This window comes from Camelus ferus, chromosome 8, assembly GCF_009834535.1.
Source record: "Camelus ferus isolate YT-003-E chromosome 8, BCGSAC_Cfer_1.0, whole genome shotgun sequence".
In the NCBI taxonomy this organism is placed as follows: Eukaryota; Metazoa; Chordata; class Mammalia; order Artiodactyla; family Camelidae; genus Camelus; species Camelus ferus.
In genome coordinates this window covers 6833512-6905600 of record NC_045703.1, presented here as the reverse complement: position 1 = coordinate 6905600, position 72089 = coordinate 6833512, and the positions used below count along the sequence as shown (strand labels likewise).

At 32.4% G+C, this 72089-nt stretch overlaps 1 long non-coding RNA gene across 1 annotated transcript; it reads right to left on the bottom strand.

Moving 5' to 3' along the window:
- Window positions 1-36225: 36225 nt before the first annotated feature.
- LOC116665513 lies at window positions 36226-52896 on the bottom strand. The gene is made up of 3 exons (XR_004322186.1): window positions 52811-52896; window positions 51898-51900; window positions 36226-36236 (listed from the first exon to the last, which is right to left on the bottom strand). It is a non-coding gene; the product is annotated as an uncharacterized LOC116665513 (long non-coding RNA).
- Window positions 52897-72089: the final 19193 nt, after the last annotated feature.

The window sequence follows — 72089 nt, the reverse complement described above, 5'->3', positions numbered from 1 at the left end:
AAGCATCCCAATGGTCACTGGATTGACTTACAGAGGACAAAAAGTACAATGAGACAAAAGAGGAAATAAGCATTTTTTAAGAAAACGGTGAGTACAAAAGGCATGAAAAGACACCATTGAGAAAAATAATTCTGTGACCAGAATTTGGATACACAATTGTGAAAAACCTACCCTAATAATGACAGTCTTTTAAATTCTAGGTGATCAACATAAATATCTCTCCCATAAAATATTCTCATGTATTTTATTTGTTTCACAGTCTGCTCTACTTATGCTTCTTCATTCTATTTACTTTTCATAACTGGTGGAAAGAATGTTAGACTAGAAAGGAAATTTTACTGAGCAAATATTCATTCATATACAGTCTATTTACATAGACTTTGAAAATCTGTATTTTTACTATAGTTTCATACTATTTTAACCATTTGATTAGGCAGATTTAGTCCATTAATAATTTATAAAATGATACTTTTTATGAATTACAATATGATACACCTGTACCCTTCTCCCAAATTTTACATTCTATGATAGCTTAATTATCCAACAGTTGTAGTGATACCTATATTTACATTGAGAAAAGTATGTGTGGAAGGTGTGTGCATTGTATGCATATGTAACATGTATATAGGTTTATGTACTTAATTCTCAATGAGTGACTACTTCCCCAGTGAATGTCCTCTATAACTTGGACACTTTTTATTTTCAGCACAACCTCAAGCATATTTGACAATATTTTTGTTATCTGACACAAAAAATTTTGAGATTCTTCTTGCTTTTGTCCTTTGTTGTGGTGTTATGCCAACAATCCACCAGAAGCTCTGAATTTTACCAGGATACAAAAGTGTGTTGGCCAAAGTTTGGATGCTATGAATATATTGATAAAATGACTACAGGCATCTTAAGCAACGATTTCCTTGTGTTATTGATGGATTATTCTCACAAATTCCTTAGTGTCATTCAATCATGTTGACGCTCTCAATTGACTTACAATGTCTTCTCAAATACACACACATATACGCTAACATTTGGTATTCTGCATTATGTATTTTTATACAAAATGTCATTCAGTTGCAAAATAGAAGTTGCAACCTCCTTGCTTTCAAGACATCTTATAAATCATGTTTATAATCATAATCAAGGCAGTGTGATGTTGGCAAAAGAGTGGACACATATCAACATGCATGAGAGTGGGAATACAGAAGTAGCCCTCCACACATAATTGATTTTATATATACTGCCAAAGTAATTTAATAAAGAAAAGATAGACTCAATAAATGGGAACGGCACTGGAACAACTGGGCAACAATATATAGAAAATTGTCTCATTATATATAGAACTTGATCCAAAATGAATAATAGACATAAACACAAACTATGAAACTGTAACACTTGTAGAAGAAAACATAGAAAAAAAAGATTCTTAGATAGGAAACAGAAACAACTATGGTTATATAATTGATGCAGAAAAATCTCTAACATAGGAACTTTATTTTTAACCATGATATAAGATGTCTACCAAACCCTCTCAGCAAAGTACTTAGTAATAACAAATTGAAAGTATTATTACCTTAAGATCTTTTATAATACCAGTGTTCTTACTACTATCATTTCTATTAAACATTGTATTGTTTGGAAGCTATGAAAAATTTATGAAATATAGAAAGTTTAGAAATATGGGGGAAAAAAGCAATGTTAAGGTGTTCCGTACTGAACCTAAACAATTTTCTGGAACACTAACATCATACAGAGTCACTCTCATTCATGATGGAATGAGACAAAAATATAATCACATTATAACAATGTCTATCCACAGGAAAAAAAATACTATACAAAATACAAAAATGACCAAATATCTCCCTTTCCCAAAGGAGTGGCAACCACTTTTTATTTTTTAAAACCAACTTTAGCCATGTTGTATTCTTCCAGCAACTGAAATAAAAATTGTGTATTGGGATATACAATCCTAGAATTACACACGTGTTCTGACAATTACTAATATAGACTAAAATTACACGAGCAAGAAGCCTTCCAAAAAATCTCTAAATACAGTCCAGATCCTGTAACTATCCCTTCCTTATAGCTAAATGGTTCCCCATGGTATGCCGTTTCCCTTGATGCAATATGTGCCAATAAACAAAACTTTGTTCAAATACAGGACATTCACTTCAAAGTTTTCTTGGCAGTCTTTATCTGCTTTATCTGCTCGATTCTGATAAAAGAAAGGAAACTATCCTAATTACAGATGAGATGACTGTCAATATAAAATATCCAAAATAATCTAATGATTGGAATTAATGAGAATTTAACAATATATACTACTATAATCTAGCAATCAAAAGGGGTAAAATATAAATTAAAAGCAATACTTTTAATGGCATGACAAATATAAAGAAAAAATATAATAAAAGATGTACAAGAGCATGTTGGAGAAAATTATAACAAATTATTGAAACAATTAATGGTAAGCCTAAAAACTGGGCATGATATATTATTAAATTTGAATTTTTAATATCATAAAAGACAAGCATTTTTAAGAAAAAAATCTGTAAATTCAATTTCCAACAGTTTCTAATTTGTTTTTTTCTGGGTGGAGTTTGATGATTCTAAAATTTATATTGAAGAACAAATGTTCAAGAACAGTCCAGCATCATGTTAAGTATAAAAACAAAATAGGGAACTAGCTCTATCATATATCATAACTTAATACAAATCTGGAGTTTAAAAAATGATACAAATAGAACATCTAAACAGAAGATCAAGCCCAGAAGACTACATACATTTGGACACAATATATGACAGGTAGTGTTGCAGATCAACCAGAAAACATGAACTCTTAAATAAGTGCTGTTGAAACAATGGCTAGCCATATGGAAAATGGAAAAACAAAGTAAAAATAGGACCTTATACCTCATCATTCAAAAAACACATTTCATATATATTAAATGACTAAATATAATATATATATAATATATATATATACACACACACACATATATATGTATGTATGTGTGTGTGTGTGTGTATGTGTATATATATATATATATATATATATATATGTATTTAGAAGACAGAACAATTACTTTATGATCTTGGTGCATAAAATTATCTTGTAAATAAAATTCCAATAGTGCAAACCATAATGGAAAATTGTTCTGTGTCAGCTCCAGACTGTTGATAATAATGCTATTAAATAGAAATGCCTGGGGCATTTACCTGGACTCATACTATTTTGTGGCAGCTCCCACTGACATTTCCCTGACCAGAGCCAATGTTGCAGCTGGACTGGATCTTGTGGTTCTTATTATGATTTCAAGACACACCTCAGTAAGAACCATCAGGGAACTTTGAAAAAACAAGGATTATTACTTGCAGGTCCTGGAGGATCCATGGCACACCCAGGTGCACACAGTGAGGTCTTGGGTAAGAGTGTGGGCCTGGAGTTCTACATTTACTGGGGTCAAGGGTGGAACATTCAGGGTTTCCTGGGTTCAATCTTTATTGGTGAATTTAGAACATAAGACCTGAAATTAAAGCAGGAAGGGAAAAGCAAAGGGGCAATCAAACAGTCAGTTATCTATAGAAAACAGTATGGAAATTCCTCAAAAAATTAAGAATAGAACTACCATATGATCCAGCTATTCCATCTCTCAGTGTTGATCCAAACAATATGAAAACACTAACCCCAAAAAATACATGTACACTTAAATGTTCATTGCAGCATTAATGACAACAGCCAAAATATGGAAACAACGTAAGTGCCCATTAATGGATAAACAGATTTTTAAAATATGGGGTATGTGTGTGTGTATACAATGGACTACTACTATATACATATATATACAACGGACTACTACTCAGCCATAAAAAAGATGAAAATTTTCCATTTGTAGCAATATGAATGGATCTTGAGGGTATTATGCTAAGTGGAGAAAGTTAAATACTGTATGTTTTCATTCATGTGGAAAGTAAAAATGAATGAATGAATAAATAAACCAAAGCAAACAACAAAAATACACAGACACAGAGAACAGAATAGTGGTTACCAGAGGGAGAGAGGGAGGGAGGGGGAACTGGATAAAGGGAATCAACTGTATAGTGACAAATGGAAACTAGATTTTTGGTGATGTGCACCCTGCAGTGTAGATAGAAGTCAAAATATAATGTTGTACATATGAACTTATTTAATGTTATAAATCAATGTGACCTCAATAGAGATAAATAAATGAAAATGGTCAGTTATCTAGGTCAATTAGAGTTTTCTTAGAAAAGAGAATTCCATGGGTAGAGGGACCTGGCTTTTTATCTACTTGTATGGCTCTGTTTACTGGAAATTGATGTCTTTGAAGTGGATGTCCTGGCAATCAAAAGTTTAATGTCAGGCACTTATATGACAATCAAAAAAACTGACTGTCAGGTACATAAACACTACAAAAATACTGATAATTTTGACAATATTAAATTAGCAAATCCTGTACATCAAAAAATATCACAGGCCCTAAAAAGTTATTTATAATACAAATAACCAACAAAATATTCATGTCTATTATACATAAAAATAAAAAAGACATGAATCATAAAGATAATAGAAAGTAGAATAATGAAACACACAGAAATTTTCAAAAAAAAGATGCACAAATTACCGATAAATGTTTGAAAAGGGAAATGCAAATGTAAATTAAAGCCACAATATAACACCATTTTACAAGCAAGAGACAGGCAAACTTTTTGTTTAAGGTCAGGTAATTCTAAATGATGGTAAAAGTGAAAACAGGAGTACACTTTACCATTACTGGGAGCTACATATAAAGTGATATATTCATTTTACAAAATAGTCTGTCATTTTCTGGAAAATGTAAATTTGTGTTTCTCCTAAAACCTTTAGTTACACATGGACATCAGAAGATATATACAAGAGGATTTATATCATGAAAATAGCAACAACTGGAAATAATTTTTAAAAATCAATATTAGATTGGAAAAATAAGTTGTGGTATATCTACAAGAGAGTAGTCTACAGCTAAAAAAAATTAAAAAAGAACTACAACCATCAACCTCAAAACAAAAAAAGATGAGTCAGAAGAATATGTGAGTCAGATTTCATTTATGTAAGCCTCAAAAAGAGGTAAAAATAAGTCCTGTATTTGGGAAGAATACATATAGAGATGGTAAACACTATAAAGAAAAGCAAGGGTGAATTGATACAAAATTCAAGATGATAGTTGTATTTGAAGCAAGAAGAGGGCCATCACCAAGGGGAGGGCACCTGAGGGTCTTCTGAGATATGTATGGTAAAGTTCTTCAAGGATGCCGACTAAAAAGTGTCACTTGCCTTCTGTTTCCATAAGAATTAAGACATTAGCCACTGCAGTCACTGACCTTTAACACACCCTGAAAGGAGATCAGGGTGGAGATCAGGAATGAGATACTCTGTGATCTGGGAAAAACTGGCATAACAGGCCTTTAGATAATTAGATATTTTCCGGAGAGGATTTTATGAGCCCCGTTTCTTGCATTTCCTCATATCTAGAAAAGCACTAAAATTATTAACAGAGATATCTGCTCTTCGTGACTAGCAGCAACCTCCTTGAGACTAGCAGCAATGGTCTGCCAAAATGTATGCTTCATTGCATGTATCCTGCTTCAACAAATTCACATATATCAGATCTCCCCCCTCACCACTTTGCAGCAGCTCTTCAGAGCTATCTGAGAGGCATTCCTCATTTTGCCCCCAAATAAAACTTAACTCACAACTCTCACACTGTGCTGCTTTTTTTTTTCATTTGACACAGGTCTGAGTCATAAGCAGCAGACATCCTAGTTGTTATCATTTTTTATATTGCACACAGTTTTTATATTTTTTGTGTTCAGGCTATATGTTTTTTCAGTTTCATATGAGCGTATAGAGCAAAACACTTATAGAAACATATGGAATTAATAAATTTTTTTGCATAAATAACCACATCTGGGACATAAGTTCTGTGAAACTATATTTTAGAGGTTATTTTTCGAGTTAGGAAAGTTAGTAAAATAACTACACAATATGAGAAATCTTACATTGTGCAGTTTTTAAGACAAATACATATAGGCATGAATATTACATTATAAATTGATAACACAAAAACACTAATTTATTGCTAGTTGTATACAGGAAAAATCATAAGCAAGAATAGCAAAGTCAAAAAAAAGACTGAGTTTTTAGGAGAAAATTTAAAGATTATAATGAAAGGTGATTTGACAGATTATGACAACTATGATAAAATACATAGAAGACTGTCAAGACATCATGTGCTATTGCATCACCACTCTGCACCTTCTTTCTGCTGCACAGAAAAAACAACTTCCTTTCCTTTCCATTCTGCCAAATATTGGTTTGATAATTCTGAATCTTTTTTGTTACTTTAATGAGAAAACCTGGATCCTGTGATTAAGGGGTTCAATATGCGTAAACAGAACTGCTCTTTAATCATGGTAAAGTAATACTAGCAATTCTTGTTTTTTTTTTGAAAGACATAATAAGTGTGATATAATATATTTAATTACGTGATAATTCATAATATTAACTATATTTACATATTGTTATTTTTAGACATTTTTGTTATATTTCCAAAGTACTCTACATAAAAACAGAGAAAGTTTGACTCACATTTATTTTCACGAGCTCTCCAAAATTTCTGCATGCCACAATATCACATTCCCTAGGTAGAGTACTGGCACTCTGAAACTAAAAATGTACACATATATTTACTTACACGAAATTAAAGTCACCTCCATGCACAAATACACACACAAATTCAAAGTCATCAAGCATAAAACTGTGCTATTTTAATTGCAATACTCAGGTAAGACTCCCAGAAATAAAAAATAAAAATAAAAATAAAAATAAAAAACAATTTACTTGGTTAAAAACATTTTGCACTATTTTCACCTTTTATTTTCAATTTTAAAACAAAATGATTACTGAAGTTGTTATTTCTAAATAAAAGAGGAAGTTTTTAGCCTTCTATCCTTTATTGCTTTAGCCACTCTGCAAGATTCTAAAGATGTGTAAAAGTGTTTACTTAATTACTAAGAAATATCAGTTTTGTGTTTAACATTCCTTGCTCTTTATCTCTGGTTGGTTTCGAGCTCTAAAGATCAATAAATTCTGCTTTTAAAACGTGAAAAAAAAAAAACCTTTCCTGAAAGGTATGGGAAATTACTCTTGAAACACAAAACCAACCATAATAATAATAATACTAACAGCAGCAGCAGCAGTAACAACAATAAATTCAAACATCAAGAAATTATGTGTGAAATGTAAAAAAGGAGTTGCCACAGAAGGGGAAATTCATGATAGAATACGAAAATAAATGGATGAATATGTATAATTAATCAAGAAAAATTTGGTGTAATTATTTAAAGTCCATTTTTTCTCCAGTGAAATAATCCACTGATTATAATAATCAGATTAGTATGTGCAGATTTTTACTGATCAAGTTATAGTTCCATCTTATCCAAGAGAGGAAAGAGACAAATTGTAAGTGCACACACACAGCTAAGGGGAGCATGCAGATTCCGAGCAGGAGACACATCAAGCATATGCACAATTCTCATAGTTTTAACAATAGGATTTGCTTTTTCCAGTTAAGCAATGCCAATCATTCATTCTGAGGTAACTTCCTTAAATTAGCAATTATATTTTAAACTCTGTGATCTCTTAATATAGGATTTTGTGAATGAATTTAGAATTTTTCAGTTAGGGTTTATCTAAGGGAAACATATTTTGCCTTTAAAGCAAAAAAAAAAAAAAAAAGTTCACACAGTGTTAAGCAGAATCCTTTAGAATCAAGAAAAAATTATACTATTGGCAACTACTGCAGGTACCATATTAGAGCTTTTTTTCTTTTTAACTCATAAGTGTTCTTTTTTTTTAGATAACTACATCAAAAAGGTCAGTGAAACATTCCATTCTCAATACACTTCCTTCTTCTTTTCCCCTTGATCTTTTGATCCAGGATTGGCAGGTGTGAGACCTCGGGGCAAAACCATTGACTTGGAGAATCCAACAGAGTTTAAGACAACTGTATTCTATTTTTGGAATGTTAAACTTCCCAACTAGGACATTTACTTTGGTGACTGTGACCTATGACACATAGAGTTCACCCTGATATACTGTGAGGGGGATGTTCTATTCAGTTTTCAGGAAATCGCAATTCCTTCTCTATCTTGCCCTGTCTCCTAGTTGCTTTTCTTGTATGCTTTCAGCATTGGTTGCTCTTTCCAGTAGCTATCAGTACTTTTTTTTTTTGAACTGTGTCTTGGATGGTATCTGTTATAGAAATTTTTAAATTTAATTTTCGATTAAAATTTCTCACATAGCTATTATTAAGCCTCAAATAGGATGCCCGACAGCCCGCCCATCCCAACAAGGTGTGTGTTCTCTGCCTAAACATTTTACACTAATCACCCTTTCAGAGACCTCTCCATTACTTCCTTCCTAGTCTACCTAATTGCCTACAATATATATATTTTTTTCCAGTGGGGGAAGTCAATTCTTTTTTCTTTTTCTGGTCTTCTCCCTTTTATTCCTTAGCATATTCTCCCCTTATCTGGCATATTTTAATTCTTCAGATAACCAAGCCATAAGCAAAGCTAATAATCCTTTTAAAAGTCTGAGACTACTTCACCTTAGTTCCCTGGATCCCAATCTTCTGACAGTTCCTCTGGGAAAAATTCCTATCAGTCATGTATAGAATTTCCTCTTACTTATTACTGACCAAGTAACAGATATATAACATATTTTCAAGGAAGCCCATTTCGCACTAATGACTTGCTCCAGGAATAATATTCTCTGAAGGAACACCAGGAAAAGATAATCGATCACAGCTACAGGAACATACATACATATACTTTTCAAGGTTCAATAGAGTCTCCCATGTGCCTGCTCACAGAAACAAAGCATCAGAGGCTTTGGGTTAACGTTAGTCAGTGCCTATCCAATGCAGCCAACCAGGGCAGCTTAAGTCTGGGAATCACAGCATGTACCTCTGAAGATTAGGTTAAGGAGCCTCAGAAACCTTCAAATATTGTCGAATCCCAAGCTTTCTTTATTTCTACCTATTCTTGGCCAACTCACTTAAAAACCTAAGGGATTTTACCAAGACTCAGTAGCTACCAAAAATCAAATTCAGAAAATCTACTTAAATACACTTCTTGAATTTACCTACATGACAGAGACCAGAATCCACCTCATCTAGGAGACACCCTGTCAGAGACGTTAGCCTAATCCTTATAAACTTGCTTTAAGACTCATGTTTTATTTTATTGCCTGATGTTTTACTATGACATGCCCTCCAAAGAGTAATCATGGACCCACATCTTCCTACTTCTACTTTATTATTAGGGGACAATAGCAAGACATGGGACAGCCACAAGACTGGTTGAGATTTAGACCATGATGCAGTTATGTGAAGTTAAGAGCTATCTGCTTCACCAGATCTCTCTAACCTTACATAAAATGTTCCTATACATAATTTACTGGAAGCCTGACTCTCTGGTAAAACTTGAGCATTATCAGTTTCAATTGGGTAAAGGTTGGCATAGCAAATTTATGATCTACAATTTTGCTATTATGTTTTATCAGTGATGATCCTTGCTTAATGCCTCTTAGACATTTATATTACAAATATTTATTCAGCTCATTCTAAGTGTAAGGCCGTACACTAAGTGGGTATGTAACAGTGGGTGATAACAGTTTGCATTAGATGTGGACTCTATATTCAAGTCTATTAGGGGAGATCAGATTGGTGCTTTCTCGTAACAGAAGGTTAAATAATAAAGAACAAATATAATGCTGTTGGATTTCAAGTGAAAAGAGTTCTTCCTAATAATAACAATAGAATCCCACTTTCCTAGTCAGAAATCACAAATTTGTCCACAAGCTGGCTAAATTACAATACTCTGTGACTTTGCTGTCCAAATTTTGAAAAAAAGAGGTTAGGAAGTTCTGATATCAATAATATGTTTCATATAAACTTTACCTTGAAATACTTCAACTGTTCTTTCAAGTAGAGATCCAACTATTCCTAAATAAGAACATAAGAGTGGGGCAATCTCTGAGTTTGCTGTAAGAATATATTTGTATATGTGTGTCTGTGTGTAGTTTTCTTCATTGTTTTTATTTGCTTATGTATTTTCTTTTTTTGAGAACAAGGTAAGAGAATCAAAATAGTCCACTGGCAAAACTGCAGGACAGAATACAGCAAAGACAAAGATTAAAAAAAAAAAATACTGCTATTGTTGCATTACCTGTAAGTTAAACTTCTCTCTGGAATTTATCTTAGGTTTTTCTCCTTTCAAGAATTTCAAAGGCTTTTATATGTTTCTTAAAATTATTGTTCCCTTGGTAGCTACTAAGTGAGATGGTTGCAGACAGGTGCTATTATCCTTACTGCAGAAAATACAGTGTGGAGTATTATCCTAAAACTTTGTCTCCTTTTCCCCACTGGGTGAGAAATTACTCAGATAACGTGCATCTGTGTGCAGCATTTTTATCTTTCATCAGGATTTCCTGATGTTCCTTTATATAGGTAAGGAAGGGGACAAATGCCAGCCAAATATATGAATTTAAGAAAGCTGCCACCTTTTTAGTTCATAAAGAAAATCTAGACAATAATCAAATCAAAGAAATAAATACAGTGATAGAAATTTCTCCACAGTGCAAGGTAATTTCTAGGCATAGCAGGCTTGGCCTGTTGAAAAGAGAAGATGGCTGGAAAGTATAAAGAAATTGTTTTCTGTGTTGAAGACATCCTCAGGCCTAGAAAGCATTCATAAAAAATAAAAAGATGAGCCAGAGATCAAAATGAGCGTACAAATGCTTCCTTTGTCAAAGAGAACCCAGCTCAGCAGTATCATTAAGATAAAGAAGATTTTGCTTGATCAAAAAAGATAAAGAGTGATCAAAGTTGGTAAGATTAATTAAAATCATTTTGATGGTTAGCCCATAGATATTAGAAGTGAAAGCCAGCAACTGTTTTTTAGAAATTGGTTAGAAACCAAAACCACAGGTGTCTGATGGGCCTGCCCCAACTAATAAGATACAAAAAGTAGATGGGGACCTGATACAGAAAGAGTAGGCTATAAAAGATGAATTTATGATTAAAAATGTGGTAATAAGGCTGTGCTCTCTCTGTCTCAATGGATTAATCTGATACTCAGACTAGTAGACAAAACAAAGAGTATGTTTAACCCAATTTTTGAATTTTGATGTTTTAGATCTGCAGAGTTTCAGCCAGGCTATTAGACCCCTGCAGTGAGCTAGCCAAAGAGCATAAACCTTAGCAAAGTTAAAAGGCTTCAGTGACCCACTGTGCTGAAATTATGAAAACATTAATTCACTCAGATTTGGAAACATTTTTGTTAATATTGTCACTAAGCACAAGAAATATATAACTTAAAGTTTTTCACAAGAAAAACAATAGGTACAAAACCAGAAAAGGGAAAAGAAAGATGAGGTAAAGGCAGTAACAAGCATTAATAATAATGAAAGACAGCCAAACACTAGTTCCTACCACTAACTACATTATAGCTCAAAGGGGAAGTTAATGTTGCAATACAATTAATAGTAATAATAATAATGATGATGATGATGATGATGATGTAATAACTACAATAAACTAAAATAGGTACAGCTAGACTGATAATAAATAGTCAAGGTTTTCAGAATTTGGAGTAATTATGAGAAGTAAAACCTAACTGGAAGATAGAAGTATGAAAGAGACAGGTAGAAAAAAATAAGTTAATACTCAAGAGTACAGTAGATCAGGAGACAGAAGATGCACAGTATTCAAGAATTAGGATAGAAAACTAGTCTGCAACTGGGACAAGACGTTTGAGAATAAGCTGAGTAAGAAATGAAGTAGCTGACTTAAGACATTTCAATGCTTTGCCTAATGGAAGGTGCCTTTCTTATTTATTGTAATTCTAAAAACCCTTGGGATAGTCAATTTGGCCTCAATTTCATTTAACTAGTATCTGTAGAGAAGTACACATAGGTGTACATATTAGTGTGATTAATCTTTAATTTTGACATATATTTGAAAAAATTATTTAAACATTTATATAAGGTTTAAGTGGTAGGCACTCCCTCATTTTAAAAAATATTCACATTTTGATGTTGATCATGATTTCAATATTTGAGGATAGGAATCTGCCCCATAATACTTAAACCTGGTTGTCATTCAGATCATCTGGCATGCATGTCCTTAGGCCCATCTGTTAGGTTGTCATGGAGCCATACTGAGGAAGTAGCAAGCCAGTTTCAAGTAGACATAAATGCCAACCAAAGATTAATTTAGCAGGAGAGCTTGTTGAGTGCAAAAAGTGACATCTCCTATAAGAGGAAACTCTTGACTAGCAAAGCCAAATTGGGGCCTTGTGCTTCATTACATGTGAGTGCATCTGTTGCCACTTGTAAGCCTAATGCCATAAAAGAGAATGACTTTCACTGTGAAAGCGACTTTGGAAAAAATGGAAGCATAGGTAATTGCATAGTTTATGGAGGATAGACTTAACTGTTGCATATCTAATGAAGTTACTGAGATAGATGTTACTGTTGCCTTTGAAAAGTGACAAAATAAATGAACATACATTATTTATTTACAGTTTAAAGTACTTAATCAAGAATTGAAAGGCAGTATTAAAGAGAAAGAAAATGTATCAAGGAATATGTAATATTACTGCTTTATTAGAGAAATGAGTAATACATGGAATGAATTTTAGCATCCTAGGATTATATTAACACCAAACTGAAAAGAGATGGACAAAACCAACGGAATAACTTCAAGCATCACAATTTGTGAGATTTGTGTCATTTGGAAATGTATCTAAATCATTTAGGAATTAAAGTTAAGAAGGACAGAAAGGTTAGTTGGAAAACTATACCTAAGATAAATACAAATGAAATAAAATCTATTTTACTTTGTAAAATGCAGGAATATTAAGGGTAAAAATACAAAGTGAATTAAGTTAGAGTACAAACTTGGCATGTCATACATTTAATGAAAGTAGCAAAGCTCAGAAAAGTCATCTCTTCAACTCACTGATCATAATTTATGGATAGTTTCTTTCAGAAATATTTCATAAACATGTAGAATATGTCAAATTCAGTGACTGAGTGGCTTTTATGATTGATCTGAAATAAATCTAAATTAAATGACTTTTTTAAACTTGTTGGTGACATATTCTTAAACTTAGACTTTTGTAAATTAAAAAAGGTAGGGAGATTTAGAGATGTATATTTTACATTATTTTTCTCTTAAAACTACCTTAACTGTCTTTGATTTGAAACCTCAAAATTGATACTGGACAGATCTATTGGTTCCATTTCACCACACTGCTGTACTAACTGGTATATTTCATGTGACAACCTCCCAGATAAAAGCATGAATTATAAGCCTGGGCATCAAATTCTCAAGCTTTCTTTTTTAGAAAAGTGGCCTTTAGGAAATATAATACTCCATAGAAGTTGAGGCTTTTTCATACCTCATAAAACAGTGCATAAACTACTTTAATCACTTTGAAGAATAAACCAAAATCACTGATTCCAAATTTGCAAAAGCCATAAGCATCTTAATAACTATTTAACACTGGAAAGCATCATTCAATGTCTTTGAAGTTAAGACTTCTGTTTCTTCACATGATGTCTTGAAGGCGGATGTATTTCCTTTTGTAATATGGCAAACCTCTACCATCCTTGCTGATTAAAATGAATGTGTTTCTCTTAAATCAAGTGACTCTCCATAATGGGCCAACTTGAAATCATCTTTATCCTGATCTCAGGAGAATTGTTTCTATGTATTAAAAAGCCTCATGTTTGATCAAAGTATCTTGTTTTTTTAATTTTGATTCTGAAATATGGTTATTTTATTATATTGAAAAAATAACTGAATTTCCCATATCCAGCAACATTGAGAACCAAGTATTCCAGCAACATTGAGGACTAATTATTTTAAGCAAGTTAACTCATCTATTTTTCAGTTAAGCCATGATACGCTACTATTATTTTTCCCCAATGTATAAAGGAACTGAAAATCCTGAAAGTTTTATAATTTGTTCAGAGTCTAGTAGCTGATAAATGGCAGAACTAGGACTCAAATCTAGGAAATATGGATCCACACTATTAACCTAAATTAAATCTTAAATGAGGTGTTGCAAAACTTCTGTGAACATGTTGGATACAAGTACAAGAATCAGGATTTTTAGCTTATCACTGTGTTGAAAGAAAGTATGGGGGGAATCAGAAGCCAAAAGCAGTCTGAAAGCAGAACTATAAGGAAAGAAATTTGCAAAGAATTTGGCAGTTGCCCTGGGGGGCATCTGCTAATTTCTAGTGAGTGTCCTTGAGCACTGTTTTCACGGGGAGCAGGAGACAAAGCCAAGGGCTAACACAATGGATGAGCTTAGTTTGGAAGCTCCTAAACCAGTAGTTTCCCTCACTGCATGGGTGAGACCTTCAAAAATATATAAATAGCCTAGGTCAGTGTGGGTCATATTTTATCATCAAATGAGTTTACTTCAAACATTTGGAAAAAAAAAAACTTCTAGATTTCACAGCATTTTGGATTTCTGAATTGTGAATAAAAGAGTTGAGATTTGTAGTATATCCACTGTAAACAGAAGGAAGCAACTTGAACAAGTTCTCATTTTGTCAATTTCTTTGTTCTTAAAATTTATACTGTAACAGAAAAAATAAACTAAATTAAAAATATTTGTAAATCAAATGGGCAGAAGACCTAAAAAAAAAAAATTTCTCCAATGGAGACATACAAATGGCCAATAGGCACATGAAAAAATGCTCAATATCACTAATTATCAGAGAAATGCAAATCAAAACTACGATGAGGTATCATTTCACACCAGTCAGAATGGCCATCACTCAAAAGTCCACAAATGATAATTGCTGGAGAAGATGTGGAGAAAAGGGATCTCTTCTGCATTGTTGGTGGGAATGCAGTTTGGTGCAGCCATTATGGAAAACAGTATGGAGATTATTAAAAAACTAAGAATAGACTTACCATATGATCCTGCAATCTCACTGCTGGGCATATATCTGTAGGGAGCCCTAAATCAAAAAGACATATGCACCCTAGTTTTCACAGCAGCACTATATACAATAGCCAAGACATGGAAACAACCTAAATGTCCATTGACAGATGACTGGATAAAGAAGCTGTGGTATATTTATACAACTGAATACTACACAGCCATAAAAACAAAGAATAAAATAATGCCATTTGCAGCAACATGGATGCTCCTGGAGAATGTCATTCTAAGTGAAGTAAGCCAGAAAGAGAAAGAAAAATACCATAGGATATCACTCATGTGGAATCTAAAAAAAGAAAAAGAAGACACTAATGAACTTTTCTACAAAACAGAAATAGACTCACATAGTAAACAATCTAATGGTTACTGAGGGGAAAAGGGGTAGGAAAGGATAAACTGGGCGTTTGAGATTTGCAAATAACTAGTGTATACAAAATAGATAAACAACAAGCTTCTTCTATATAGCACAAGGAACTACATTCAATATCTTGTAGTAACCTATAATGAAAAAGAATATGAAAATGAATACATGCATGTGTACGTATGACTGAAACATTATGTCATACACCAGAAACTGACATTGTGAACTGACTATACTTCAATAAAAATGGATTTATAAATCTACAAAATTTATAATTTTAAATTAAAAAGACCTTATACAATTTAAAATCTTATGTAATATATAGTTGTTGTTGTTTTTTAAATTAGAGTAATTCAAAGCTCAAATTCAATCCTGGTTTTAGGCCATAACATTTTTATAACCTTAAGGGATTTGAAATTTATTATAAACATGTGAAGTTAAAGTAAGAAATTTATACTTGTATTTATTCATATTTATATTATCCTACAGAGAAAATACTGAGTATTCATTTTGAATCTGTTAGAATATAACCTCAGGACATTACACTTGCATTTCAGCATGCAAATTTGATTTGCAAAATCTTTTTTGACTGAGGATTATGGCAAAATGCATTTTATTGCATCACTGACAAGTGCATAGATCACAGTATATTTTATTTTGATATCTGACATGAAGCATCAGTGGAGTATGTGTGTAGGCTTTGTGTTCATTTATCCCTTCAATGAAATCTCTCTCTCTTAATTTTAATATTTAATATATTGAATGATTTTAGCTCTTTTATATAAAACTTGCTTAGAAATATTTGGAGATTTTCCTTTCCCATTCAACTATTCTTTTTTGAAAAATCTGTAATATACTCACAAGAAAAGCATTTAAATAGAAAACAAATTCAAGAATAAAACACTCAAATTAGACCATGACTTTCTTTGGATTCCTGTTCTTCCTTTACATTATTTGTAATAAAACAAAGGGTTTCCCTGAGATATATTTACAATGATACATATTATTGAAGACATTGGAATAGGAGTGAGAACTCCTTGGATGTCACAGTTACACTGGGACCTTGAAATAGTGCTGAAATAAAATAGGATCACAGGGTTGTAAGGAAAGCTTCTTAACAATCTTGACAAAAACTGTGAGGAAGACATTTTAGATATGATTGTTATTTTTATTGCCCACACTTTTTAGCTGTGATAAATGTTAGAGACTAAGTGATTTTCTCAATATCACAAGGCATTTTAAAGTGTCAGACCAAGACTTAAACACAGGCCTTCTTATTCCACATTCTCTGTAATTTTAGCAAGTCTGTCAGAAGAGTAACTTTGGGCATGACTTTTTAGACTTTTATTCTTGTAATGAGACTCCTTTTAAAAATGCACTAGACAATTGTATAATGTAATGAAAATTGTTAAGTGTTGGTTTGAAGTTTGAATATGTATAATGAATTGGTTTCAGTGAAGTAGAAGACTGAACCAACTGAGCACATACGTTAATCACTGTTAAGAAACAAATCTATTTGGTGTTAATCTCAAAAAACATAAAAGGGAAATGTTACACCTTCTCTTAGGAGCTGACAGTTTAGTCACATTGATTACTGTCACTGCTAGGGGCCATTGCAAAATGCTGCTTATCCTCTCACCAGAGAATTAAACATTACAAACTGTAATCCCATATTATCACGATTTTAATACCTATCCCAGATATATCCAATGGGAGTCCTTCCAAGATGGTGCCCTGACTTTTTGATGTGCCCTTATTATTATATGATCACCTACTTAGTTTCTGCAATAGCAAGATGTTGCTAACCTATGTTTTCTATGCCCCAGCTCTGGAATCATCCAAACTATTGAGAATCCAGATTCCTTAACTTGAGAATATTATAAACTAAAATCTTGATGCTAGTGTACTCATTGCTACTTATATAACATTGCTTCTAAATCCTCTCAGCAGACAGAGTAACTAGAGAGTATATGTATATCATCTGTCAACTATCTATCTAATGTCTCTCTCTAAAATATGCATATTGTATACATTTATATATGTAAATATATTTACATATTTAGTTTATCTATATATTTAAACATCTATATTTAAAACCATGAATTCATGTACTTCTGATCCAACATTCTGGAGTTTGTTTTAATATTTCTTACTTGTTTTATTTGCACCTCTCTTCCCCAACAATGAGAAACCTGCATCTCACTCTTTAATGTAATTACTCATTTGCTCAAACTTATAGAGCAGACTGTTAATCCATACGACAGAGAATGTCAAACTTAATAACTAACTCAAGAGCAAAATTGTTTACAGTTATTTTATTTAGTTATTTGTTTATGTTGTATTTATTAACAAATATGAAATATACTTTTTATTATTAGGCATTTATACACATTAAGTGTGAAGCACACAATTTAAGTGTGCTATTAAAGTTTGAAATATTCATCTGCTCATGTAATCCATACCCTTAATAAGATTTAGAGCATTCATACCTACACAAAAAGTTCCCTCATCCCCTTCCCTGTCAACCCATGCTCCTACTTATTCTTCAGACTGACATGGTTTTCTGCTAATCAGGTTATTATTGGCTCACTCAGAACTGCTCATTTTCAAACTTACCTGTATATCAGTATAATGGCACCTGAGGGATTTCAAGTCAGGAGTATTTTGGGCTACTTTTATAAGAATAAATTTTTAAAATTTATTTGCTTATTATTTTCACTCATTTGCTTATCAAGTCTCTGCATATTGCCTGACACAATTTGATGCAAAATTGTGAAGTGGTGGATTGCGTTCTTCTGTCTTTAAAGCCTATTTAATTTTTTAAAATGGATTTGGTTATTATCTCTGCTGAATTATTTCTGCTAAAATCATTCTTTTACCTTGCCAGATAGGACCATTCTACTTGGATCTGTTTCTTTTTTTTTTTTTAAGGCAAAATATCACCATCAACTTGTATTTACTCTTTCTAATATATTTCTACCTGTGTTTTCTTTTTTACTCCTCCTACTAAAGGAAAATAAACTCAATTAATGAGTTGTGTTAATTTAAGTACCAGACAGTCTATTTTAAGTCAAAACTCTCTAATTCTATATTTCACTTCTAACATGCTTCTCTTACGTTGCCTGGATCATTTTAAATTGACTCTCTTACTAATTATGTACATAATTAACAATATTATAATCAATTTATCTAAAATATTGAATATTTGGCAGCTGTAGAAATTATTTTCTAACTACTTTTAAATGATATTATTGTGTTATAATTACATGACTGGTTGTGACAGAATGACTTCAAATTGGCTCCAGTTCTTCACACTTCCATTAATCAAACCCTTCTTTGTAGCTCCTCACATCAAGAGATCAGGTCTCTTTTCCTACTCGTAGCATCTGGGCTGAGTTTATAACTTGCTTTACTATAAGAATGGGACAGAAATGATAGTGTTCCAGTTCCCAGCTTAGACCTCAAGAAGCCTCATAAGCTTTTAAAAAGTCTACCACTGCTCTGTGAAAAAGCCTGGCTAAAATACAGGATAATAAGAGATATATAGCCAAGTCATCTACAATCTACCCAATCAGCAGACATGTGTATAAGGTCATCATAAGCCATCTATCCTCCAACCAACTGGTAAGCTATCAGCTGACATATGACTGACCCCAACCAAAATCAACTGAATATGGATCACATTATCAGAATCTCCTAGCTGAGATGCAGAAGATGCAGATCCATGAACATTATCAATGTTTATTCTTTTAGATCACCAAGTTTGGGGTGATAGGTTATGTAGCAGTAGCTAACCAATACACTGGCCATTCTTGAAAACATGCTTTTAGATATGGTGTTGGTATAGATATTTGAAAGGTGATGGATAATGTGTGAAAATGAAATATATTTACAGATATAGAAATTTGAACAATTGAAACATTTTCAATAAATACATATATTTATACTTCAAACTTTGATGATGTTGAAGGACTTTGATATCTTTCATGTCCAAAGATTAGATCACAGATACTTATGATGGTATTATTAAATTTTACAGAGAAATTGCCTCTCTTAGGAGGAGTGAATATTAGTAGTTGGAATTTGCCTTGGATTAGTTAGTTACTTGTAGCCACAAGTTATAACTCAATGATAATCTGTGTATTTTCTGCAATAAATGAAATACTTAGTTTTGAGTATTATGAGATGTATTAATTAAACAAATTAAACAGTTAAACAAATTAAACAGTTTTTTAATGGTGGCACTGGAGACTGAACCCAGGACTTCATGCATAATAAGCATGCACTCTACCACTGAGCTATACCCACTCCCCCAACAACATACTTTCTTTAACAATTACACCAGAAACATTTGCAGATGGTAATGTCATGGAAGAAAAAAAAAAGTAAGTGGTAACCACTTTTTTCTACATTTTTTTGAATTTAGAAATTCATGTAGAAGTCCCTATTTACTTTACATGTTTATAATTGTAATTATATTCTTAGTATGTTGATTCCAAGTCTGAACCGGACAATCTTGCAGCATTGGGAAGCCTGACCATCTCCTGATGTAGGAAACACTTATAACCTGCCCTTACATTCAACCAGCCACCCGAAAGAAGCCCAGTATAATTAATAAACCATAGGATCCTCTTCTACTCATTGCTGTAGAGATATCCTGAAAGCTCTGACCACCTCCCCACTCTCCACTGTTCACTTGTTCAGTATGTTATAGTCTTATCTAAATACCTAGTTGGCAAAAATAAATATAGATCCAGGAGTGAGCAGAGTAATTAAAATTTTGTTGTTTTGAATTTTGTGGGTGAACTGTTTTCCTGGTAGTTGCTAACAATGAAGAAAGCTTATATAATTTCCTTTGAGCTATTTCTTTTATTCAGGAAGAGAAGCTGTGTGAATGTTTTGGATACTGCAGTAGTGGTCCAGGTAAAGAGCAATGCTCCTTGAAAGGAATAAAAAATATATTAGAAATCAAAGCTGTAGCCACCACCTAAGGTCATCAAAAGGAAAGAAACTGAGCATCTGAAAAGGTGCCACTATAACAAAAAGCTAGCTTATTCAAGGATGGATTGTTACCGTTTCAATTATTTTGAATCCTGTCTTTGTCTCCTACATTCCCCTGGTGTAATTGCAGAACCCAAATTTGTATTTAAAATCTGAGGGTCATCATTTCCACAATCTTATTAAAGATATAATAACCACAGACTGATTTTTATAACAGTATAATATTAATACTGCTATGTTTATTGAGCAAGTTCTATGTGAATAAACTCTGCTAAGGGCTTTAAACTTTAATCACAAGGTCACGTACCTAGAGCAACATTTTACGATTTGAAATATGTACTTGCAGTAATGACTTGAGATAGAAAAAATTTCTCTTCTTTTTTCCCAAGGGTGTACTTCCTTCCTCACAGTATAAACATCTGAGTACAAACCCAGAGAACTGCGAACTGCTAGGCTCTGGAGGTATCAGTCTTGGAAGGAAATTTAAACCAAAGTAGTACTCTCCATCCTCTGCCCACCACCCCATCCGTAGGCCAGCAATAACCTGGCTACCAGGGGCTACCTGGTGGGGAGTTATGAGGGACCAGAACAATACAAAAGAGTTTTTGGTGAACTTAAAAGTGATTTCCACTTGCCCTCTAACTCTAGGGATGATTTTTAAAAAAACTGAATTAAAAAGTCAAATTTGTTGGTTTTCTATATAAAGTGGTTTGGTGATGGTTTCTTTTCTACAATTTACTACTGACAAGTCACTGAAATAAAATCTTTCATCAAAGCATGACTGAAAAATCTTGCAATGTTGCCAGAAACAGCATGGTTTTCATGCACAATCTGGTGTGAGAGATGAAGGAGATGCAGTACCCATTGTGGTAGAACTGGAAGTGAACTGATTCAAGTGATGGATTGAGCATGGACCCAGAAGAACCGTGTGGCACTATTTAATGGGGTAGCAGTGGGGCTTACAGAGAGATGAGACCACTTTTCTGAGGATCCACTAAACCACAAGCCAAGGACGCTGGACAGAACAGAGAATTGTCTGAGACTTCTGATCTACTTGTACTAAGAACAGCATAAAACCCAGCATATTCAGACCCCTTGTAGACAGATACAATATACAGGCATTCACATGGGTATAAGTGGCAGCACCAGGCTTTAAAATTGAAAAGACTGAGAATGTAATCGCTTTCCTTCAATTCCACCGCGATCTATAACTATCCCTCAAATAAATATTCCACCAAAATTTGTGTGCAGGTGCTTAAGCTTCATCAGAGAGAAAAAGCGTTGAAAAAAGAAGTTAGGAAAAGTGAACCAGAAATCGTGATTAAAAACACTGCTGGGGATCAGTCAGTTCTCCTCAGATTGTCAGGTTAGAGGAAGACAAAACATGGAGAGAAAGCTGTGACTGGATAACAGCTGAATAACTGAATATATTCATTGATTGAAGTTTTCTCCTAAAGCGACTAAGTTGGAGAGTTTTAGTCTTAGAGAAGTAACAGTGATAACTAAATTATATCTAAAATTATTCAGTTAGTTCATGGCAAAACTGGACTGTATACCTGGTCTCTTCCATCCTGAAACTCTTTGTTCTAAACTATCATTTAATTTTGTCTCTCCTCACATCCCCAAATATCCAGGCACCTACTGACAACTCCCTTCTTTGTGCAATCTAGACTTGATGTTCTCACCCTGACAAGTTTAGCCAGTGAGTTTCACTCCCTTTTCATTATCCATGTCTCGCAAAACACTGAACTTGAATTGATTCATCTGCCTTATTCAATGGATGCTTGGAACTCATGGAAATTTTCAGGCAAGTACAAAGAAACTATATTCTTCTCTAACTAAAACTAGGCTTTCAAATCTTTCTGTAAATGTTCTTTGTATCCTTGGGCAATTATTTAGCATATATTTTAAATTGCTTTGTCTACACTATATATGCTCAAACATCCTACATCTGCTTGCACTTGGGAAATACACCCCTTCTCTTGTTAAAAGCTAATCTCTCAATTACTACATTAACCCTTTCTTACCTCTTTAGGGACTTATTCTACAGTTAACAAATCTCCTTCCTATATCTTCAAATTTGTCTTTATTGATTTCTTTTCATTCAAATTTAAAGTATTCAAGTCTCTCCTAGCAAAGTACTAAGCACAACTTCTTACCTGAAATATTATCTCTTCTTGACTTTCTGAACTCTCACAAATCATCTACCAACTTTCTGGCTACTCATGCAATTTTTAAATAATCTCAAAGTTCTTAATGCACGTTTGTGAAGTGGATGCATCAGAATAACCTAATTTTGGTATGAGAAAACACAGGTTCTGAAGCCCCACACCATATTTACTGGATCCTGGGGTATGGGTATTTATTCTTCAGAACTCCTCAGGGTTCTGCTACACGGCCTGATTTATGACCATTGCTAAAAAGATTTTCTTCCTTTGCCTATCACTGCTATGTTGTATTCCTCAGTATTCTGTTCTGAGTCCCTAGTTTAATTTTCTCTATGGACCACTTCATACTTATGTCATCAGAGATGACTGGAAATTAAGAGCCCATTTTTCTACAATTACAGCCTGATTACATCAATGACTTCTTTTGTGACTCTGGGCATCTATATGTGTGTGTTTTAGTTTCCATTGCTCTAAATAAGGATAATAGAAATTACTACATAGAGTTTTCAGGAAGAATTATAATCATTGTAAAGCCCTTAGAAGAGTGCTCAGCAGGTAGCAAATTAGATAAAAATAGACAGGTAGATAGATCATTAGAGATACATAAATAGATAGGCACATATGTAGATACACAAGCACTTAGCTGAGCTTAGCTCAACTTGCTGACCAGAAAATCATGAACAGATAAACTGCTTATCATTTTAAGACATCATATTTTGGAGTGATTTGCTCCAGAGAAACCAATATCATACAGAGGTATGAGTTTAGCTTTTTTTTTTTTTCAAATTAACATGTTATATGATCAAAAGTTTTGTGATTTTTAACCCACTGGATAATGCTATGCTCTAACATAGAACAAACTGCCCTCCAGAATCTACAGGGGATATTCAAATATGTTACTGATGGATCAAAGATGCCAAGCTACTTTTTTAACCCAATTTCACTGTTTCTCATATAGTCCATCTTTTCACCATCCCCATAATGCTTTATATACCACTCTTTCTATAATTATTTTAATGTCCATATTATTTCTCCATTTGTTTTAGCCTTCCACATCATTTTCCACCTGAGTGCTATCGTCCTTATGGAATCCAGTTCAAAGTCCACCTCCTCCTTGGAGGACATTTCCCTTCAAGGCACAGAAATATTTTTTCTGTGATCTGTTATAACAAGGGTAATTGTCAGTTGAGTCTACCCTGAGGCTTATTTTTCCAGAATCTTCCAAAAAGTATTTGCCTTAAGAAATCTCTCTGGTGCCTTTGCCCCAGGCTCAGGCCATGACCCAACACTTTCAGAGCAGCAAAGGAGATATTTCTGACCATCTCACATGAGAAAAAGAAATTGTGGAGCTGGGAGAAAAAAGGTATGACTACTGATTTATTTTGCCCCTAGGACACTGGTGAGAGTTTAAAGTTTTCTAATCCTCTAAAGTAAGTAGAATATACCCCAGCACCTATAACTATAGATGATCGTTGACTGGTAAAATTATTTTAAAATATGCATTAAAACCCTCTAAAAATGCAAAAAGTTGAAAATTTAAAATGCATCTAGTAATACTTTAAATGATTTAAATGCATCTGATAATAACAAAAAAAAACCCTTCAGACTTCTTACATGGAAATCTTCAGATTTTTCTATACTTAACATAAAACTATGCTAACTACTATATATAAAAGAAATGAACAGTAAGTTTATATTGTATAGCACAAGGAACTATATTCAATAATTTTAGTAACTTATAATGAAAAAGAATATGAAAAGGAATATATGTATGTATATGTATGCCTGAAACACTATGCTGTACACTAGAAATTGACACAACATTGTAAACTGACCATACTTCAATAAAAAATCATATGTTAATAGCCCCTTAATACAGAGGGTCCTGATTTACAATGGTTCAACTTACGATTTTTCAACTTTATGATGGTGCAAAGGCAACAAGCATTCAGTAGAAACCATATTTCGAATTTTGAATTTTGAGTTTTGATCTCTTCCTTAAGCTAGTAATATGTGGTGAGATACTCTATTGTGTTGCCACAGCTCCCAGTCAGCCATGTAATCATTAGGGTCAGCCTGTATACTCTACAACCATTTGTATCCATTCAACCATTCTGTTTTTCATTTTCAGTACAGTATTCAATAAATTACATGAGATCATCAATATTTCATAATAAAATGTTTTATATTAGATAATTTTGCCCAACTGTAGACTAATGCAAGTGTTTGAGCACATTTAAGGAAGACTATGTTAAGCTATAATGTTTGGTAGGTTAGCTGTATCAAATGTATTTTCAATTTAGGATACTTTAAACTTACAATGGGCTTGTTTTTATGAAACACCACTATAAGTCAAGAAAGATTTGTATATCAGAAGTAACTATTTATCAACGATTTTCTGAAAAGCATGAACTTTGAGGCATATTAGTCTCATTTTGCATGGTGAGATGTTTCAATTCATATTTGGTAGATAAGATTTTTTAACTTGGATGATTAAGTTATCCATTAACACAGACCTCACTTTTATAAAGCCAAAGTTTGAATATTTGAGCCAGTGCAGTACTTTTGAAGGCATTTTCCCTCCTAATAATGTCACTAAGGCATGATTTTCTTTTTTGACTGGGTACATTTCAAATAAAATAAAAGAGGAAATGTATCAGTTAGAAAAAATTGTTTTCTTAGTAGAAACAAGATTTATTAAGAATTATAGGCAACTGAACACAAACTCAATGTTATTCTTATCAGTTGAAAACTTTGCAGTATTGTAAATAATAAAAATATTATCAATTTTAGATAGATTCCTGGCTTGGTGATGTTGTTTTGGTGTTTTTTTTTTTTTTTAATAGAGAATTTGAAGTATCTCTTATTGAAAGAATTCACAACAGTCATGAAAAGAAGAACTCATAAACCAAGCTATTTAATGCTGCTTTTATTATTGCCTAGAGTTGTGAATTCTATAAATTATGGAAATTAGAACTAATACTAATGATACACTTTTTAGTTCCCTCTTGTACATTTTATAGAATTACAGAATGGAATGAGCATTGGATGTGCTGTTCATATAAATGTGTTGTATAAATGAGCTAAGAGCACCACACAAAACTGGTTATCTGCTTTGCATTTATTTTTTAATATGGAAACATCCTTTTTTGTAGAGATTTTAATAACTACTTCCTCTCTTGCCATCCCTTCCATCCTTTAATTGCACAAATTTAATATGTCTACACATTAACTACGTCTGCTGAGTATCTATCAGTCATTTATTTAGCTTCCATCTAGAAATGATTTCTTTATTGGTATTTTGTAAGTGATTAAATAATTAATCAATAAACTATATGTATTCTGATATTTTAACAGCCTCATTTCAGGTAAAGGTCCATGTTCTAAAATGGACTGATTTTTTTTCTTATGGATAAATCGAGGCCCTTTTTTTTAGATTTTAACCCTAAATGTGTAACTTTGAAAAGACACTCCACAGTCTTTGTAATTTCAGGGGAAAAAGCTATAATTTTATACTGTAGGTCACATTGAAGGGGACACCCTGTACTTCCATTTGACAGTAATAAAATGATATTCCTCAGAAGATTTAATTAACAAGTTGAGGTTGTAAAGTATTTAATGGCATTTCTCATCAAAATATTTCAAATTGCTTTTTAAATATTAACTCATTAATTCTTATAGCACTCATGGGAGGCAATTATGTACTCAAGAATGCTTCTTCACTTGGGCTCTACTCATGATCATTTGTAAAACTCCTTTATTATATCCTAAAATAAATATTTGTGATTATTTGATCACACAACTGATTAATTTATATTCTCATATTATTTTTCCTGACATATTCAAGGTGCTATGCTAAGTCAAAGAAAGGACACTGAAGTAAAACTAAAATAAATTTGTGACATTTCTGATCTGTAGGTTTAGATCCTGTACTGATTATGGTCTTTCACTGAGTTTTACTGTGCTTTGAAGGAATACAAAAGACAGTGAATTTGGCATTTACAAAGATGAAGAAATGTCTGAGTCCTGAAAGATAACTGGATAGGACTGAAATTGTGTTGATTCCAAGGCCCAAGAAGGCTCATGTTCAAATATCCCCCTTGTATATTGCACCAATAGAGACCTTATTAGATAAAAACACTGAGAAAGCAACTATACTCTTGGTAACTGTTTGAATTTTTATAATTTAATATAAATTTTTAAAATATTTAGTTTAGTTTTATGATAGCACCACATTCATGGATTAATAAATATTTATTTAATGCTTGACTGAAATCAATAATAAATAGTTGGTAAGCTCAAGTGAGACACAAGCTCATTTTGAAGCTGGAGGATCAGTCTGTTGGGGAGTAAAAAAACTGAAGAAATATAGGATAAAATAGAGAAATCAAAAGAATTGAAGGTTTCAAAAGTCTTTGCTTTACACATCATTTTATCTGGACTCTTGGTAAAGGTCAGCAAGCTATTAAAATCCATACCATGTATTGTCAACTCTTAAATCAGTTCAGAATGCTATAAACCTTAAGCTTCCACATTCTAATAAGCCTATAAAGCAGGTAGCTCACTCCACACCTTTAGTAATGTCTGTAGTTAGGCTGACCCATTCCCATCCTTTCCTTTCCACTCAGAGATGAGGATATAGACAACCTAATAATATAGACAACATTTTTAAGTGCTAAATAAATACAAGAAAGTGTGATGAACACTTTGCTCTTCTTTGGTAATATTACTATTTTTACCAATCATACATACAAACAAAAGAAATCTTAGGATGGTTAAGTAATTTGTTCAAGGTCATTTCATCAGAGAGTGCTAGATCCAGGATTTAAAGGTTTGTCCAATTCCACATCCCACTTCTCCAGTGATTCTCCAGCTGGGTTCCATGAACCCAGCAGAAGCATCAGTCAATACATCTTTAGTAATTTTGTAGATTCCTTATGAAATTTTAAAATGTGTAGGTTTCTTCAATAATTATATAAATGGATATATATTTTGGGATTATCTGCATAACCACTTAGAAACAGCTACCATTTCATGTCAATATGCATTTCCATTTATATTTAGTATCTTATTGATGCCAAGCACTATTTTCATTGTCAAGGACTACTGTGGAAGGAGGAAAAGAAGTGAACTTAGTCCATAAGTGTACAAATATATGAGTATGATTGCACATTGCGTAATAATGAAATTAAAGAGCTATTGAAGCAGAATTGAAATGATATTATAACATGCCAAACTAGAAAGAACAGGTTTGCTGCAGTCAATATCACACTCAATTTGAGGGCTGTAAAATAACATCTATCACATTACATTAATATTGATGATTTGAATATGGTTGCTTTTAATTTAATTTATATACACTGTATATTATAATAATATGACATATATATATATATGTATATATAATGGTTGAATGAAAGTTGAAAGAAAAGAGACATTACACTTAGTTTTATCCAATATAATAAAACAATTAATCAACAATGGGTTTTACAAATTTTTTTCTTAAAAAAATTATTCAAGTATCACTCAAAGTTTAGAAACACTCCTATCTGTAAAGTCAAGCCTTGGATACATCATTTATTCTTCTTCTTATGCTTTATTAGTGCTATTTTTCTTATTCAGGCATAATTTGCCTGCACAACTGCTAGTTAATTTATTTGAATTTTAATCCAATAGCTGATGTGAGGTAAAAATATACAAGTGCAGCAAAAATTTAAGAATCCAATAGAGAATGAAGGAACAACGGCACTGACTGTATATTATTAACATCTTTTGGTCGATGTACCCTTCTAAAATAAGACCTCTGGCAATGGTTTTAAATAGATAAAATAAAAGTTGCTGAATGTGTATGGCTTTTTACATTTGCCTTCAAGGGGTTCAACTTAAATACATTTGTTTCTACTGAAAATGCATACATTCAAGAAAGTCAGTATAATAAGATGAATAGGCTTTCTCATATTCCATGTAAGGGATTCAGAAAGTGGCTTTTGAGAGCATACTTTATACTGCTTCATATTCTCACATGCACCATTCTTACTCACAGTCTACCTTTTCTTTCAACACTCTAGTGAAACAGCACTCACTAATACATTCAAAACTTCATTCATAATATGCTCTTTTCTGTACTTACTGACTTCTCTATATCATTTCTATCACTTGGCTACATCTACTGTCAGTTTCTTTGGCAGTAAACCCTTCCAGTATTCTTCAAACATCTGTGGAGGGCCAACTCTTATTAGTTTCATTCATGGATCTATCATCCTTTACATGGCCCTTGAATATCCATATGCCTCCCAAGATCTTACTGTCCCTCTCTAAAATATTTATGGTAAACCTCATCTATAACCAGTGTTAGAACTACTACCTATTTTCTAAAATTATTGCCCCTGTCTATTTAACAATGGGAACTTGCATTTGGAGGTCCAGAGACTAGTTAAAGCTCAACAAACATAAAAATAAATTTGATCCCTTTCTTATAGTCTCTGCTCTTTTTTTTCTTATGTCTTATGTTGTCAATGAATTGACTCTCATTTATCAATCCAGAATCATGACAAAAATCCTAGCTTTCTCCTTATTTATTTATCTTCTTATCTACCACTTACTATCTACTATATTCTGTGGATATGATACCTTTACTCTGTCTTAACTATATTTCATCAACTCTAATCATATTTTCACTATTCTTTTCTGTCTTGCATGATTTCTTACCTAGAATTTGTCTAGCATCCATTTAATTTATTCTCCATATTTTATGAGAAAGATCTTCTATAATGCAAATTAGACCAAGTAGCATTGTTGTTAAGGATGTTTAATTTTTTGCTGTATATTTAGTATAAAGTTCAAATTCCTTAACTTATTCCAGAATGACTCTCTTGGTATATATCTCTTTCTACTCCCACCAAACACCTGTCAGACTATACTCTACTTGTCACTGAAAATGAAACTCAAACAATACCTTCTATTGTTTTTTTTTTCTTTTTCTATGCAGTAGAGTGTAAGAACAGATCATGTAACATCAATTTCTAATTATTATTCCTTTATGTTTCTCTGCTATAAAGGATGAAAATCTAAGTGCTAACTAATCAAGCATCCTTTACTGTTAGAGTGAGCATGTAGTAATCCTGGCCAATGAATTGTAATCAGAAATCATACGTGGAGGATTTCCCTTTAGAAATATCAAGATAAAGCCTCAGGTGTGGAAAATATTTCCTGTTTTTGGAAGGTGGAACAGTACATGATGCCTGGAGCAGCAGCAGCAACCTACCTATGACCATAAATCAACTAGGAAGAAAAAAATGGAATAATGCATTCATAGGATCTCACATTGTTAAGCTCCAGTATCATTGCCAGAATCACTATTAGTCACCATTTAGTTTAAATCACTATTAATTAGATTCCTCTTACCTTAATGACACTGCATTCCTAATATACACTTCTAGTTTGATACATTTGTCTAACCTCATAAAATACTCTGCTCATGCCTAGTCTCACAAATTAGCAAACTATAGTGTAATTCATAGTAGCAAATGATTTACTTGTCTATATCCTTCACTTGATTTGTTAAGGTCCAGAACAATGTTTTGTCTCTCAAGTACTTGGTCTTCTATCTGGAAGATCACCAGTACCCAATAAAAGTTTATCAGGTAAAATAAATAAATATCCATACTAAGTAAATATGTAAATGTATCAATAAATGGTGCTGTATGTCTTAATTGACCAAACTAGTAATTCCTCAAGGAAAATCATACACTATACAGAGAAACTCTTAATTTTCAATGGACAATGTTTAGCTTTTGTTCTTTTGTTTGGTGACTTCTCCAGGTTTAGCTAAGTGTACTTAATGTTCTTTCTGCAGAATAAATAACAGGATTCCTCTGTATGAGCAGGGCTATATACTTACTAAATGGCCCCAGTAACATGAATACCTATCGTATATATGCCTCTATAACATAGGGTGTCAGGTGCACTAGGGTCAGTATTTCTTCCTAATCCACGAAATACTATTTATTATATTAGGTGCTCCTTTCATTACTTACTTTAAATCCTATTTCTCACCAATGGATATTTTTTCTGATTCTTTCAATACAGGTCCTTACATATCTATGTATCATTGAAAAATATGTGATTATATTTTACAAAAGCATGTGTTTAAAATTTACACAAACTATTAAATCTGTCCTCTGATAAATAATGGTATGGCTCTTATTTTTTTCTAACCTTTTTCACTAAAAGTTTTTTTTTCTTTCTCTTAATAAATGTTTCATTATTTTTGTACCAAATGTACTCAATGCATCATTCCTTTTGTTCAGCATTATGTTCAGAGATTCTTTCTTGCTGCTGCATGTAGTAATAGTTAATCCTTTTTCACTGCAGAATTATATTCCCTTGTGAACATTCCCTGTGAACCAGAAATTTTTATTAACTATTTTTGATAGACATTTTTCTTTTTTCCAGTTTTAGCTAATATGAGTAAGTCTCCTTTAATTTTTTTGAGAACCTATCTTGTGGATCTATGAATGCATATCTGTTTGATATACTCCAAAAAGTATTGTTGTTAGGTCATCGGTCCTATCTATCTATTTGAGTTTTAGCACAAGTTTCTAATTTTCCAAGTGGTCATACCAATTGCCAGCAGTAAGAAGAGTTCTCAGTACTTTTTTTTTTTTTTTTGCATCTCGGGTGTCTGGTATCTCAATTTGGTTAAATTTTCATTTCTTGAGTGATTATGTTCAGCAGCTTATATACTCTTTTGGTGTTTTAAACATGCTATTTGTGAAGTCCTCGAGTGGTAAATTTCTCACTTTTTAAACATTTATTTTCTCTCTTTTTCATTCTGCAGAAACACAACCTTTCTGAAATTCACATCCGATCATGTCACTTCTGAGAATGTTTCCTGATTTATCTTAGGATAAAGTCCAAACTTTCAAATATTGCCTCTTAGGCATGACATAAGCTGGCACTTTTACTTTCCAAGTACATCTCACATTCTGCCCCTCTTGCACTTAACACCACATCAAACTTTCTTCAATTAACTGAATCATCTATGGGTAATAGCGCTACATACAAAGAGATGACTGGATCAGACAAAGACTTTATGTGCCCACTCCAGTTTGGTAACTGTCTTTTTCTTCCAGGGACATAGCCTGAGTCTCACCTTGGCTAAGCTACTCCATCTGAAGATTCCCTGGCTACCATGTCCCACATGTCCCACAAATTGGATGGGGTCATTTCTCTGCCACTTGAAAAAAGGAAATCACATGTTGGGGGTATGGTGAACACTGCAATGAGTCACTCATATGTTCCCTCCAAAGACAGGAAACCTGTTTCTTTAGTGGCTGGAAATGTTGCCTGCTGATAACACAGCAGAGACTTTTCTAGATATTATCCTTAGCAGAAAGACAATGGCTCCTGTAGCACACATTGCTTCTATCTCTTGTCCCACACTTTCTTTTCTTCTCACCTTCAACTCTCTAGGTTTGCACATCCAAAATAATTAATTGGGACTTAAATGCTCTGCTTTATAGAGGGTCTGAGTTAAGACAAAGACTCTTCAGAGTACAAGTAGAAAATAACCTTAAACTTTTTTCTTCCACAAAATTCTGATATTATTGCTGCTCTTATGTAAAATATGAGACTGGCCTTAAATCTGTTCAATTTCTGTTAGATAATTAAAAGTCCTCTGTCAATGTCAGTAACAATATACATTTTTTAAGAATTCTCACTTTGTGCTTTTCTTGTCATGTATTTCCACATATTCTGCAGAATACTTTATTAATTTTGTATTAAATTATGCTAATAATAAAGATACTTTACTGTATATGTAAATATTTATGCTCTCTGACGCTCTTCCTTTTCTCTTGGAGATTTAGGCTTTCATCTGGTAATTATTCACTAGCCTGAAGAATTTTTTTTTAGCCTCTCTTTCGAAGCAAACGTGCTGGAAAGAAATTAACTTTGCTATCATATGTCCGTTTTGTCTTCCATTTCCTTCTAATTTTATTAAAGTATTATTTACACATAGTGAATTTACTACTTTTAAGTGTACAGATTTATAAATTTGGGTAATTTTCTGCAATTATCTAGCCACATTTGAAATATAGAAATTTCCTTCACCTGGAAAACGTTTCCCATACCCATTTGCACTCAAACCTCTCCAATATGGAGCCACCACTAATCTGCTTTCTGTTACTACAATTAATTTTTTAGAATTTTATATAAGTGAAATCATATAGTACATAGATTTTGTGTTTTGCTTCTTTCAGTTAGCGTACTTTTTTCTAAAGACAGATCCATTCTCCCTACTATGACCCACATCTGAACCAGACAAATCCTCATTAATCCCTTCTCTACTTTTCCACTGCTGCCACAAGTAAAAGTGCAGTTAACTTGCAGTTTCCTGCTATTCTTCCATTTCAAGCCAAAGTTCCAGTCCTCTCTCCTTTTTATTCAGGACCCTGTCTTACGTGCCTTGTAAGTTCCAGATATGCATGCCCTGGTCTCCCAGCTGTCCCTTTCAAATCTGGCTCACCTAACTTGAGGTGAGAGGGAAGCAAACTTTTCTCCCTTTCACTGAAGAGGAGAAGACAATGTATAGCATTCTAAAAATATCTTCCAAGTAAATGTCTCAGCTTTCTTCAACAGAAGCCTTTTAGAGTAGAGTGGGCTGAGGGCAACAACACTGGTTTCAGGGTATCTCCCTGCAAAGTCTGCATAGGTTGTCAGGAATGTGGCTTTAATCTGTGGGTATAATCACCATTGATATCTCAATGAAAGCTGAGAAGGACACACACACAGACAGACAGATAAATAGCTAGATAGGTAAATGGATTTTTTCCCTTTATTTTTCCCACAAGCCCTTAAATATGCTCTTGTCTCTGCCCGGAAAATCTGTCCCACATAATTAGTATTCATTCTATTCCTTTAAAACTTCCTCAGAGAGGACATTTCTGACCTCACAGAATAGACAATATACCCCTGTTCTGTGTCTCAGAGCACCTTTTTGTTCTCAAACATTATACTCATAACAGTTTATTGCAGTATCTAGTGCCTGAGGTTTTCTTAGGGGATATGAAGAAAAGAAGTGAAGGAAAGCAAGAAAAACACTATAGCAAGTCTCCAGAACATTTAGAACACTACACACATATTCCCAGAAGTACTACTTCTCCAGAGTCTACCTGCAGTGTGGTGTATGGTACGACTTGTGGTGTGTGGTACGACTCTGAAGCCAAGCCTATGGATGTTCACAAGGACTAGGAAAAAAGCTTACAGAATCTTTAGGCTACATTAACTAATTCATTTATAAATCAGATTCAAAGAGTCAATTTAATTTTTTGGTAATTGTGAGATACATATTAAGAATACAAATGGCTCAGAACATAACATAGTATAGAACTAAAACTTCATCATATAGCCGAAGAAAACAAGAGAAACCATTGTGTGAATGACAAAAAATAATTTTGATTGGCTCTACATTAATCTTAAGCATAGATTTTTAGTATTTCTCTGCCACTTAATGTTTTAAGATCAATGATAACAAAATAAGCTGTAAATAGTAAATGTGCATCAAAATTTTAAAGTTATAAACTAGATAACTCTTTATCATACATTGGCTTTGAATTCTTCAATAATGTAACCAGAACCCATGGTTTCTAAACATGCTATGTTACTGCTGTAACTCTGATAAAAGTTTACTAATTTGACTTTTGGAGAGAATAAATCAAAGACATAACTTTACACTATAACAAAATAAGCCCATGCACCTAAAAGACAGTGAGCCTAAAATAGTCATGAAGAATTTCTCCAGGAATATTAAATGTCTTAACAGATAATGAAATATGTAGTATTTATTACTTTATTTATTACATTACATATACTTGTATATATTTCATTCATAAATAATTCAACATATATTTGATAAATCTCAATCTGGGTCTCAGTAGTCTTTTCACTGGCCTAAACTAACAAAATCAATGACCATAATAACTGACATTTATCCAATATTTATTATGTGCCAGATACATTGTTAAGCATTCTCTTATTCCATTTACAAAGCATGTTATTCCTATTTTACTTATGAGATAAGTGAAGATTAAATGTGTTAGATTCTTTGCTAAAACCACACAGGCATTAAATGAAACAGGGTGGATTTGATTTGATCCTGACATCAATGACCTTAACCACAATGATATTTGGCTTATTACAGAAGACAGTGATATTTCCAAATAGCCTATCTTGTTCTTTTGCTATATAAAAGGGATAAAATTAGCTTCTATTCAATAAATATTGGAATTTAAACGAATTAAACATTTAGATATAAAAAAGAAAATTTATCAAAATAAAAGGGCTTTGAATACTATAAATATGAAAAGGAATAGTCACAGTGCAAAAATAACAATTCTTATCCAAACTTCCTCCAGAGAGACTTGCAGTGTTAGCAAACAGAAATTTTGTATTCCACTTGCATTGGCATGCATATTTGTAAAATGGGTTATTTCCTGTCTCACTGGCAGAAATACACATTCATTAAGATGTCTGCATTGTATTTCTAAATATTTTATTAAACATATACACTCACACAATACTCATGTTCTCCAGTCTTTTAATTAGTATTTTCTTTCTTTCATAAATGTATTAATACAAGAATATATACATTTATTATATTGATGAATATAATCTGTCATTTTACATTCATATTTTGTCATTCCAAAATGATTTATGTTTATGTGAAATGTGTTTGAATCTCATAAACTCAAGGACCAGATCATGGAATGTAATGAGATCATATGACACACATTTCCTGGTGATGATATGCTTGTGACACCACCACTGGCAGTATATAACTATTTTCTTAGTTTGTAAATTCCTTTGGTCTTAGAAATTTCTATTTTAACGTAATATATCATGTCATGACGCTTTCATAAGGAAAATATTTTACTTTATTTTCACCCCAAAACTCAAACAACCCAAAGAGGGAAGACATGAGGATTAGCCTTAGTAAGAATGTATCAGAGGACTAAAAAAATAAAGTAAAAGGTGCTATAGTTCAACAGTGATTGGTGAATTTTAAGATTATGTTAACATGACAAGGGTAATAGTATTGTGGAGGAAGTTAGTGCAAAATGTAAGGATGACAAAATATCACATTTTACTAGACAATTTAGAAGGCCTCATTTCACAATTAGAAATTATGAAGCCTTAAGCAAATCAAAAATATAATGAAACACTTCTGCTTGTATCATGTATTAGAGATACAGGTGAAGTTATTAACAATTACCCTATTGGTACAATAATTTTCTTCTTAAAATTTCTAAAATAGTGATTCTTTGTTTATTTCTTTTTAGTCACTTCTCCTTATTAACTCTTATTATTTCTCAAATTCTAAAAGCTCTAACAATTAAGAAAACTCTGGTAACCTACTGTGTTCTGAGTAAAAATTTGATATTGATGTGGCATAAAAATGGAACTAAAGTGATTTTTTAATGTATATGTTCTTACTGTAAAAACATTAAGGTTCTTATTTTAGTAATTTTTTTAATATTTTCTTTTAAGATCAGTTTATTACTAGATTTTTATTCTTTACGCTTAGTTGAGGTATTATCTACCCAATATATCTATCTATGTATCTATATACCTATCTGTGAACTATTATGAAAGATAATAAATCACCTCACTTTTCTTTCTAGAGTACACAATGAGTCTTCAATTTGGAATTTATTATTTTTGTGCCCAACCTTTTTGTTTCATTAATTTGGATCTTTCTAAATAAACATGTATGGAACTCTAAATATTTAGCACTAAATCAGGCTCTTGAAACATAAAAATGAGTAAAATGTTGTTGTGAATTTCAACGAGCATATGGTCAGGTGAGAAAGGTGAAGGGTAAAGAAAATTAGCCATTATGTGATTTTGATTTAAGGAGGATGTTTGTCAGTATAGACAGGATTTATTTAGATTTGGAGGAGGTGTCTGGAAAATTCTTTTCAGAGTTAGTGATATCACTTGATTCCTGAAATTAGAGTATAGGCCAGGAGCCTATGGCATGAGATGACAGTCAAAGAAGGATAGGCACAGAATATGCAGTAGAGAAAACTAAGCACATTTAGGAGCGATTCAAACTTAAATCCATAATCTTCGGAAGCTAGGAAAAATCAAAACACTAGCAATCTGTATACCATGCTAAAGAGTCTGGACCTGTCACTGAAGCAAAGGTGATTCATAAACGGCTAATGCTTTTGAAAATGGTCAGAATAACACTGAACATTTGCCTATAGATTTTACAAGGTATTCAATACCAAACTGACCAAATAAATAAAACTTCAAGCATGTCTCCTCATGAAGAAAATCCCATTATTTGAAACAACTTTGGAATTATCTTGTTTATGAATTAATATTTATATTGGTGTAATTTTTAGAAAGCATCCCTTTTAATTTTTAAAGTAGAGTCCACACAAATATATACAATAATTTTGGAGTAGTAATTTATATGTAACAAATTATAATTTCAAATAATTGGAAAGTGTTCTAAAATCAGTGTGTTCTCTACATAGGTAAATAATTCTATAATGCTCTGCACTTCAGGCTGAGTAACATTTAACTGCCACTAAAATGAAAAATATCCAAAATACAATAATTCTTACTTAACTTTTATAATAAACCTAATTTTTATAATAAAACAATGTTTATAATACAATGATTAAATGTACCCTATGATTGTGGGATTTATTAATAATTATTCCTAATTATATTAAAAATATTAAGGGTTTAACTACAGGATTGGTTTGAGTGAAATATGCCTAATGGTACAAGGTAAACAAGAATAATATATACATTTAAATCAAGAACAATAATCAGTAAAAGTCTTTAAATGCGGCCCATACATAAGCTTTGTTGGTAAAAAGATTCTGGGCTTTTAATACATTTTATAGAAGACGTTAATTTCTAAAAAGCTAATAATAAAAAATAAATTATTTGGATGATTCTGATTACTGTTATAGGCAAGATTTTATGTATTTTCTATAAAAAATTTAACACCTTTTAAACAAAATGACTTAGATCAAGATTCACACTAAAAATAGATGTTCATATTCCAAAAGAGCAAGAGCATGTCTGCAAAATAAATATGCTTCTTGGATTTGACTAGTGATAAGGCACCACAGAGCAGTGGACTATAGTGGTACCCACTTCCAATACCAAAATACAGACTCAGTGATACCTAGCTCCAGTACTAAAATCAGTATTAGTCAAGGTTTTCCAGAGAAACAGAAGCAATATGTATGAATGTACACAGGCAAACCTCAAGATATCACAGGTTTGGTTTCAGACCACCTCATTAAACTGAATACTACAATAAAGCAATTCATACAAATATTTTTGTTTTCCTAGTGCATATAAATGTCATAGTTTATAGTATACTGTAATGTGAAGTAGCATTATGTCTAAAAAACAATGTATACAACTTAATTTAAAAATACTTTATCGCTAAAAAATGCTAACCATCATCTGAGCCTTCAGTAAGTCATATTCTTTTTGCTGGTGGAAGGTCTTGCCTCAAAATTGGTGGCTGCTGACTGATCAGGGTGGTGGTTGCTAAATGCTGGAGTGGCTGCAGCAATTTCATAAAATAAGACAAAATGAAGTTTGCTGCATTTACTGACTCTTCCCTTCACAAATGTTTTCTCTGTAGTATGCAATGCTATTTGATAGCATTTTGCCCACAGTAGAACTTCTTTCAAAAGTGGAATCAATCCTCTCAGTTCTGCCACGGCTTTATCTACTAAGTATATGTAACATTCTAAATCCTTAGTTGTCATTTCAAAAATCTTTAAAGCATCTTCACCAAGATTGGATTCTATCTCAAGAACCCACTTTCTTTGCTCATCCATAAGAAGCAACTCCTCATCCATTCAAGTTTTATCATGAGATTGCAGTAATTCAGTCTCATCTTCAGGCTCCACTCTAAGTCTAGTTCTCTTGCTATTTCCACCACATCTGAAGTTACTTCTTCCACTGAAGTCTTGAACTGCAGTCCAGTTACTTTTGCACCAAAGTCCAAAGTCATCTGTGAGGGTTAGAATCAACTCCTTCCAAATTCCTGTTAAGGTTGATATTTTAATCTCTTCTCATGAATTATGAATGTTCTTAATGGCATCTGAAATGGTTGAGTCCTTTCCAGAAGGTTTTCAATTTACTTTGGCCAGATCATCAGAGGAATCATTATAAAGCAGCTATAGACTTAGAAAATGTATTTCTTAAATAATAAGACTTGAAATTATCCCATGGGCTACAGAATGGATATTGTGTTAACAGGAATGAAAATAACATTAATCTCTTACACATTTCCATTAGAGCTCTTGGGTAACCAGGTACCTTGCCAAAGAGCATTAATATTTTGAAAAGAATCTTTTTTTCTGAGCAGATCTCAACAGTGGGCTGAAAATACTCAGTAAACCATGTTGTAATCAGATGTGCTGTCATTCAGACTTTGATGGTCTATTTATAGATCACAGGCAGAGTCAACTTAGCATAGTTCTTGAGGACACTAGGATTTTCACAGTGGTAAGTGAGCACTGCCTTTAACTTAAAGTCACCAGCTGCATTAGCCCCTGACAAGAGACTCAGCCTGTCCTTTTAATCTTTGAAGCCTGGCATTGACTTCTCCCCTTGAGCTATGAAAGTCCTAGGTGGTATCTTCTTCCTATAGAAGGCTGTTTCATTTACATTGAAAATCTGTTGTTCAGTGTAGTTACTTTCACTTTTTTTTTTAAATATCTTAGATCTTCTGGATAACTTTGCTGCAGCTTCTATATCAGCACTTGCTGCTTCACCTTGCACTTTTATGTTACGGAGACGGCTTCTTTCCTTAAACCTCAAGAATCAACCTCTGCTACCTTCAGGCTTCTTTTATGCACCTTCCTCACTTCTTTGAAAAGCTTTCATGAAATTAAAAAGAGTTAGTATCTTGCTCTGGATTAGGCTTTGGCTTAAGGAAATATTGTGGCTGGTTTGATCTTATATCCAGATCATTCATAATTTCTCCACAGTCAGTAATAAGGCTGTTTCACTGTCTTATCATTTGTGTTCACTGGAGTAGCACTATCAATTTCCTTCAAGAACCTGACCCTTTCATTAACAGTTTGGCTGTTTGGCACAAGAGGCCAAGCTTTCAGCCATTCTCTACTTCAGACATGACTTCTTCCCTAAGCTCAGTCATTTCTAGGTTTTGATTTTAAGTGAGAGATGTGCAACTCTTCTTTTCACTTGAACACAGAGGCTACTGTAAAGTTATTAATTGATCTAACTTTAATATTGCTATAACAGGAAATAAGGAGGCTTGAGATGAGGGAGAAAGATGGGAAATGACTGCTAGCTGTAGCAGTGAGAACACACACAAGACACTGATTAAGTTTGCTGCTTCATTTGGGCGCAGTTCCTGGTGCCCTAAAACAATTATAATAGTAAAAACAAAGATTATCCATCACAGATCACCATAACAAATATAATAATAATGAAAAAGTTTGAAATATTTGGATAATTAACAAATGTTACAGAGACACAAAATGAGCAAATGCTCTTAGAAATACAGTGTAGATGCCGATAGACTTGCTTGACACAAGATTGCCCCAAACTTTCAATTTGTAAAAAACATAGTATCTGTGAAATGCAATAAAACAAAGTATGCCTGTATATGCATGTTTATATGTGTGTGTATATTGGATAGATGTATGTATACATACAATAGCTAAAGAGATTTCTTATCAGGAATGGACTCATGCAATTATGGTGGTTCAGAAGCCCAGCTTGATTATCTGTACTACTCAGGTGGCGTAACTCAAGTCCTACTCCAAAGGCCTGAGAACCAGGGAACCTAAAGTGCAAGTCCTAGTTGGAAGGCAGGAAAAAGAAGATACATGTCTCAGCTAAAACAGACAGAGGGAATAAATTGCCCCTTCCTCTGTGTTTTTGTTCCATTCATGCCCTCAACAGACTGGATAATTCTCACACATGTTGGGGAAGGCATATGATTTACCTGGTCTACCAATTCAAATGCCAATCTCATCTGGAAACATCCTCACAGACACACCCAGTAATAATGTTTAACCAAATACCTGGGCATCCCATGACCCAGTCAAGTTGACACATACAATTAACAATCAGGAGTATGAAAATGATATGTTTAGATAACTTTTGTTTATAAGGGATATAATATCTTTCATCAAGTAAGAAATTTACAAGCATAAGCACAGGTGTACAAAGAATCATTTTGAGTTTTTTACACTAAATGGTGTATAAAATTTTTCTTAGCCTTCCTTCTAGCAGTATCAAAGCAACAATGAATACCTATTAATGTTTGTACCTCTTAATCGCCCTCACCTATTTCTCTCTTCCATTTATTCTATTTTTTCTGGCAACCACATGTTTGTTCTTTGTATCTATGACTGTTTATGTTTAGTTATGTTTGTTCATTTGTTTTGCTTTTTAGAGTCCACTTATAAGTGAAATCATGCAGAATTTGCCTTTCTCTATCTGACTTATTTTACTTAGCATCATACCCTCTAGGTCCATCCATGTTGTTGCCAGTGACAAAATTTCACACTTTTATGGCCAAGTAATATTCCATTTTGTGTGTGTTTGTGTGTATATATATATACACACACACATACATATACATACACATAATCCATTCTTCTATTGATGTGAATTTAGGTTGCTTAGATGTCTTGACTATTGTAAATAATGCTGCAATGAACAGGGGTCCATATATCTTTCCCAATTAATGCTTTCATTCCAAGTGGAACTGCTGGATCATATGGTAATTCTAAGTTTAATTTTTGGGGAGTTCCATCATACCATTTTCCATAGCAGCTGCACCAAATTATATTCCCACCAACAGTGCAGGGGGGTTCCCCTTTCTCCACATCCTCACCCACACTTGTTATTTGTTGTCTTTTTGATGATATCCATTCTGACAAGTGTGAGGTGATACCTCACTATGGATTTGATTTGCATTTCCCTGATGATTTTTTAGGACTTTGACACAAGCTCATCCCAGTACTTAAAATCCCTCCTGTGGCATTGAGTTTAATCTTTCTTCCCTATTACAGTAGTCTTAAATAAAGACTTCCTTTCCTGTTTAACTTGTCAGGTGCAACTTTTCTTTGGCAATGTGGACTTTTTTGCATTGATGGTACTTGGTCAATAAGTAGTAAAATTTGGGCAAGAACTGCTTAAGCTACAGTCAGGGGTTCAGGGATACTGGGAGTAGGGGTGTGAGGGGTGGACTTTTCTCTTAGTTAAAGATTATTGCCAATAGGCAGATTCATTCTTGTCTATCTTTTTAGTGAATATCATTTCTTGAGGATGTTGACTTTATTCATGAATATTATAATACAAAACTGTGTTTCTTCTATTTCAGTCACCACTGCATCTATCACCTCTGACTGTTCTCAGCCAGGTTTCCATTTTCTATTTCTCATCTACTTTTGAATTAAAACATATTTCAAATCCACAGCTAATTCTAAATGAAAATCTGCTAGTAATATCTATGTATATGTCTAAGGATGATTTCTTTATAACAAATTATAACCTATATCTTCAGATAGAAAAATTATGAACACTGCATATATTCTTATAATATTTAGAAAATCTACAAACATACATTTTAAAGTCACACTTACTGAAGTATAATTTAAATACAGTAAGAATTCCCCATTTTAGTTGCACAATTTTATGGATCATAACAAATGTATACAGTCACATACCCCATCAGAACAATAAAGAATTAGAATATTTACATCACACCAAAAACTTTCCCTTCTGCCTGTTTATAATCAATTTGTTTCTCCCATACCAGTTGCAAATGCCACTGATTTGTTTTCTATCTCTGCAATTTTGCTTTTCCCAAAACGTTATAAAAATAGAATATCTACTGTATAGAATGACACCTGACATTTGAGTCTGACTTGAACTTTAGATTCATCTACCTCACTGAGTCTCTCAGTAGTTAGTTCTTTTTTTATTGCTGAGTAGTATTCTACTGCATGGATGCAATCCACTTTGTTGACCCTTTCATCAGCTGATAGATTTTTAGACTGATTTTAGTTTTTGGTGATTAGAAATAAAGCTATTATAAACATTCACAGAGAAGTCTTTGTATTCAGTAAATAATAATATGAACATTTTTTCAAATGTGCCCTATTTTCTGTTGTTAAAAACATGTAAACATAAAAAATGTTTTAAAAGGAAGGCAGTTTAAAAGGAAGGCAGTCTTGGGTTTCATGGCTTATGCTCAAGTTGAACATATTTGGATATTTATGAGTCTCTGCTTTCTAATTTTTAAAACAAGATGAAAACAACCTATTTATTTCAAAGAGATGTTCAGAGAATCTAAAGAGATATTTTTTATAAATACACTTTGTAAATTCTCTTGTTCAGGTAACATAAATCTTTTCCGAGAGAAAAGTAACTATCATGTGCAAGTCCACACAATAATCATCTGGAAAATTAATCCAGGAAGGTTTAATTCAGATTTTAGGCAAAAAACGTGCACCTAAACCACTGTGTAAATTTAAAAATCCTTTTCAGTATTTCAATCATAGCCTTTAATGAACACTTTGTCTAGACTGTAAGAATGAACACTTAGTTTGCAGTGGCAAAACTACACTAATATGTTATTATCACAATAATACTGGGTTTCAATGGAACTACTTCATCCTAATGACAAATAAAGTAAGTTAGAAAAAAATTGCCTTTTTAAAATGCTGAGGTTACCATGCCCTATAAAATCCAGTTTTTAAAATTTTGTAAACTTTAGACTGGAGTTAAGACAGTGACCTCACTGTGTTCAGTGCTACTTGTCCATATTATAAATTTTTGTTTTTAAAGTTACTTTGGCTTTTCAGAAATATCATGCTAACTAAACCAGATGCCAGAAGAAAGGAAACTACTTTCCCAAATAATAATCCTTCGACTATCAATAAAAACTTTCTATTTAATGACCACGTATTAGGCCAGACTAGCCTGGCACAAGGTCATTCATATTCTTCCTAGCTCTACTTGTTTTGGTCAACTAGTTTAAATACACTTCTATGGAGAAACAGTCCTGTGAAAGAGAGCAGAAAATAAACTAGTAACTAAAGGGCAATCAATCTGAAAGTATAGCCATTTTCCAGATTGAATCTTTTTCTGCAAATTTTCTAAAGATGATCAGAGGCTGTTAACAGAAAAAAGAACAAAGTCTACATGGTTAAAATTAATGGATGGAGCAGAATTTTAATCAATTGCTACCAAATGGGCTCTTTTAAAATTACTTTTATTTTGCCCCCAGAAAATTACAATCCCAATACAGTATTTGGCTCTTTTAATGTTTACTTCTATTCTGATGAAGACTATGACAATAGCAGTAGGTGGACATTAAGAGAGAGAAAACATGGTTTCTGAGAAGTAACGTCATGGTCTTATAGATACTAGTAGTGGATTCTCAAGAGTATATTGAGTATACGGATATTTATCATTTGACCACAATAAAATCTTCTCTGCCTTGTAGCTTTCAGCCAGTAATAACATAGCAAAATCACTAGACAGTAATTGGGACCTCATTTTTAATCTATGAGAAACCATTTTGCTGGCCAATATGCTTAAACAGAATGTCAATCATGGGTATTGCAGGAGGCCTACTGTTAGACAAATGGATATTTTATCTAACTTTTTATATATCTGGGCATAGAAGATGAATGCAAATTAACTTATTTATTTTAATTCCTACTGTTTTGATGGATTTAATTGATGTGGGCAATTCTTTTCTTGCTGTGTTATTGATAATTGCCCTTTTATTGCCATCTGGTATCTGTTTGCTTTTTTTAGTCCATTGTGCCTACAAAATATAATTAGTTAGCTTTGCTCCAGATTGCCTATGGGTGACAAAATAATTTTTCAATAGCAATTCAACAAAATATTTTGTGTATTTAGAATACAATGTAGGTTTCAGCAAATGTGTAGAATTTTAGTAATATTTTGAAAATTAGCTTAGCAATATTATGGAACAAATTCAGGGAAACTATGACTAATCTACAGATTTTAGAGGTATGGCTTAACTCATTTATTTGTCTTCCAAATTATCACATATTACATGTACTTTTATAGCACCTGAAATATTTGTTTTTTTTCCTCCTTATCTTTTAAGAACATATGATTTCAGGTCACTTGTGCACAATCTGAAATAAAGTCAATGACTTTACCTTTACAGATTGCAGGCCAAATTCTTACTTTTTATGAAATAATTATTCTCTAAATTTCTAACTTCAAAATGTAAAACAATCTTTTTTCCTCATTAAATATGTGCATTTGGAGGATTACATTTGAAATGGTAATTAGATGCCATTTTTAAAACTATATTATATATGTTTATTGACATGTATGTACTGGTCATATAAGCTATCATGAGAATAAAAGAAACAATAAATAAAAGTACTAAACCTAGACATATAAAAATATTTAAGAGAGAAAAAATATTTAAGGGTAGGTATTACATGTAATTTAAGATACATCTTCTTTGTTAATAACTGAATTGAGAAAAAATTAGGCTCTCTGCAATGACTTTTACTAAACTAGGTGTTTTACTAAACTAGGTGTTTGTTAAATAGTGGAAGGAAGGAACACAGTGGATAGAGTAGACTGAAATGAAAGGGATAAAATGGAACACACGTACACAAGCAAGAAAATATACTGCTAGTTTATAAAGCCTGTGAGGACTATACCCATACCCTTCATTCAATGGGCTAAAACCGTGAGTAGCAGTATGTAGCATGTACATGTCATGGAGGACTGAGAAGATATTTTTAAAGATGTTCTAGTTATAGATATCTCAGTCATACAGATATCTGATGAACTCCAGAATGTGACTAGAAATCCAGATGACTGTAAGAAATTGTTTAGTAGAAAAATGGCCAGTCTTCATGTCACATAAAAATGACTGGCAAAGGTTTATAATGTTCCCATGAGTTTCCTCTAAGACAAAGGAAAAATGAATAATAAAATCAATGTACCATTTATTTGGATCTCTAGAAATCATTTCAAGCTTACTTAACAACTAGAAGAATTGAAAAGGACATATTACATATGAGCTGACTATTTAAAATTAAGAAATAATTTGCTTTTATTTGGGATTAGGAAAAATAAGTTTTCTTTGTTGTTAGTGACCTTTATGTGTTTTTTTTTAAATTTCGTAGCTTTAAATTAATAATTATAAATTAAAAATTAATATATCATTATAAACATAATTTAACAATATGTAAATAATCAGGAAAGAAATACAAAAGTCCTCCACCATTGAGCCCCAGTGTTTAATTCAACATCCCAGGTATTAAACTGGAAAATTTTGATGTAAATCTTTACAAACCTTTTTTCAATATATATTAAACATGATGTTCAATATAAGTATTTCTATCCACAAGCACACACACACATATACACATATAATAAAGTGTAAAAATACAGGAAACAGGTTAAATTTCATGTTAAAAAGTAATAATCTTCCTATTTTTGCAATCTAACTTCCCAGAATTAACTTCTTACAATCTATCTATCTATCTATCTACCTATCTATTCATCCATATAACACATAATTTGGCTTAAAAAATTCATTGAATATCTACATATCCACCATGAGCTTAATCAGTTGAAAATATTCACAATATTTATCTGCCTAATCTTATCACTAGAAGAAATCTTTCCTCTGTTTTGTGTTTCATCTGTTTATACAATAGTTATACCATATGTGCACATTGCTTTCAAATATAAATGAAATTAAACTATATGCATTTTTCTATTTTTCATAATAGTGTATATATGTTTTACTTATGTTGATTTATGTAGATTGCATTAATTGATTTTTCACTTTTATTAAATGAGTTATAAAATTTCCCTTCTTATCCTCGACATGGCACAGTTTGGGGGCAACCTTTTTTGAAGATAGTATGACATCAATCATTTAAAAAATTCTCCCTTATACCATACACAAAAATAAATTCAAAATGGATCAAAGACTTAAACATAAGACAAGATACAATAAACCTCCTAGAAGAAAACATAGGCAAAACATTATCTCAAAAATGTTCTCCTAAGGCAGTCTACTCAAGCAACAGAAATAAAGGCAAGAATAAACAAATGGGACCTAATTAAACTTATAAGCTTCTGCACAACAAAGGAGACCATAAACAAAACAAAACAACATGATCATCTCAATAGATGCAGAAAAAGCTTTTGATAAAATTCAACACCTATTTATGATAAAAACTCTCACCAAAGTGGTTATAGAGGGAACATATCTCAACATAATAAAAGCTATATATGACAAACCTACAGCCAGCATAGTACTCAATGGCGAAAAACTCAAAAGCTTCCCACTAAAAGCTGGGACAAGACAGGATGCCCACTATCACCACTCCTGTTCAACATAGTCTTGGAAGTCCTAGCCACAGCAATCAGGCAAGAGAGAGAAATAAAATGGATCCAAATTGGAAAAGAAGAGGTAAAAGTGTCACTATATGCAGATGACATGATACTATATATAGAAAACCCTAAAAGGTCCACACAAAAACTACTAGAAATAATCGAAGAATTCAGCAAGGTAGCAGGTTACAAGACTAACGTTCGAAAATCAGTTGCATTTCTTTACACTAATGATGAATCAACAGAAAAAGAAAATAAAGAAACAATCCGCTTTAAAATAGCACCCAGAGTAATAAAATACCTAGGAGTAAATCTAATCAAGGAGGTGAAAGACTTATACATGGAAAACTATAGAACATTGATGAAGGAAATTAAAGAAGACTTAAAAAATGGAAAGATATCCCATGCTCTTGGATTTGAAGAATCAATATTGTTAAAATGGTCATACTGCCCAAGGCAATCTACAGATTTAATGCAATCCCTATCAAATTACCCAGGACATATTTCACAGAACTAGAACAAATCATAATAAAATTTATATGGAACCATTAAAGACCTAGAATTACCAAAGCATTACTGAAAAGAAAGAAAGAGGCTGGAGGAATAACTCTCCCAGACTTCAGACAATACTACAGAGCTACACTAATCAAGACAGCATGGTATTGGTACAAAAACAGACATATGGACCAATGGAACAGAATAGAGAATCCAGAAATGAACCCACAAAATTTTGATCAACTAATCTTCGACAAAGGAGGCAAGAATATACAATGGAATAAAGACAGTCTCTTCAGCAAATGGTGTTGGGAAAACTGGACAACAGCATGTAAAACAATGAAGCTAGAACACTCCCTTACACCATACGAAAAATAAACTGAAAATGGATCAAAGACTTAAACATAAGACAAGATACAATAAACCTCCTAGAAGAAAATATAGGCAAAACATTATCTGACATAAATCTCAAAAATGTTCTCCTAGAACAGTCTACCCAAGCAATAGAAATAAAAGCAAGAATAAACAAATAGGACCTTATGAAACTTACAAGCTTCTGCATAGCAAAGGAAACCATAAGTAAAACAAAACGACAACCTATGGAATGGGAGAAAATTTTTGCAAATGAAACCGACAAAGGCTTGATCTCCAGAATATATAAGCAGCTCACATGATTTAATAAGAAAAAAACAAACAACCCAATCCAAAAATGGGCAGAAGACTGAAACAAGCAATTCTCCAAGGAAGAAATACAAATGATCAATAGGCACATGAAAAAATGCTCAATATCACTAATTATCAGAGGAATGCAAATCAAAACTACGATGAGGTATCACCTCACACCAGTCAGAATGGCCATCATTCAAAAGTCCACAAATGACAACTGCTGGAGAGGCTGTAGAGAAAAGGGAATCCTCCTACACTGCTGGTGGGAATGCAGTTTGGTGCAGCCACTGTTGAAAACAGTATGGAGATTCCTCAAAAGACTAGGAATAGACTTACCATATGACCCAGGAATCCCACTCCTGGGTATATATCCAGAAGGGACCCCCCCATCAAAATGACACCTGCACCCCAATGTTCATAGTAGCACTATTTACACTAGCCAAGACATGGAAACAGCCTAAATGTCCATCAACAGATGACTGGATAAAGAAGAAGTGGTATATTTATATAACGGAATACTATTCAGCCATAAAAACCGACAACATAACACCATATGAAGCAAAATGGATGTCCCTGGAGAATGTCATTCTAAGTGAAGTAAGCCAGAAATAGAAAGAAAAATACCATATGAGATCACTTATATGTGGAATCTAAAAAAATAAATAAATAAATAAATACAAAACAGAAACAGACTCTTAGACACAGAATACAAACTCATGGTTGCCAAGTGGGAGAGGGGTGGGAAGGGACAGACTGGAGTTTGAAACTTGTAGATACTGACAGGCATATGTAGAATAGTTAAACAAGATTATACTTTATAGCACAGGGGAATATATACAAGATCTTGTGGTAGCTCACAGTGAGAAAGAATGTGACAATGAATGTATGTATGTTCATGTATAACTGAAAAAGTGTGCCCTATACGGGAAATTTACACAACATTGTAAACTGACTATAACTGAATAAAAGAAAGTTTAAAAAATCATTTAAAAAATTCTAAAAATGTAATTTTGGCAGGACTGGATGGGAGTTTAGATTTAACTCAAGTATTAACTGCAATTAGGATGAATGGGATGGGTGTTAATTTAGCATATGTGTTAAAAACAGATTGTCAGTCTTAAAATTTCATATTAAAAAGCTCTAGAAAGAGTGGAATTTCCAATTCCAGAAAGATGAAGCAGACTTTTTTTTTATTCTCCTTTTATGTACAAAAAAAAAAAAAAAAAAAGAAAAAGCACCAAAATCCTGGACAATATATATAAAATAAGCATAAGAAGATTCCCTGGACTTTGTTATCAAACTCCTATATATCCTGGCTCCTCCCCTACCTCTTTGGAGCAGTCCCTCAGAGTGATCTGATAGGCTCTCATCCCGGGCTCAAAGGGGTTCAAGTCCTCAGAAATGCTGGCCAAATAAAACATAACTCTTACAAAAAGAACCTTGCTGTTGGAGCAACAGGACATTTATTAACTCAAAATGGACTATGTACTCAGCACAAAATGTAAAACTATAAAAAGATTTTAGAAAAAATAGTAGAAGACTCTTCATGATTTAAGGCTGGACAGAGAGTTCTCAGAGTTGGCACTATAGTATAATCCATAACAGGAAAAATCAAGCAAATAGAATTCATCAAAATTAAAAGTTTTGCTCTGTGAAAAACCCTTAAAAGAATGAAAAGACAAACTATAGACTGGGCTAAAATATTTGCTCATATCTTAAAAAGCACATTAGTACAGAGATTTTATTTAATAATTCCGAAAAACTCTACAATAAAAGTTAAAAATCCAAGGAGGTAACAGATAAAAGACAAAAAGAGACATTTCAACAACGTGAACATGCAGGTAACAAATGAGCACATGAAAAGATGTTCAACATGACGAGTCATTAGTGAAATGCAAATTAAAACCACGATGAATACCTCTATACACTTATCAGAAAGGCTAAAATAAAAAAAAAATTGACAACACCAAATCCTGGTAAGGATACAGAACAACTTATGCATTTCTGGTGGGGATGTAAAATGGTACAGTAACTTTGTAAAACAGCTCAGCAGTTTCTTAAAACTAAACTAAGATAAACACGCAACTAACAGAGGACTCAGCACTCGTACCACTGGGCATTTATCCCAGAGAAATGAAAATTTACGTTAACATGAAAACCTGTATGTTAATGTATATTAGTAGCCTTATTCATTATAGTCCCCAACTAGACACAACTCAGATACCTTCAATAGGTGAGTGGGTAAACAAACTGTTGTACACTTATACAATGGAATTTTACCCAGCAATGAAAAAGGAAAGGACTATTGATACACACCACAATTTAGTTCAATCTGCAGATAATTATACTGGGTAAAAAAAAGATAATTCTTAAAAGCTATATATTGTATATTTACATTTATATAATACTCCTGAAATGTTGAGACTATAGAAATGGAGAACAAACTAATGGTTGCCAGAGATTAAGGAGGGTGTAGTGATGGGAGAGAAGTAGATGTGGCTATAAAAGGGAAGAAATGAGGGATACTTGTAATGATGGAATTATTCTGTATTTTGGCTGTAATAATATCCTAGTTGTGGTATTTTACTACAGTTTTGCAGAATGCCACCACTTAGGGATACTGGGTAAAGGATATATGGAACATCCCTTCATTACTTTTTATACCTGCATGTGAAGCTACAATTATCTTAAATTTTTGTTATAAAGAAGTTTAATTTAATTTTTAAAAATGCACTTATACTCTCTTCTTGGTGAAGAATAAACTATTTTCAAGCCAAGTTAAATATCAGCCTGTCTTTGAAGCTCTTTCTCTGATAAGCCATTAGTAATATTGATGTTTCCTTTCTGACTTATGGTTAATTTCCTGTGGTTGACCATGCCCAGACCTGCTCTAAGTCTAATGGCACAGGAAGAAATGGAATCCCAGAATATATAAGAAGGTGAGGTGAAGATTTTCTTATTTGGTAGTAGATAAGACTTTGAGCACTGACATGGCACCATCCTCAGCCAGTGGAACAAAAACCAGTGAGAAGACACTGCTGTGGCCTCTTCTGTGTTGTTAAGTGTCTCTTTTCACAGAGTGGATTTTACCACTTAACAGAAAGTTTACCTGCAGGAGCAAATGGCAAGAAACTGAAAGGAGAGCCAAGCCAAACACTTGCATTAATTGAAAACCCTTCGTACTTCTCTTGTTTGCAGATTGCATCATACATCAAATAGAAACCACCTAATCCTACCTAGTTAGATTCAGCAGTCTTGGTGCTTTTAACACTATACCATTTCTGTCTAGCCTACCTCACTTATGCATACTTCTATCACAACATCAACATATTTTTATCGCTCTACTGCTTTTAAGGTTTGAAATGCTGATTTATTCTTTTTGTTACACCACAGTATCAGTTCCCTGAGAACAGAGACTGTGATAGATTTCAGCAAAAATAAGACATAGATCTCAAAAGTAACAATGTGTTTTAGAGATTTGGAAAAATTAGTTTTGCCCTACAAGCAGTGTGATTTTTATTTTTTCTGCAGTGTGAATATTTTTAGAATACATTGTACCTTTCTTTATTTTTCCTGTACCTCTCTTTGCACAAATAAGTAGACACATACATATTTTCTCCTCTTTCTCTTGCTCCATACATATATACATACATATAAAATAAACTGGGTGTTGTAGACACTCTTTTACTTGGCATTTTTTACTTAAAAATATTTACCAGAAATCTTTATGAATAAATCTTCCTCCTCTTTGTTAAGTCTACAGGGTGCCATAGTTTTTTCAACAATCCTCCTATAAATGGGCATTTGGTTTGTTTCCAATGTTTTGTAATGGCAAAATTACAAATTAATGTTGTAATGAATAAAGTGGTGCATATGCATTTTGGTATTGTTGCATATATACCTCCGGAGTAAATTTCCAAAAGGAGGATGCTTGAGTCAAAAGGTAAATGTATAGTTTTGTTAGATATTCCCAAATTTCTTTCCAAAATACTGTACCAGTTTGCATGCCTCCCAGCCATAATGAGAGTCCCTGTTTCCCCAAAGCCTTGCCAAAGGAATATGTTATGGCACTTTTTAATTTTTGCCAATCTATTAAGGGAGATGTGGCATCTCACTGCATTATACATGGCCTTTTCTAACTGTAAGTGTGAACATCTTTCAGTATGTTTAAGGGACATTTTAACACATTTTTGTATAATTTTTAAAAAAGGTTTTGGTTGTTTTCACTATATACATATACAGAGTGTATATATTGTGCACATATATGTAAATTCACATATATATAATATGTATACCGCAAATATTTTCTCCCAGTTTGTTGTTAGTGTTTATGCACAGAAAATTAACTTTTGGGTTGCATATTTTAAAATAGTTTTCTGTAATCAACTTTATCAAAATGTTAAACAGCATAATTAGAACAGTCTTCCCTATACCCAGATTATAGAGGAATTCATCCATGCTATCTCCTAACATTATATGGTTTCACTTCTTACCTTTAGATCCTTGATTCATCTGGAGTTTGTTCTATTCTTATGTATGTGTATTGTTCATTATTTCCTTTTCCCTTTGGTAAAAAAAAATTTTTTTTAACTCTGATTTGAAAAACAGACATAAATCATTGTTTCCAAAGAAATCATTTAATATGCTATGATGTCCATTAAGATATTTCATGTACATGTGTGTATATATCCTTTGTGCATATTTAACTTTATTTCTTGATTTTTTTCACTTTAACACTTTCCTGTGAATTTTTATTATTTTGGATTTTTTTCTGAAACAGGACTGTTCTAAAGTATAACATCCCATCATAGCTGTCTCCTAATTTTTATATCTATTTCCCTAATTGGAAGTATACATTGATAATCTTTCTTTACTACTAAAAATACTTTATGAAAGTTCTTTATATAAAAATCTTTATATATGGCATCTAAATAATGAAGAATTCAACCTTAATTATATGAAAAAAGACAAAATTAAAGAAGTTTTAAAAAAGTAACAAGAAATATTACAGTTACTGACGTTGGATGGTTATTTAGGAGGAAAATATTTAACAAGAAGCATTATTCAATTTCCTTCAAAGATGATTGACAAGGGAAATTCAGGGAACATAACCTACATCATATTGTTGCTTGGGAAAAGATCACATTCCTCAGTCAAGTTTTAAATGTGTTGCAATACTACTCAGTATATTTCAATGTTAGCCAATTATCTAGCTGGAATTCATGAAAATCAGTATAATGTGACTAGAGAAATTATTATGTAAGGCAGTATAAATCAACAAGGTAAGTGTTAAAGAAGCCTGAGAGGTAGCAGTGAAAATAAACTACTAAAATATGAGAAATATGACAAAAAAATATATATATATATATGGCAATTGTATTAACAGAATACCTAGACTTATGTCATTCCCCATCAATGTCTTAATTTTTGAAAACCTTTCCAGTGTATGGTCAGACATGTGTAACAATGCATAAGAATATAAAAATACAAATCATCTATTTAAAAAATGCAGAGATGCTTTTACTTTCAATTGTGGAACAAATTAATAAATGCTCATTATGTAATATTTAAGTTAGGTTTCTCAATTATGGTTTATTTCTAAGTTTAGTGAGTACTAGTATGAGAATACAAAAATAGAGTTAAATATTTCTTACTTACACCACTTAATAATTAATGAATGCACAAATTTTGGATATAAACCCCAAAGAAAGAGTGTTAGAACAAAATATTTTTTCCTTAATTTCTTTCTTTTGCCCCCTTATATCTCTGATTTTTAAGGTTTTTTGATTAATCAAGCTGATTTTAAATCATAAAGTAAGAAGAGAAGGAGGTGATTAGGTAGCAGTTAACAGGGTATGAATACTGCATATTCTAATTTATTTTCAGTGAACATTACACATCAAATGTCTACACATCTGAGTAAAAATAGTATCCTCTCCCACTGTTATTCCCAGGGTACAATACTCTTAAACATCTTAACCAAGAACATAATTTGCTTCTATGCCTGATCATTCCCATAATTTCAGAAATGGCAGTACACAGCTTCCAAACATAGGAAAGAAGTGGCTCCAAAAACACTACCAAGATTTTTAATAAGTTTCCCTTGAAGATGGTCCATTACATCAATTTGTATACATCACCTCCTTCCCAGGATCCTAATAAAGTCATGGAAAATAAATTGATAAAAGTATTGACCCACAGCAATGAACAATACTGGAAAATATCATTAGTTTATATATGACTTCAAAGACTGCTTCACAAGGGAGGTCAGATGGCTCAATGATGACTGAGGTAGCAATCTAAAGAAGTTCAGCCAAGTTTATTCATACCAGAGCTAGACCTGAAAATCAAGTAAAATGAAGAAAACAATAGGAAATACAGCTTATAACAAGTTTAAATTTTTATTAGTTCATTCACCTTCCTTTGTAGAATGACCTGATGCCAGTGTTGTATTTTACACAGGTCAGAACAGAAGTGGTCCTCTCTGTAAATTAGATTCGTTATCTGGAGAAGTCACAGAACAGTTGGGGTGGGTGGTAAGACCAAAGGAGAAAATCTTAATCTCCTGGACAGAAGGAGCCCAAAACAGAAGGTACATCTCCACACTCATTTACTCTGTGGCAGGAATAGGCATTTGGGGAAGACTAAATCCAAACTGAGGAGGTAAGAGGAAGATTTTCCTACACATAAGAATATCTGGCATCTGATCCATGACATGCCAAAATCAAATGTTCTCAGGTAAAAAGTGCAAAGATATTAGGATCTATCCCATAGAGCAGCTTTATAGATTAGGTTACTTAAAATATTGAAAAAAATATACTTATATGTAAAGAAACATTATAAGGACTGAATGAGTTTTAGCTATTTTTATTCACAGAGCTCTCCAATAATCGTGACAACCAAAAGTGACCCCAAACATTTCTGAAACATTACTGATGAGCCAACAACCACACTCAAAAGCAGAACCTTTCAGTCAACAAGTCTAACCCTTTACCTTAATGTTTACAGCAGAATTTCTACTGCCCCATTATTAAGTATGTTTAGGCAGTCAAGAATCACCAGATACTTGAGGAATCCTCACAAAGTGAAAGAATATGATCAAAATACAAAAACAGAAAAGAGTGATCACAGGGGAAAATTAAAACTAAGAAATTCATAATAATTAAAAAACAGGACAAAAAACAAACAAGGAAATTTGAGGCAATACAATAAATTATGGTAGATTGTGTTAATGAAGGATGCATATAGCAAATTTTAGAAAACTGGTAATGACTAAAAATTAGAGCTATTATACAGACTAATTCAATATAGGAGATCTGGATAACAAAAATGAGCAATTAATATAAAAGGCTAGAAACAGAGAAAAAGAACAAAAATGGAAATAAATAGTAAAATAGTAGTGTTAAACTTAAACATTGTTAATGAAATTGAAAGCAAATGACTAAATAACATAATTGAAATTTAAAGATTCTCAGAAATGACAGAACCAAACTAAATGTTGTCTAAAAGAAATCCTTAAATATAAAATGGTTAAAAGTAAAAGGATGGAAAATAATATAACATACAGACCTAATTATGAGAAAACTGAATTAATTCTATTAATATAGAAAGACTACAGGAGAAGGCATAATATCAATAGTAGTTAACCCTCAAAAAATGTAGAAATGCATCATGAAGTAGGATATGGAAATCTGGGAAGTGGTAAGGCAGGGTTCTACTTATCTATTATGAGCCTTTCTTACTCTTTGATTCTTTCTGATTATGCAGTATAGTACAGTAATAAAAACAGACAAATGTATTATTAGAGTTTATTAGAAGAAATTTCCATCATAAGTGTATTTAGAGATTCTGAAGGCAGCCCACTAAAGAAATGGTTGAAAAATTTATATTTAAAATTAGCACTAGTGATGAGAAGGAATTTTATTTTTATTGTCACTAGCTTTGTATAATATCTGTTTTTAAAACATACACATATTGTAATTAATAATTAAAAACATTTAGAATTATTTTCTAAACTTTCCCAGTCATTAAAATATTACATCTAAAACATTAAAACAATATATTAGCGTGCATAAATAGCCAGTTATGTTCACTGACGGAAAAAATCTAGAATTAATCCCAGATATATAAAGCTGTGAGAAAAAGATGGATTATTCAGAAATTTTTGAGACAACTGGGTTGGAAAACATAATTGAATCTGTAAAGTCAACTTACCCTCAAACCATTTAAAATGGATTGAGGACTTTTTACTTACAAAAAATCCAGGAATATACTGGAAGAATACACAGAGAAAGAAATCTAAATGTGAAATGTCTTTGGAAGTATGACTAAAAATCATCTAGAAACAACAAAAAGTTGATATTTTTATTACATAAAATTTTCAAATGTATCTATTTGAAATGCAACAGGAGTAATGCCAGGGGAAAACGAACTTGAGAAAAATATTTGCAAGTAATAATAACAGATGATGGACCAATTTAACACACAAATAATTCTTAAAACTACAAAAGTTTTAAAATCATCTGATTGATGAAAGTAAAAATATTGACAACTCACTTTGTTGATGTTGATGAGAAATTCATATGTTGCTAGTAGGGAGTACTAGCAACTGGTACAACTTCTGGGGAGAAAAAATTGGCAATATTTATCAAAATGGAAATATACCAGCCATTATACTTGAAGAAATTTATCTTACAGATTTGCTTACTTACAGATGCATGAACTTTCTTTGTGTAAAAATGTTCATTGTAGCATCTTTTGTAATGATAAAATGGCAAACAACCTAAGTAACTTTAATGATTGATTAAATAATTGTAGTACAATTATATAATGGAATACTATACAATTTTCAAAGAATGAGGCAAATCTATTTGTCTATATTTGGATAAACTCCTAGACATTGTTAATTGTAGAAAAGAAGGAGAAAAATCAGTACAGAATACAAACATTTGGTTATACGTGTGCATACGTTTGTGTGTTTATTCTTTTATAATTTTTCAATTTTTTAATATATGGTAATTTTACACTGCTATAAAATTAAATAATCTAGTTGAAAATATTTTAAGGATGTGTAGTCATTGAACCCCAGTTTAACTTTAAAATTCGACCCCTTCTTTTTATAACTAAGGTATTTGTAGTTTTATAAATGACAAAAGTTGCTGGCATTTCTCATTTTCCTAAGATCTGTGAACAATTTTTAAGATCTGATGTTTATTTTATTGAATTATGTCAACCATGTAATTCAAATTAGACTGCTTTTATAGTAACTTCATCTCATACTTGGGCAGCACATGATTGTTTAGCAAAAGTGCTTAACAAATTTTTTTCCTCATATATTAGGAATGCCGAACTAACTCATTTTGTTTTATACATATCTTTAATATCTTTCTGTATATATAGTTTTACATGAAGGCATAAAATGTGATGCTAGATTTTCTTAATTATAAATCATGATAACCATAATGAGTACAAACTGATACTGTGTGGTTTGCAGTAATAAAATGCTGCCCACGTAAGTCGTTAATGCTATTTCCCAGTTAAAAAAAAAAGGGGGGGAAATTGTGCTGTTTCTCAGACCAAAGATTTTCTTGGGTTCTGATAGCTCTCTGCTGACCAACAGATGGATCAGTAAATAGCAGATGGTTTTATGAGCAGTTCTGTCATCTTAGCATCTAAAATGCTTTATATGCCAAAGCTGTAGAAGTTTGGCCTCTGCTCTTATGCAGCAAGCCTGCTGTTAGCTTGGTTTTCTGATGGGGTTTCTTAGCAAATTATAGTCCTCTGACTGAGCATGGTGACAATGAAAATCCCTCTACATTCCCATATTTTTCAGAATGCCTTCTTGTATAAAGAAAAAAACCTTAATGGGACTTTACACTAGTCAGTAAGACAAATTAAATCTTGTATGCTATTTTATAGGGTTACTTGCTTTTTATCACTCTGGTCTTTACCCTTGTGCTAGTTTTTAGACTAAGAGTGCTATTAGTTTTTTATTTTAAATTTAATAAACCCAAGTAGCTATCTCGTAGTTTTAAGGATAAAATATGCTCATTGTAAACACACACACACACACACACACACACACAGAAGGGTATGGAGAAACTAGGGTTATTCTATCAGCTAAATTAAAATAAAACAGAGAATCAAAATACTGGTACATAATCTTTAAAATTCACTTTATACGTATATCCATGCATACATAACTAAACATATACAGACACAGAGAAAACTTTATACTATTTTCTAACCTACTTTATTTAGTTAATAGTTTAGAAGGAACGTATTTCCATGTCAGTACATTAAATTCCATGCTATCATTTTAACTACTGCACATCTTTCAGTATACACATGTAAGATGTAATTCATTATTCAGCACATTTATGTTTGTATTACTTTTCCTCATTGAAAATGATCAACAACTTTGGACATATGCCTGTGTACGCTTCAATTACAGAGTACTTACTGTATGCCAGACACTGTACTGAGAACTTTACATGCTTTAACATATGAATTCCTCTCAGTAAGGCTGTTAAATAGGTACTATCATTATTTCCTGATTATTGAAAAGGAAAATTCATCTCACAGAGGTAAAGGTATAATTCAGTTAATTAGAATATAAAACTTAGAAGTAGAGAAACTCAATGACTGGGGCTACATTATTAGTGGTCTACATGCCCATCAGCCTCAGGGGGTTGGCCAAGATTAGTATCATGTTGATAAATCTGTCAGTGAGTACTTTCTCCTCAAAGAGTTTTTTGTTTTTCAATTAGTCTGCCACAAACTACCATTTTGCCTGTCAAATTTTCTGTTTAAAATAGCCTCTATTCTTGGTACATATTGTGCACTTTTTGCTCACGGTATTGTAGTTTTCGCTCATCGAGTTGGCCTAGTGATCTTTGCCATTTGGTACAGATATTCTCCTGGTTCTAGAATGCATCCCTGTTTAGGGGCTAACCAGATGCTTTGGAAAGAATTTGAGTTCTAGAAAAGTGCAAAGCATGAAGTTAGTTTGAAGTACATGGGTCTCCTCTCTACATCTCTATATATACATTTTGACCTTCTTAATTAGCAAAGTTTAAGCTATAAAACAAACAAAAAATCATATTATGTCTGTATTTAATTCTTTCTAATGCTGTTCCTAAGCATCAGTATGCTATTTTACTTTATTAAGTAGCATAGCTTAGCACGTAAATGTCAAAAATCTCTCCCACTATCACCCTATCCCTCCAGCCTTTGTTCCCTCAGTTTAGATGAGTGCTATCAAGAATGCCCTCCATGCGTTTCGCTCATCATAACCAAATGGGGGATTATTTCACCTCTGTCTGAATAGGGGAAAATTTAAAAATAAATAACTTTAAAAATGTATCTGTATCTAGTAGTATTCCCCCATGTTTGGTCTATGACTGGTGATGTTCCTCAATTTCTGTCTGAGTAAAGCTTCTACTTTTGATCCTTCCTGTTTGGCTTCCCAGTGGGAATATTTCAAAAGCATGGTATCGATCTGAAATCTTGTGAGGTTGCTCAGCACTTTGGATTGTTACCCACTGCTCTAAGTTAAGGCCTAGTCTTTTCTGCATATCAAAGAAAGATACAGCATCTGGCCGCAGTGCCTTTTCTCCTTGCTGGCCACCGCTGCTGGATAATCCGCTGGTGATACGGCAGGCTGCCACCTATTTTCACAGATATCTTTTGATTTGCAGCGACTGTCTCAGGAACATAAACTACCTTAATATGATAACTGTATAATAAACTGTGACTATTTCCAATATGCAAAAACACTGCTTACAGATAAATTTTATAATGTAAAAGTTGGAATATTAGAATAGAATGTATTATTGCCTAGACTTATAAGGATTTTAACCACAAATCATAAGTATCACTAATTGTTGTGATCATTATAAATTTAATAATTCTTTTAAATCTTTGCTTGCTCTCTGAAACATATTTCAGCCTGAGGTCTCTGAAAGTGTATTCTAAGACATAAGCTTGAATGGGAGTAGCTTACTTAAAAAATTATTCCAAGAAGCAGTGGTAAGTGACAGGATGTAAAGCAGAGAAGGTTGGAGAACCAGTTCAATCAACAAAGCTTTACAGTGACTGCCAACTGTGCTGGCACCAGTGGTCCTATCCATGAAACCTAAGTAACACAATAGCACAAGGTGATACACATATTGGCTCCATTCATTACTGCTCAAAGGAGCCTCAGAGGTGACTGTGAACCTCTAAGTTGTTCAGATGTTGGTCCTGAGTGGGTTATCCTGGGTATCCTATTTCTTTATCTCAAATAAGCACAAGAAGCAAAAGTCACATGGCTTTAGTCCAAACGCAAAGAACTGTTGGGTTGCTTTGAAGTGGGTTGAAGCAGAGCTGTGGCAGGAGTAGGAAGAGGAAATGAAAGGACTTGAAAAGGATTATAAGAACTATCCAATACAACCAATTAGACTCTTAGGCTAATTAAGGATATTAACCATAATATAGATTATATTATTTAGGTTAATTGAGGAAAACTTTTCATATCAAGGTTAAAACTGCTATAATTGGATTTATATGGAAAATTATTATCTAAAAGCCTATTTATACTCTTTATGAAGCACTATAATCCTTCATATTCTTCTGCCCAAGGGGTAATTTCTAGAATCTCTTATCAGTCACTTTCCATCACTGCTTTCTAGTTGAAATTTCATAAATGTACTATTTAGGGTGCAGTACATTAATTTTAACACTCAACTACAATGAGACAGCTTCCTTTATAACTCTGTCCTAGATTTGACTTAGACTCTAATTCAATATTCTAATTAAAATTAAATGTTTCAGTGTTGCTTAATATACAACACAGGGGTTGCAAAGTAATGTCCTCTCTTGTAGCGAATTTAAAGTTTACATGTGAGTATTTTTCAGTCTCACCAGCAGTGCAACTTTATAGTGGGTGATCTATCATCCTGAAAAATGAATCCAGCTGTGTTGCCACTACGAAATGGTTGTGTGCAGTCTGTTAAATAGTAAGCAATTCAACTAAATCCTGATTACAATGTCCAAATAATGAGATTACTATAACTATGTTAAGCATGGTAAACTCACGGGATACATTTATTAGAAACATATTTTGTGCGTTTTTTAAAAAAAGTTTTCTCCATTGTGCGATTGTTTGTCAGGATGGAAATTCGAAGAAAACCCTAGAAGGCCCTTTTAAGAGAGATAGCTGTCATCTTGAAAAATACAGTGAGTTTTGGAGAAGTGTGGTCTGTGAATACTGGGTTCATTTTCTCAATTAACTAAAATTTTTAATAATAGATATATGACTTTGAGTAAAAACAGTAAGTAAGTCATCTTAAATTAAGTTTAGATAAAATGCATATAAAACTCCATATGACAGCATATAATTGTTACTCTAAGTTTTTCACATCTTGCATAAAAACCTGGGTGCTGAGGCAGCCTGCATTTCTAAATATACCACTATACAGGTCTGTGTATGTTAATACTAATGCCCAATCATGTCCACAGGCAGAGTCCAATGTGACAGACTAATATACATGATGAATAGAGACAAATGGAAGAAACTTTCCTCCTCTTTATGCTAACTGCACTTACAACACATTTAAATATTACAAAGAATCGAATGCCATCAACAAAATATTGGCAGCAAGATGGAACTGGAACAATCTGGCACATTGCTGACATAATCATTCATATATTAAAACCATGATTATGGGAGTAAAATCCATATGTTCAATCTGAGCTTAAATAAGTAAATCAACATTATTACATGACATTTAATTAACTGAATCTCTATGAACAAAATCTCCATGTCTTTAATCCAATTAGACTCACATTACACAAAATCTATAATGATGGCCCTGAAATATTCTGAAATTTGAAAACTGGCAGGTTTAAACTCCATAATACTTTATCAGGTATCAGCTATGAATCTGTTTTCTTTATTTATTCATTGTTTACTCTAAACAATGCCTATAGGATCATTATTATTTTCATTTTGTTAATAAGGAAAAATATGAGGGTCACAAATAGAGACTTGCCTGAATGTGTACAGTGTTAGAGCAAGTTCTTGAAATCAGATCCTCTTGGTTCCAAACCCTGTTCTATTTCTACAGTATCAGAACCCCTGTCCAAGTGTAAAAAATAATAAACTATTTGTTGGAAACATCAGAATAAAATTAATCTAGGAACTGCTAAAGAGAACAAGAAAATTGGAGTATAATACCATATAGAAGTAGATCCCTAGGAAAGAGAAAGAACGCTAAGACAAAGCACTCAGGCAAAGGGAACATATATCATATCTAAATATATAACAGCACATGTGAGAAGTGCTCTCTAATGTATTTAGAGCTACTCTGGCACAAAGCCAAAGTAGATGGAGCCAAATTTAGTGTGTTACAAAAAAAGACTGTAGCTTTGAAATTGCCTCTAAATGGTCAAAATAAGAAGTTAAGTGAAATTACCATGTTTTCATTTTATTGTATATTTTCATCTATATTGTCTCCTAGCAGTTTTTCATATAAATTAGCTAATGCTTTATTCACCTTAATTTTATTGTTACATATTTGTGGTGGAATTGGCACTTTATTATTATTATAATTTAAGGTGATCAGGATCAATGAATCAAAGTTCAAAATATTATTTATAATCTAATAATATAGATTAATATATATTTTGAAAATTTTATATTTGGGTGTGGACAGTTACTGCTTATAATAAACAAGTGGACTTTTCAGACAATAAAATGGCCTGACATTTGATTAACAGGCTAACAATGCAGAACAAAACCTAAATGTCTTTTAAGAATTATGTAGTACCTGAATGAGCTCTTGACAAATATTTATTAGTAACATGTGTATGTATGTATTTCTGTGTTTATGTGTGTGTGTATGTAAAGTTAACTGAAATCCAAATTATATAATATATACTTTATGCAACATGCAACATATATAAGTATGAAAAATATATATTGTATTAACTAAAACCTATATACATAAATATACAAAATATATCTTTATGAAATATATACTTTGTTATAAGTATATACATATTTGTGTACATATGTATATGTATGTGTGTACATATATATATTTATATCTTATACTATGAGGACTAAAGTTGCACCTTTTAATTATATTAACATTTTAATTACCCAAGCATATATAGCACAATAATTAGTGACTATGCTTAAGTTTGTGCTAAGGAGTAAGTGTAGCAAAGGGATATAGAATAGAACACAAGAAAGCAGTAAGAATTGCATATCTAAATCCGGTGGTATGGAGGTCCAAATGGAAAGAGGTGTTACAGGAGAATTTACTGAAGGACACAAGCAAAATACAAACAAATATACAAAACTTAATTTGACTTCAGGAGAAAGAACAGGAATTACAAGTAAAACTAAGATCAACTTCTTTATAGAGAAGAAGTGTTGAATTTAGTATGTATCATTCAAAGATTAATAAGACTTTTTAACCTTTAAAAAAATAAATTGTGGTGAAAATTTTGTCTTGGATAGTTTTAAAGGGTAATAATTTATAATAATTAGACTAAAGATATTCCAAAGGGCAGAAGAACATGTTAACTTTGTGCTTAAAAAAAGCAGCCTTCTCTTTGGGTGGGATGGTGGCAGAAAAAAATTTAAAACAAGTCCTTCTGGCAACCAACGAGAGACAGAAAAGGGTCTTAGGCCCAGTTTTCCACTTATTTATTACCAAGATACAATAACTAATAAACTACTTCTATTATATATCTGAATTTTTAGAGAAACACATTCAAAAAGGAAGAAAACAAAAAGAACCTTCTAGCTAACACTGAGGATCCCTTGAGCTTTCCCTCCAAACTGATAGAATTCTGTAAAATATTATTAGTGAATACATAGCAATCTGGAGCTAACAGAAAAGCTTTTGGAGATCATGTGAAAATTACAAGGTAATGTTCATTTGTTGGTAATCATCCACTAAAACGATGAACCAGAGATTGCTGAAAAAATATACTCCAAATCGTTAACCTATTTTATTGAAATTATTCCTTTATGCACCATCCAACACACAGTCTAACCATCTGAAAGAGAACTTGATCATTAACTTGTACCAATTCCTCATAAATTCTGCTGGAAACAGTTTCTGAAAATCGATAACATTATAAAGTAATTTTGATGTAATAATGCTTTTCAGTAAATATTCCAATTTGGAAGCCTTTTTTATACTTTTGTTTCAGTTCCAGTTCTTTTTGGAGATTTTTCTTAGGAAAAGAAAATGAAACAAATGACGGGTCAGAGTGGTAGTTTTATTATTCTGAATGTGTGGTTCAGCTGTTTGGGTAGTATCTGCTTGTTTTTAAGTGAAATAAATATAATATTTCGAGTCATCTCTGATTTTTGTGTACGAAGATCACTGTCTCCTTCATCTGGATACAAGAGAATCTTCATGAATGAACCAGAGAACTGAAAAATTTCATTAACAGCTCCCTTTACCTCTCCCTCACTTCTTACCCAGTTGTATCGTGTCCCCATTAATATATCTAGTTGTCCACTTCTTTCCACTTATACTGCCAAAGTATAGTTCTTTTAAAAAAGAAGTTTCCCTTCTCTGATACACTGCTTTAGGCACTCGATTCGTCAGTACACATTCAGTATTTCTCCATATAGGAGTTTAAGTGATATTAAAAAAGTAAAATTCAATCATATAGTGCTTAAAATTTAGAATGATAAAATCATTGGTTTCTCACCTGGCTGAAGTGAAAAATCTACGTATTTTAGTAAGGCCTATAATGACTCATATGATTTCATTTTATCTCTTCTGCATGATTTGCTCCCATATGTTTATATACTAGTCTTCCTGGCTAACATTCAACATTTCAAACACACCTATCTCCATGGTCTTAAAATATTCTATACTTACTGCCTGGAAGACTTTTTAATTCATATTTCGGACTACTGACTGATATTTTCTTAAGTGTATGTTAAAAACTCAATGTGTCATCTAGTAAAGTTAGTATCGCTAACCTTCTAACACCCCAAAATTTCACATTTTATACATATGTGTAACAACAGAATATTTAAACAGTATTTTCAATAGCAATTTAACTGATATTTCTTTAAATGGCAGTAATAAATACCAAAAATTTAAAGTAAATATCATAAAAATAATCAAAGTGAATGAACTAAAACATGGTACAATCTGAATACGTTCAAAAAGCCTAACATTAAGTTTAAAATGAATTACAGGTATATTCTTGATTACATGATTTTTATATAAATGCTAAATTAAGAAAACTAAATAAATATATTTTAATGATTCATATATATGTGATTGGGCTATAGATAAAACCAAAGAGTGTTAAAAAAATCAAAATTCAGAAAAAAACACTTGTTTGAAGTCAAGAGAGACATCTGATGGGTGTGCGAAAAAAGCACACTGTTGTTTCCTATTTTGGAAGGGTATTACTTACTGATTCACAGACTTCAACAGAAATAGGTCGTTGAGATTAACTGTTTTTCCTGTATGAATTTTCAGTTTGTTTCTTTTAAGGAACTGACTCCATTTTATTTAAGTTATCAAATTTGAGGGCAGAGAATTGTTCTTTGTATTCCTTTATTATCCTTTCAATGTCCAAAAAATCAATACTGATGATCTCTCTTCTATTTCTGATATTAACATTTTGTGTCTTTTCTTTTTTTCTTGATTAAACTGGCTAGAAGTTTATCAGTTTTATTGGTCTTTTTTTAAAAAACAGTTTTAGGGGTTTTAAATTTTATCTATTGTTTTCCTCTTTTAGTTTTCATTAAATTCAGCTATAATTTCTATTATTTCTTTTCCTCTGCTTGCTTTGTGCTTGATTGTTCTTTCTCTAGTTTCCCAATGTGGAAGCTTAGGATATTTCAGATCTTACTTCTTTTCGAATGTATGCTCTTAATGCTGTAAGTTTCCCTCTAAACGTTGCTTTTACTGCATTCGGCATATTTTGATAAGGCTGTTTTCATATTCTACTAGTTTAAATGTGTATGAAACATCTTTGAAACTTCTTCTTTGACTCACGTGTTATTGAGAAGTGTTTGCTTAATCTCCAAATAATTGGGGGCTTTCCAGCTACAATTCTGTGATTAATTTCTAATTTAATTTCATTGCAGTCTAACATTCTTCACATGATACCATCTTTATAACATTGTTAAGATGCATGTTATTGCTCAAAATGTAGTCTATCTTGGTAAATTTTTCATGTGAGCTTTAGAAGACTAAGTATTATGCTGTTGTTGAATGAACAATTCTGTAAATGTCAATTACATCAAGATGAGAGATAGATAGATAGGGATGTTCAAGTCAACTAACTCCTTGCAGATTTTCTGTCCACTCGATCATGTTGTTTACTAACAGAGGGATGTTGATCTCTAAGCACCATTTTAGATTTGTGAATTTTTCCTTGAAGTTCTATTATCATGCATATTAATGCTCTCTTGTCAGTACATACATGGTTTATAGGTATAGTTACAAGTATATACGAATATATATATATATGTATGTATACATACGGGTCTAGGTAGAGAATTGAATTATTTATCATTACGCAGAGTCGTTTTTTATCCCTGACATTTTTCCTTGCCCTGAAGTTTACTTTGTCTGAAATTAATATAGGAATTTCAGCTTTCCTTTGATTAATGTTAGCAAGGTGTATTTTCTCCATCCCTTTCCTTGCAACCTCAGTCCTTATAGTTAAAGTGGGTTTCCTTTGGGACACCATATAGTTTGATCTTTCTTCATTCTGATAATTTTGGTCTTTTAATTTGTGCATTTGAACTATACATATATAAAATAATTATTACATATTTATATTAATATCTAACATGTTTGTAGCTGTTTTATACTTACTGCTTTTGTTTTTTGTTCCTTTTCTTCCTTTTTTCTGCTTTTCCTTGTTTTAATCAAGCATTTTACCTGATTCCATTTTATGACTTAGCATATCAATTATACTTCTTTTTAAAATTTTGGTTAGTGGCTACACTGAAGTTTGAAATGTACAATGGTAATTAATCTATGGCTCCCTTTATGTAACACTATACTGTTTCACATGTTGTAAAGATCCTTTGTAACACAGTACTCCAAATTCTTCCCTCCCATCCCTCATGATTTTGCTGGTATTCACTTCACTTATTTGCATATTATAGTAACTCAAATACATAGAATAACATTTTACCCTAACCAAAATTTATCTTTTAGATCAAGTGAAATATCTTATTTTACTTTCATTTATTCCTTCTCGTATGGTCTTTCATTCCTTATGTAGGTTGAAGTTTTTAACCTATTTCATTTTCCTTTACCTAGAGAAGGTTTTTTTGCTTCTTCTTTTATTTTTAACATTTTTTCAGGGCTGTTCTTCTGCCTGAAATTGGATAATTTATTCCATGGTTTAAACTCTACATACCACACTTGTTTATAATTTTACTGTGCTGTATTTCCCTTATTTCGTATTAGCTATGAAAGGTTATTTTTGTATTTCATATGTGTGTGTTTATGTATGTCTCACTATGTGTATACAAGCCATTGTTTCAGGCTATATTGAGATCAAGTGTTTGATAAATAGACATTTTATTTGAAAGAATTTACACTCAAAACATGGCACAGAATTTGTGTGTACTGCCTTAGCTTTTGGTTACAGCTTTTTACTTATAGAACACTATTTCCATTTTATATAAACAAGAAAATATCATTTTGAATGGGTTGATTTTTAACTCAAACAAAGCTAGAGTCATCAGGTAATACACAGCATCTGCATCAGTAACAGTTGAATCTTTTAAAATCACCTTTACCTATTTGACTAATATTTTCTGAGTGATTTCATACCTTTTATATTTATCCATGTCACCTATGCCTTAGTTATGTCCATTTTCAGGGAAAAGCAATATGTATTCGAGAGATGGCAAATGTCAGGAAAATAACAAAGAATGGCAAGAAGTTGTCTAAATTTTTTATTAAGACATTTTTTCTTAGATTTCCACCCATCTTGATTTACAGGATGAATCCTGAGAAGTGAATGTTTCATTGAAATATAGCTTAAATCAACACAATGCTGTCAGTATTGTTCTCATATTTTATAAGTAGTGGTATGGCAATAAAAATATACTTTTTATTGTATTTATAGATGACAATACCATATAAAAGGCTTCTCCATGATTATTAATTAATTGGAAGTGATACTGAATGTGAGAATTGAAATATTAATTAACCTTACATCATACCTGTTTATTTTTGCTGCAGTTTTTGTTCTTTTCCAAGAGACTCATATCCTCCATTAGTAAGTTTCCATTTCTAAGAACATACTGAAATGTTAATATCATATGCAATTTAAGGTAGTATTAAATTTTCGAAAATGAAATAAAATTGTCCTAATTTTGTGTGTGTGTGTATGTGTTTGTATGAATGCAGACATTTTAGCAGCAAACATTGTGGGATGAAGCACTTAGCAATCAGTCTTATGGTGCAAGAAACAGTTCAGAATGAAACTGGTCACAGAAAACTGGTTTTTCCTTTAGCTATTTCCTTTTACTCCTCTTGTTTCTTTCCAACCACATTCCCATATAAAAGTTGCCACAAGACTAATCATTCATTCATGTATAAATTTGTTTATATTTTGGCTAGAAATCAATTTAAAGCATATCTGTTTCAGAGTAAGCATATCAAATGTTTAATATCACTAATAATTTAGGTGGAAAATCAAATTGCTGAATTTTTTCAGTACATTGAAATCTGTTCACTAAATACAAAACTACTTACAAAATTTAACCTGTTTTAGGTCAGGTCATGTTTTATGATCTTAAGTCATTGACATGGTACTTCTCTCAGAGTAGGCATTTAGTAAAAATTTATTTTATTAAGAAATAAACTGAAGAACTGATTCAGAATTAAAATGATATAATAACTTGCATTTCTGATTACATCTTAATTTTTGGTAAGTTGCTCTCAATGTTCTTAAAGTTAAATGGAATATTGAATATGATCATCCCCTCAAGAATTTTCAAATTAATGTACAAGAGGCAACAGAATATTACAGGACAAAGAACAGTTAAATGACATTATGTCAAGACAAAACATTATTAGCTACCCTAGAAAATTAGTATCTGCATAAATGGCACAAGGTTAAGCTTTTTTGGCAAGTTTGAGTTAAGTTAATGGAAGAAGAAACTGATGCTAGCATCTAAGCTGGTCTTAACAAGGCCATTTTCCACATCAGGTAGCTCCCTTTGTTACATAGTCAACTAGAAGCTCTCCTTGAAGTAGAAATGTAGTGAAGGTTATAACGGTTAGATACTTCTGTTAGAATTCTTTTTAATATAGATATAGTTCTGCCTGATGTGGGTATATATCTGTTTAGATTTTTCCCAAAAAACATGTTTTATATTTGCAATGTGGGAGGCAACTCTTTTTTTCTGTCATTCTTTAGTTTTGGATATTCCACAAGGTCATATAAGTTGAATCATAATGTATGGAACATTTTCAGTCTAGCTCCTTTTATTTACTTTAATGCTGTTGTTGTTTAGGTGTTTTATTTGCTTGCTTGATATTTTTCAGATTTGTCTTCTCTAGATTTTTTGGATGCTTGAATTTGTACTCTTAGAAGTCTTCTTTTAATTTTGAAAAATTCTCTGCTGTTATTGATTAGGTATTTCTTTTGAACCTTTATCTTACTCTCTGCATTTTGAAAATCCAATTACATAAATGTTAGACAGTTTGGTGTTGTATCACATCTCCTGGACACTCTGTTATATATATAAATATATATATATATATATAAATCCCCCTCTTTGTGTTTCAGTCTGGGCCATTACTATTGGTTTATCTTTAACTTTACTAATTTTTTTCCTCAGCTATGTCTAGTTGACTGATGAGCTCCCTGAAGGTAGTTTCAATATATTTTACCATATTTTAAATTTCTTGCTTCTATTTTTCTCAATCTTTTAATTTGTATGTCTCTACGAAACACTCCATTTATCCATCAATGTTGTCTATCTTTTCCATATAACGTCCAACCTATCACTTAAAGGTACTTAATTTCCCTGTGTGATATTTCCAACATAAACATCTTATCCGAATCTTGTTCTGTTAAATGATTTGTCTATTGGATATTATTTTTGTCTTGCATTTTTATAAGTCTCAAGTTTTGGATTAAGGCCAACACTGTGTATAGGGTAATAGGTAACTGAGGTAGATAATACTAATGTCTCACTTACTAGGATCTGGTAAGCCAATGCTTACCTTCTATCTCTTCTTGTTTCTTTCTGTTTTTCAGCCTAGTTCATTGTCTTGCAAATTTAAATCTCTGATTCCTTCATATACACATGACTGCTTTTTACATTACTTAAGTTTGAAACTAAGCAACCCCTAGATGGGCTTTCTCGGTTACAGACCCCTTCCTGTTCCCTAACTCTGGCTTTTAAAAAAAAGCTTCTCTGTCCTGAATTTTCCCTGAGTTTCAAAAAGTTAGGCTCATGGGTTAATGATCAGAGGAGTGAGAACATGCTGAGACAAAGAACAGGAGTGGAGCAGGAGAACTGGTAACAATTTCAACAATAGATTAGCCATATAGCAGAGTCACAGGACCTTTAGTTCCTCCCTGAAGGACATAGGTAACAATGTCTGACACACATTCCTAAATTGTTTATACAAAAACAAGACTCCTACCAGATGGAAACTGATGATTACAATCATGTAGACCCCAGATCTGTTAGGACCAGAAGTTATAGACCAAAATTCCCATTACATCACCATGTTACCTCCCCATCCACAAATCAGAGAACTGTGCATGAGCTAATTATGCACCTTGCAACCCACTCCGTCACGCTGTCTTTAAAAATCCTTCCCCGAAAGTCTTTGGGGAGTTCGGGTCTTTTGAGCATTAGTTGCCTGGCCTCCTTGTTTAGTACCCTGCAGTAAACACTGTAGTTTTCTTCACCACAATCCCAGTGTCAGTAGACTGGCTTTGCTGTACATCTGGTGAGTAGACTCACATTTGGTTTGATAACAGGTTTTATCATTGTTCTTGTAGGAGTATGTACATTTATATAATGTATCTCTATTTCTATCTACCTTTCATCTACCTACATAATCATGTTAATCTTTATTCATTTATTTTGAATTAAACTGAATATGTTACTAATCTGATTTCCCTATATTGTTTCTATCAGAAAGTATCAGATGCAGAATATAACACTTGGTATCATAGTGCTTGATGGGATTTAATTGTCATTATTAAAGAGAAAACATTTTTATCAATGTGTATAATATTTTATCATTTATTTTGCTCCCACAGATATTTCAGCCATTTCTATTTTAAAAACTACTGGCATAAAGTAATAAAAGGAGCAGAAAACAATAAAATGGAATCTCAAGAAGACAATATCCGAGGTTTGTTTACACTAGTGTTTTATAAGATTTATGAGCTGGCTTTGTCTTTTTGTTTTATGGGCAGATTGGTGAAAGCTGGAAACTTAAATAGTTACTAAGAATAAAAACTGTTTAATCCAACAGAATATTTGCTCTTTTCTTGCTGATATATTTTTGTATAAAAATAAAAAAAAATAAATGCATCATGTTGCTAACAGTCTTTATACTATTCACTAGTAGCTATGATTCTAATTAATTGTACATTTTAAACAATGGTAGCAGTAAGTCAGTCCATCAATTCAATCACATCTAAAAAATAGGCTCATCTGTTTAGTGTAAAAAACTACCAACTGGAAAAAACTTAACTGTAAAAACTATTTAGATTTTTTTTTAATTTCAAAGGAGTTATTTGATTAAGTTTTCTGTTTGACCATGAATTTGCCTACCTGCTTTGTCTCAGTGATGCAGCAAAGCAAAAAATTATAAGGAGTAATAATAAAAATG